The 72,089-nt window shown below is 36.7% G+C and overlaps 1 pseudogene; it reads right to left on the bottom strand.

The window, feature by feature from the left end:
- Positions 1-50,278: 50,278 nt before the first annotated feature.
- Positions 50,279-64,514, bottom strand: LOC132366276 (spindle and kinetochore-associated protein 1-like; annotated as a pseudogene).
- Positions 64,515-72,089: the final 7,575 nt, after the last annotated feature.

Here is a 72,089-nt window from a genome sequence, read left to right as displayed (position 1 = left end):
GAGAGAGAAAGGACCAGAGAAAATATTTGAAGAGATTATAGTCGAAAACTTCCCTAACGTGGGAAAGGAAATAGCCACCCAAGTCCAGGAAGCGCAGAGAGTCCCATACAGGATAAACCCAAGGAGAAACACGCCGAGACACATAGTAATCAAAGTGGCAAAAATTAAAGACAAAGAAAAATTATTGAAAGCAGCAAGGGAAAAACGACAAATAACATACAAGGGAACGCCCATAAGGTTAACAGCTGATTTCTCAGCAGAAACTCTGCAAGCCAGAAGGGAGTGGCATGATATACTTAAAGTGATGAAAGGGAAGAACCTACAACCAAGATTACTCTACCCGGCAAGGATCTCATTTAGATTTGATGGAGAAATCAAAAGCTTTACAGACAAGCAAAAGCTAAGAGAATTCAGCACCACCAAACCAGCTCTACAACAAATGCTAAAGGAACTTCTCTAAGTGGGAAACACAAGAGAAGAAAAGGACCTACAAAAACAAACCCAAAACAATTAAGAAAATGGTCATAGGAACATACATATCGATTATTACCTTAAACGTGAATGGATTAAATGCCCCAACCAAAAGACATAGACTGGCTGAATGGATACAAAAACAAGACCCATATATATGCTGTCTACAAGAGACCCACTTTAGACCTAGGGACACATACAGACTGAAAGTGATGGGATGGAAAAAGATATTCCATGCAAATGGAAATCAAAAGAAAGCTGGAGTAGCTATACTCATATCAGATAAAATAGACTTTAAATTAAAGAATGTTACAAGAGACAAGGAAGGACACTACATAATGATCCAGGGATCAATCCAAGAAGAAGATATAACAATTATAAATATATATGCACCCAACATAGGAGCACCTCAATACATAAGGCAACTGCTAACAGCTATAAAAGAGGAAATCGACAGTAACACAATAATAGTGGGGGACTTTAACACCTCACTTACACCAATGGACAGATCATCCAAAATGAAAATAAATAAGGAAACAGAAGCTTTAAATGACACAATAGACCAGATAGATTTAATTGATATATATCGGACATTCCATCCAAAAACAGCAGATTACACGTTCTTCTCAAGTGCGCACGGAACATTCTCCAAGATAGATCACATCTTGGGTCACAAATCAAGCCTCAGTAAATTTAAGAAAATTGAAATCATATCAAGCATCTTTTCTGACCACAACGCTATGAGATTAGAAATGAATTACAGGGAAAAAAACGTAAAAAGGACAAACACATGGAGGCTAAACAATACGTTACTAAATAACCAAGAGATCACTGAAGAAATCAAAGAGGAAATCAAAAAATACCTAGAGACAAATGACAATGAAAACACGACGACCCAAAACCTATGGGATGCAGCAAAAGCAGTTCTAAGAGGAAAGTTTATAGCTATACAAGCCTACCTCAAGAAACAAGAAAAAGCTCAAGTAAACAATCTAACCTTACACTTAAAGAAACTAGAGAAAGAAGAACAAACAAAACCCAAAGTTAGCAGAAGGAAAGAAATCATAAAGATCAGAGCAGAAATAAATGAAATAGAAACAAAGAAAACAATAGCAAAGATCAATAAAACTAAAAGTTGGTTCTTTGAGAAGATAAACAAAATTGATAAGCCATTAGCCAGACTCATCAAGAAAAAGAGGGAGAGGACTCAAATCAATAAAATCAGAAATGAAAAAGGAGAAGTTACAACAGACACTGCAGAAATACAAAGCATCCTAAGAGACTACTACAAGCAACTTTATGCCAATAAAATGGACAACCTGGAAGAAATGGACAAATTCTTAGAAAGGTATAACCTTCCAAGACTGAACCAGGAAGAAATAGAAAATATGAACAGACCAATCACAAGTAATGAAATTGAAACTGTGATTAAAAATCTTCCAACAAACAAAAGTCCAGGACCAGATGGCTTCACAGGTGAATTCTATCAAACATTTAGAGAAGAGCTGACACCCATCCTTCTCAAACTCTTCCAAAAAATTGCAGAGGAAGGAACACTCCCAAACTCATTCTATGAGGCCACCATCACCCTGATACCAAAACCAGACAAAGACACTACAAAAAAAGAAAATTACAGGCCAATATCACTGATGAATATAGATGCAAAAATCCTCAACAAAATACTAGCAAACAGAATCCAACAACACATTAAAAGGATCATACACCACGATCAAGTGGGATTTATCCCAGGGATGCAAGGATTCTTCAATATACGCAAATCAATCAATGTGATACACCATATTAACAAATTGAAGAATAAAAACCATATGATCATCTCAATAGATGCAGAAAAAGCTTTTGACAAAATTCAACACCCATTTCTGATAAAAACTCTCCAGAAAGTGGGCATAGAGGGAACCTACCTCAACATAATAAAGGCCATATATGACAAACCCACAGCAAACATCATTCTCAATGGTGAAAAACTGAAAGCATTTCCTCTAAGATCAGGAACGAGACAAGGATGTCCACTCTCACCACTATTATTCAACATAGTTTTGGAAGTCCTAGCCACGGCAATCAGAGAAGAAAAAGAAATAAAAGGAATACAAATTGGAAAAGAAGAAGTAAAACTGTCACTGTTTGCGGATGACATGATACTATACATAGAGAATCCTAAAACTGCCACCAGAAAACTGCTAGAGCTAATTAATGAATATGGTAAAGTTGCAGGATACAAAATTAATGCACAGAAATCTCTTGCATTCTTATACACTAATGATGAAAAATCTGAAAGAGAAATTATGGAAACACTCCCATTTACCATTGCAACAAAAAGAATAAAATACCTAGGAATAAACCTACCTAGGGAGACAAAAGACCTGTATGCAGAAAACTATAAGACACTGATGAAAGAAATTAAAGATGATACCAACAGATGGAGAGATATACCATGTTCTTGGATTGGAAGAATCAACATTGTGAAAATGAGTATACTACCCAAAGCAATCTACAGATTCAATGCAATCCCTATCAAATTACCAATGGCATTTTTTACGGAGCTAGAACAAATCATCTTAAAATTTGTATGGAGACACAAAAGACCCCGAATAGGCAAAGCAGTCTTGAGGCAAAAAAATGGAGCTGGAGGAATCAGACTCCCTGACTTCAGACTATACTACAAAGCTACAGTAATCAAGACAATATGGTACTGGCACAAAAACAGAAACATAGATCAATGGAACAAGATAGAAAGCCCAGAGATTAACCCACGCACCTATGGTCAACTAATCTATGACAAAGGAGGCAAAGATATACAATGGAGAAAAGACAGTCTCTTCAATAAGTGGTGCTGGGAAAACTGGACAGCTACATGTAAAAGAATGAAATTAGAATACTCCCTAACACCATACACAAAAATAAACTCAAAATGGATTAGAGACCTAAATATAAGACTGGACACTATAAAACTCTTAGAGGAAAACATAGGAAGAACACTCTTTGACATAAATCACAGCAAGATCTTTTTTGATCCACCTCCTAGAGTAATGGAAATAAAAACAAAAATAAACAAATGGGACCTAATGAAACTTCAAAGCTTTTGCACAGCAAAGGAAACCATAAACAAGACGAAAAGACAACCCTCAGAATGGGAGAAAATATTTGCAAATGAATCAACGGACAAAGGATTAATCTCCAAAATATATAAACAGCTCATTCAGCTCAATATCAAAGAAACAAACACCCCAATCCAAAAATGGGCAGAAGACCTAAATAGACATTTCTCCAAAGAAGACATACAGATGGCCACGAAGCACATGAAAAGATGCTCAACATCACTAATTATTAGAGAAATGCAAATCAAAACTGCAATGAGGTATCACCTCACTCCTGTTAGAATGGGCATCATCAGAAAATCTACAAACAACAAATGCTGGAGAGGGTGTGGTGAAAAGGGAACCCTCTTGCACTGTTGGTGGGAATGTAAATTGATACAGCCACTATGGAGAACAATATGGAGGTTCCTTAAAAAACTAAAAATAGAATTACCATATGACCCAGCAATCCCACTACTGGGCATATACCCAGAGAAAACCGTAATTCAAAAAGACACATGCACCCGAATGTTCATTGCAGCACTATTTACAATAGCCAGGTCATGGAAGCAACCTAAATGCCCATCAACAGACGAATGGATAAAGAAGATGTGGTACATATATACAATGGAATATTACTCAGCCATAAAAAGGAACGAAATTGAGTCATTTGTTGAGACGTGGATGGATCTAGAGACTGTCATACAGAGTGAAGTAAGTCAGAAAGAGAAAAACAAATATCGTATATTAATGCATGTATGCGGAACCTAGAAAAATGGTACAGATGAGCCAGTTTGCAGGGCAGAAGTTGAGACACAGATGTAGAGAATGGACATATGGACACCAAGGGGGGAAAACTGCGGTGGGGTGGGGATGGTGGTGTGCTGAATTGGGCGATTGGGATTGACATGTATACACTGATGTGTATAAAACTGATGCCTAATAAGAACCTGCAGTATAAAAAAACAAACAAAACAAACAAACAAAAAAAAAGTGATCTTTGGATGTAATATGGAGTAATTGGTGCTAGCGGTAACCGCAATTCAGTAGAATGTTAAAGGGAAGCCCAAGTAGATGAGGTTGAGGAGCAAATAGGAAATGAGGCAGTAACAGAGAAACTATGTAGATGAATGTTTTAAGTAGTTTCGTTTTGACAGGGAACAGAGAAATGTTATGGTAGGTACAGGGAGACAAGGGGTCAAGGAAGGATGCATTTGGAGTGGAGATACTTTATGTATCAGTTACCTTGTTTTTGGTTGTAAATGGCAGAAATTCCAATTCAAATTGGCTTAAGCAATAAGAATAAAAATTGGAATGATTCATGTAACTGAAAAAGTCCAGAATTAAGGATTCCAAGTGTATTTTTCTGCATCTCTCTGTTCTACAGTTGTCTACATTTTTCTTTATACTCAGATTCAGCTTTTATTATAATAGCAAAATAATATTAGTAGTTCTGGCTTTCATATCTTTACAGCATACGGATCAGAGTGAGAGGAAACACAAGTCCTGACATTCACTCTGATTGGACTAACATAAATCAGTCACAGTGTCCAGAGAAATGTCATGAATTAAATGGCTAGAGTCTGGGTTTCTGCCACTCGCCAAATCAATAGCTGTGTATATGGGAATAACATTCCCTGAATTGCTTCCACCTTGAAGCTGAAGGTGAGTGAGAGTCAATCTCTTCCAAAATTTGGCTGATGGGCAATGGGGGGGTGGAAGGAATGGTCAAGTTCATAAGCTAATACACTGTCCGTGTGCTATGGGAAAGAAGCCAGAGGAAGAGATCAGTAACAGAGCGAAGAGGAGAGGTCATTTCAGAGTGAGATCTTTCAGTGAGTAGGAGGAGGGCGCCAGAGCTGGACTTGGGTAAGAGGAGGGTCACTTTCTCCACCGAGACGAGAGAGGAAGAGAGTGGCAGCTGCCTGTGGGAGGAAGGAGGAGTTCCCTCATGACGGCTTCTGTTTTCCCAGAAAAGTGTGAGACAAGATCATCACAAGATCATCAGTTGGTGGTGAAGGAGGCAGGGGCCCAAGAGGAGAAGGTGTGAAATCATCATTTTGAAGAGTGTGAAAGTGAAAGGTGGGGGGTATACAGGATCTACAGAGAGGGAGGCAAGGACTGAGAACCACTAGCCTATTCCTCTTTCTGTTTTGAAGGCTTGCAGTTCTCCTGGACACTCATTTACAAACTTGAAGTGATTATTTATCACCTCTCCCGATTTTCTGTTTTCCCCACTCCCAATTTCTAGAGATGATTTTTCTTAAGAATTAAAAAAAAATCATTCTTTTCCTCCCGGCCCACCATCAATCCTCTGGTGTAAACCGTCATCTTTGCACAGGAGGTTTATGGCGGCAGCCGCGGTAGAAATCTTATCTTTAGATGCTTCCTTCCCTGATCCAGTCACACTGCTGTCAGAATAATTGTCCCTAAATACAGCTTTTGTCATGTTGTTTCCTTGTTCAGCGCATCTGCCTGAGTTTCAAAGGTCTTTAGGTGAGGTTTTCCTTGTATTTTTTCCCTTTGTTTTCCAATATAGAAATTTCTAGCCCTGTCATCTAGTCTTTTCCTTTGCCCAGGAACTTAACGTCGTATTCTTTTCCACATTTCTGTGTGTACTCGTAGTCCCCATGCTAGAAATTGCAAACCTGGCCCTTTCTCTACATCAGGTCAGACCCATCCTTTAGGACTCTGCTGTGGAACTTTCTGGGATGATGGAAATGTCCCATATCTGCATAACCACATGCAGCTATTAAGCACTTGTTTTGAGTGAAGAACTTATATTTAAATTATATTTTTACTTATGTTTAATTTTACTTATATGTAAATTTAAATGTAAATAGCCAAGTGTGTGGACACACAGCTTTAGGACCTACGCTTTATCCCATTACTGCCTTGATGCCACTTAACCAGTTCAACCCTGATAGACATTCCCCCTTGTGGGAAGTCCTGTAGCTTTTGATGATCTTTACAGCACAGCTGTACATTTAGTTCTATATTTTCCTGCTTTCAAGTTTTCACACTTGCCTTGTTTCTCCCTTTGTCTTATTTTTCTCTTTTACCTACAACACTGAGCTCATAGCATAACCTTCAATACATACTTGACTAAAGTTTTGAATTATTTATGTGTAAGGGGATGCTTCTTTCCTACTAAAACAAGATAGAAAACCAAAGATAAAAATAGATGAACACTCTGCCAGGATGTCCTTCTGGCAGGAAGGGAATTCAAAATGGCTTCTTCTCCTTGTCCTTCTTGAGTTCCTTTCTCTCCCTTGGATGGCTCCCTCTTTCCTTCCTGCCCAGAGGAATTAAAACATCATTATTGTTGTATACTTTGCATAACTGTTTTCTGATATATGGTACAATAGCAGTTTATTACTCTTAAGAGAGTAGTATTTTAACTGCTGCTCTGTGGTTTGTTTACAACATATGGTTAGTTTTACTAAGGAATTACTCAGATGTATATACCATTTTCCTGGACGTTGTGGAACCATCCAATTTCCACAGTTTACCAGTCTAACTTGTCCTCTAGCAATGAAACCTAAAAGTCTTTTAATTTGAGGATAGTCGACTTTTTAAGTAGGAAGTAAAGGGCCATGTTGCTGGTCTGGAGGGAAGTTAAATGGATTACTCAGTAATTCTGTGCCACCCCTCTCCTGAAGGGTTATTCAAATCCACTCACATAATACATGGATTTTTCTGTAGTGATTAGCTCACAAGCATTTAGTTGACAGACATGTAGTCTTCTCCTTTTCCCTCCAATGGGAAATGGGCCTTCACTTATGCAAATTATGGCGCTCACGCTGGGGACCCACAGGAGAGGGCCTGACACAATCGTATCAGCAGAGATATAAATCCCTCCACTTGCCGGCCTTCCTATTCATGAAGCTGCTTCAGCGTTCAGTTATGTTCATTTGCATGTTAACACCAGCAAAAAGTATGCAAAACATGAATACCCAGCTTTTCAAAGGGGAGGAGTAGAAGCCCAGGACAGACTGTTGAGTTTGGTTTTGCTTTCTAGACAATGAAAGCCTAGGAACAAAATCAACTTGCCAATCCATTTTTCTTAAAAAGAGTCAATTCTGTTTGCTCCTGCCAGATCAGGCAACCTGATTTTCGTCCACCATTTTCTAAAACTTGGATTTAAACTTTTAAACTTCGATGTAAGTTATATGACTTCAAATACTCACAGTGACTAGCCCATATTAATCTTGCCCTTAAGAATAAATTTTTTTTTTAAGGACAGGAACGTTATTTATTTATTTTTATTTATTTAATTTTTGGCTGCGCCACGCGGCTTGTGGGATCCTAATTCCACAACCAGGGATCGAACCCATGCACCCTGCAGTGGAGGCGGGCGTCCCAACCACTGGCCCACCAGGGAACTCCCAAGAATAAGACTTTTATCTTTCTCATTTGCCTCTTCATCGGTACTTCCTTATTTCTCTTTCTCTTTCTCTTTCTCTCTCTCTCCCTCTATCTCTCTCTCTCTCACACACACACACACACTCTCTCTCTCTCTATCAAGTAAATAATGTAATGCACTATATGCCATACGGTAGCATTCTGCATAATGGCAACTAAGGAGGTTAAATTCTGTTATTTCTGGTGCCTAACACTACTCCATTGTATTTGGATACCTCTGTATGATTTAAATTCCTTCACTTCTATTGCATCATATAAATATAGGTGCAATGAAACAATGAGAGAACATAAAAAGCAATGATTTACTCACTTAAATGCAAAACCTTTTTTTTTTTTTGTCTTTTGGGGAATAAAAAAAGTACTTCAAGAATAGTAGAACCAAAAAGATGTTTAGTTAAATCCTGAAAAGAAACAAGATAGAGGAGAAAACAGAATAACAAAGAAAAAATGCTAAAAAGACAGTAGTTGCAGAGAAATCTGACATTTAAACCGAGGCGACTAGTGGTGCCCATGGCAACTCCTCTGACAACTTGGTGAAAAAAAAAAAAAAGACAAAAATTCTATTCTCTTCTTTGCTTTCAAGGATAATCCTTGCTTTTTATTTTTTCTCCCTGGGAACCATGACAATTTTTTTTTTTTCTTTTTTGGGACCATGCAGGAATTTCTTTTATAATAGACCTAATAAATAATGGAGGGTTAATGTCCTTTAGACAACTAGATGGGAAATTTGATCTTCCCAGAACACATTTCCACGCTTATATGTGATCTGGGTGCTGAGAAGTGTAAGTAGTGTTGGTTGTTTTATATTTAGGATTTATGCTATTTTACAGTTCCCAAGTTGAATACAGTATTAAATACAATTCATGTAAGATGAGGAACTTGTTTTAATTGTTCTGTCGAACCCAGCACGTGATAATCATTCTCTCTAAATTTGAATCAAGTTTCTATCTATTCTGTCATTTGGGTATCTCTGGAAATATTATCACCCATGACTAGATAAAAATAGTAAGTGTACATTAACGCAGTGACATTCACCCCCTCTTTCAAATATAATTTCCAAATTGAGAGTCATTTTTCAAAAGTTCTGTCACAGCATCAGGATGTAATTTTAATTTCAGAGATCATACCTTGTGAGCCTAAACACTGTGGCGTGAGAACCACTGTTTGCAGGAAGATAGCATTGTTACTGCCCAATGGACCTTGCTGCTATTTTATACATAATTTACTCAAGATTGTTTTTCACTTTTTTTCTTAAAGTGGGAAATGAAAGGAATGGTTACATTTCAGTTGTCTTGTTTGCAAACCTTAAGTTTGAATTTCAGGAATGCTAGTTTGTACTTAAATATTTTTATCATTTTTGCTTTTTAAGATAAAAATGTTTATAACTCAACAAATTAGCATGGACTAAGAATACAGATTGACCCTTTTATGTTTTACAGAAAAATTTCTGGAAAGGTTTAATGTCTGTAAAGTGTTACTTGCTGTTTGTAATCTCCCAGAATTTTGAGATTATTTCCTGAAAATATAAGTAATCTTTTAACAGTAAGAAAGTTTATCGAACACTTACTCATAATGTGGTAATGTGCCAGGGTCATTTACATAAATTATTTCTTATCTTCTTGACATTTCTATAAGGTAATATTTTATGCCCATCTTACAGGTGAAGAAAGATAATAGGAACTTGTCCCATGTCACATAATTCATAAGCTGCTGAGTTGGCATTCAAACCTAAGCCTATTTAAATCCAAATTCTAGTGCTGATATTTACCATTTCATACAACATCACAGAATCAGCAGCATAAATCCCATCTCTCTTTGACAGGTAAATTAAAGCAGGCTACAAATGGATTAAAAAGGAGTTTGCTTTAAATTTTTCTTCTACTTTTTTTGCAGGGGGGTATAGGCTTCCTGTACTTTTATTTCTATCAAAGAGTGAAATGGAAGGAATAGAAAGAAGTGGGGAGGGGAATCTAGATCTCTGAGTTCATGCCTAGAAAGGCCTGCCCAAGCATGGAGAGTGAAGATGGCAGTTTTCTCCATGAAAATGGCAGTGACTGATTTGCCTCTTCATCTCTGATATCACCTGTACCTGACATCCTGTGGCAGAGAGTTGAGAATTAGTCAAAACCATGAAAATGAGAGAAAGATAGAGTGTCATGATGGTTTGAGCCCTGTGAACAGAACTGCTGTTAATGATTATATTATATATATATAACATACATGTAACATTTATATATATATATATGTTTTGAAATGGCCATGGAAATGTGCTGCTCAGATCCTGCTTGACTGACAGCCTTGGCTGCTGTCCCTCTGCATTCACCACTCCGTTCCTGCTGAAGCCACATTTCCTCTGGGTGCCCTCAGTCGATAAGTGGGCACTGAGGGGGCACTAGTGCAGGTCTATTCCTCTAAGACATGGGACTCCTTTAGGTCATGGCTTTAGCTCCCCATCGACCTGGTTGACACATTCTTAGAACTGCTCTGAGGCTCTTCCTAACCAGTCCTCCTTTCTTTCCCCTCTCCTCTCACTGGTATGAGACCTACAGTTGTGGTCTAAAGACTCCCTGCCTACTCTACCTCCTTTTGTTTATCTGTGATAGGTGTGTCCTCTGATAAAGCTCTTCAACATCTGATTCCATCTTGGCATCTGCTTCTCCCAAGGACTTGAGCTGATATGTGCTTAAAGTAGTTGACCTGGGAAGCCAACCACTTATACTGAAGATGTGTTCGCATCTCAAAACACTACTCTCTCTAGATGTTGTCAGTGTTAGCCTAATGACCTAAAGACCCATAGATATTTTATAACTAAAGATGTATCAATGAATTTGAATCCAGTCTTCATCAGTATATCTATCTTTAAATAATTGTCTACTTCTATAAAATTGAATTTTGTATAAAAGGATTAAGATTTCTTAAAGGAATATACAACAGTACTCCTCAAATTCTCTATAGATGATTTATATAGTCAAAGATGGCCATGATGGGCACAATAGAAGTTCTGTAATTACCTCTAGAATTATTTGAACAATCTACTGAGATTTTCCCTGTTTGAACTTCAGAGTCAATATCCCTTTTTGCCCAAGCCTCACCTAAGTGCCTTCCCTTTTGGGAACCATATTTCCAGCTAATCCAGTTTATACTCTTAACTGTTACTTAACAGTTAGTCCCCAGTGTAATTTTTCTGCAAGTTCCTTTTAAATGGTATCCTTAAATCTAATGATCCTTTTCTACACTCAGCAGTTCTAGACTGCCACTACCTTTACAGCTAGCTAATTTTTCAACCAGTGTCTCTTTCTCCTGAAGGTCCAGGATAGGAAGACATACATTTTCCCATCATGAGGAATTGGTGGGCTAAGTTGTACATCAGTCCAGAGAAGCCACCATGTACAATTCTACAGCTGTAAGCTTATAAGAGTTACACCAATGCCTGATGGGTACTATAGAGTGGTGTCTCTAAAGTTGTACAATCTGGTAATTCTTACTCCACCATTTACTGGTTTTGTGACTTCAGGCAAGTTAAGGAATCCTTTAAGTCTTAGGTTCTATTTGGAAATATCTATTCTTAATAAATCTACTCAGAGAGTTGTGATAATGGTTGCATGATGATCTACATAGAGTATTTAAATAATTCTTATGCAGAGAAAGTCCTTAATAAATGTTAGTTATTATTATTATATGTTATAGCTCAAAGTTTCTGAAGATAAAAATTTGGTTTTCTCTGATCCAGATTTTTTAAAATTGAAGTATAATTGATTTACAATGTTGTGTTAATTTCTGCTGTACAGCAGAGTGGTTCATTTATACATATATATACACATTCTTTTTTATATTCTTTTCCATTATGGTTTATTACAGGATATTGAACATAGTTCCCTGTGCTATACAGTAGGGCCTTGTTATTTATCCATTATCTCTGATCCAGATTTCTTTCTTCAAATACCCTTAAATGATAACATATCTGCTATAAATCAGGAAATTAAATAAACTAACCTGAAAATGAGAGTTTACTATGTTAGTTAGTTATTCAAGTTCTAGATTTGCACTGAAGTTTGTCTTTTTTACTCTTGCTTATAAGTATATAAACCTGTAATGTGTATGTCTTTAATTTATGCAGATTTCAACTATTTTAGTAAAAGAAGATGAACGAGTGCATTATAATACGGCAAACTGTCAGTCTAGAGGTGGTTCTACCTAAAAGCCAGGCTGAAGATGAGATGGTACCTGGAATTCTCTAGCTCTCAAATCAGGACATGTGAAATTTCTTTTAGTAATTATTCTCATAGCAGAATTTGAAAACACTTAGAAAACCTTTAAAATGAATGTTTTGAGAAATATAAGATTTACCTCTCACTTGAAAATTTTATGGCTTTTAAAATGTACCTTTTTCCCATTGTATTCAAATTTGGAGAGTTAAATGATGACTGTAGTTGTTAATACTGTACTGTATAATCGAAATTTGCTGAGAGAGTAGAACTTACGTGTTCTCACCAAAAAAAGGAAAAATGTGAGGTAATGGATATGTCAGTTAACTCAATGATGGGAATCCTTTCACAGTGTATACATATATCAAGTCATGTTGTACACTTTAAATATACTGCAATTTTATTTGTCAATTATACCTCAGTAATGCTGAAAAAAAATTTGGAGAGTTAAGCTCCTAAGTTTTCTCAAAGCAAATTCATTTCCAGATATCTAAAAGAAACAGAAACCAGTCTAACTATGCAAAGCTCCTGTGCACAGTTTTATGCCATTTGAGCATATCCTGAGCTGAATGGACTTCCACTGATTCGTTTATTGCACTTTGGGGCTAACGATGTCTTGTTGTGACACCAGCCACACAAAGACATCCAAGTGCCTTCTTTTCCTTCAGGACTGTTGGATAGCAAAGTTGCCCACAAGAAGTAGGTCAGTGGAGTTGGGGTGAAGAGAGACTGAACTTTCAAGGGCAGTTTAGAGCTTAGGTTCTTCTTTCCTGTTTTACTTTGAAGACACTGCTTCCTTCACATAGTTCTCTCTCAATTTCTCCCCCATTTTGTTTTTTTCTTCTTTCCATTTCCATTGTTACCTAATATTTGAGGTGGAAAATAAATCTGCAAGCAGAATCAGAATATTTCTATGCTGTAGTCAGTCCAAAATTTTTTCTGAGATTTTATTTTTACTTTTGTATGAATTGGAGTTACCTTCAGGGTTCCAATGAGGAAGCTAAAAGGAAGGGAATTGAATAGAAAATGTAGGCAGATTAATATTAACATTTTATTTTTTGCTTTTATTTCTCGTTTATTATGGAAGTATTCAAACTTCAAACATACAGAAAGTAGAGAGAATATTATAATGAATTCTTGTGTTATCACTCAGCTTCAGTAGTCATCAACATGAATAATTTTTATTTCATTTATCTCCCTCTACTTTATCTCTGTTTTTTGATCCTGAAGTATTTTCAAGCAAAACCCAGACATTATACCGTTTCTCCCTTAAATAGTTCAGTAAAGGTTTTAACGGATAAGGACTTTTGCTTCCACTGTCGATGCAGGTATCCAAAGTGGAACATAGTATAATATTCTTCCATATTCTCTGGTAACCTAGGGTAACTTGTTTTGTTGTCATAATGACATTAAGGGTTTGGGACAGCTTATCATACTAACTGCACTATTTATGAGAAATCTTTTAGAGGATTTGAAATTCTATATTGCTAAATCCCCTATACGATAGATACAGCTTTCTTGTTTTCCAATTATAAATATTGCAGTGGTGGCTCTAGCAAATGCAATAATGCAGGTGTGTAATGCAGCACACAGCAGGATTTCAGTTCTTAAGTCCTGAGGTGATTGGTAAGTAGATGTTTTCAAAAATCCTTTCAAAGATTTGAAATTTGATAGGTGAAACATTAAAAAAAAAAAAAAAAGGACAGATTCTGTGCCCAGAGACCCATGATTCCATTGGGAGGGTGAAGGGTTAATGTTTTACTCCTAAAGGGGGAGGAGGAGAGCAGACCGAACATCAGTCCAGAGAAGGATGTCACTATCTCACCTTCTTTAGGCACAGTTAGCACAACTGACTAATTCCTAACAATTGTAGGTGTAGTTACTGATTGCACAGCAGAAAACACAAATGAGGTTTTGATTTCTATGCTTTCTTTCTGAAATATTGATAGGGTATATTGGCAGGTCAATAAATTGACTTTTGACCATTGCGCTCACTCTGCGGAAAGAGCGTTAGTACATGTAGCCTCTGAGCTGACACATGTTAATTTCAACCATAGTGACAATGCTGGCATTTCTGTGTCTGCTCAGGGTCATGGTCATTTTTTTGAGAGCAAAGGTTTTGTCTCTTTTTGGTACATTCATCTATTGAGTCTCTGCTGCATGCATATCCTTTAGTGGCTACTTCTTTTTTTAAACATCTTTATTGAAGTATAATTGCTTTACAATGGTGTTAGTTTCTGCTTTATAACAAAGCGAATCAGTTATACATATACATATGTTCCCATATCTCTTCCCTCTTGTATCTCCCTCCCTCCCACCCTCCCTACCCCACATCTCTAGGTGGTCACAAAGCACTGAGCTGATCTCCCTGTGCTATGCGGCTGCTTCCCACTAGCTATCTATTTTACACTTGGTAGTGTATATATGTCCATGCCACTCTCTCACCCTGTCACATCTTACCCCTCCCCCTCCCCATATCCTCAAGTCCATTCTCTAGTAGGTCTGTGTCTTTATTCCTGTCTTGACACTAGGTTCTTCATGACTTTTTTTTTTTTTTCCTTAGATTCCATATGTATGTGTTAGCATACTGTATTTGTTTTTCTCTTTCTGACTTACTTCACTCTGTATGACAGACTCTAACTCCATCCACCTCATTACAAATACCTCCATTTCATTTCTTTTTATGGATGAGTAATATTCCATTGTATATATGTGCCACATCTTCTTTATCCATTCATCCGATGATGGACACTTAGGTTGCTTCCATGTCCTGGCTATTGTAAATAGAGCTGCAATGAACATTTTGGTACATGACTCTTTTTGAATTATGGTTTTCTCAGGGTATATGCCCAGAAGTGGGATTGCTGGGTCGTATGGTAGTTCTAGTTTTAGTTTTTTAAGGAACCTCCATACTGTTCTCCATAGTGGCTGTATCAATTTACATTCCCACCAACAGTGCAAGAGTGTTCCCTTTTCTCCACACCCTCTCCAGCATTTATTGTTTCTAGATTTTTTGATGATGGCCATTCTGACCGGTGTGAGATGATATCTCATTGTAGTTTTGATTTGCATTTCTCTAATGATTAATGATGTTGAGCATTCTTTCATGTGTCTGTTGGCCATCTGTATATCTTCTTTGGAGAAATGTCTATTTAGGTCTTCTGCCCATTTTTGGATTGGGTTATTTGTTTTTTTGTTATTGAGCTGCATGAGCTGCTTGTAAATCTTGGAGATTAATCCTTTGTCAGTTGCTTCATTTGCAAATATTTTCTCCCATTCTGAGGGTTGTCTTTTGGTCTTGTTTGTGGTTTCCTTTGCTGTGCAAAAGTTTTTAAGTTTCATTAGGTCCCATTTGTTTATTTGTGTTTTTATTTCCATTTCTCTAGGAGCTGGGTCAAAAAAGATCTTCCTGTGATTTATGTCATAGAGTGTTCTGCCTGTTTTCCTCTAAGAGTTTTATAGTGTCTGGCTTTACACTTAGGTCTTTAATCCATTTTGAGTTTATTTTTGTGTATGGTGTCAGGGAGTGTTCTAATTTCATACTTTTACATGTACCTGTCCAATTTTCCCAGCACCACTTATTGAAGAGGCTGTCTTTTCTCCACTGTATATGCTTGCCTCCTTTATCAAAGATAAGGTGACCATATGTGCGTGGGTTTACCTCTGGGCTTTCTATCCTGTTCCATGGATCTATATTTCTGTTTTTGTGCCAGTACCAAACTGTCTTGATTACTGTAGCTTTGTAATATAGTCTGAAGTCAGGGAGCCTGATTCCTCCAGCTCCATTTTTCGTTCTCAAGATTGCTTTGGCTATTCGGGGTCTTTTGTGTTTCCATACAAATTGTGAAATTTTTTGTTCTAGTTCTGTGAGAAATGCCAGTGGTAGTTTGATAGGGATTGCATTGAATCTGTAGGTTGCTTTGAGTAGTAGAGTCATTTTCACAATGTTGATTCTTCCAATCCAGGAACATGGTATATCTCTCCATCTATTTGTATCATCTTTAATTTCTTTCATCAGTGTCCTATAATTTTCTGCATACAGGTCTTTTGTCTCCTTAGGTAGGTTTATTCCTAGATATTTTATTCTTTTTGTTGCAATGGTAAACGGGAGTGTTTTCTTAATTTCACTTTCAGATTTTTCATCATTAGTATATAGGAATGCAAGAGATTTCTGTGCATTAATTTTGTATCCTGCTACTTTACCAAATTCATTGATTAGCTCTAGTAGTTTTTAGGTGGCAGTTTTAGGATTCTCTATGTATAGTATCATGTCATCTGCAAACAGTGACAGCTTTACTTCTTCTTTTTCGATTTGTATTCCTTTTATTTCTTTTTCTTCTCTGATTGCTGTGGCTAACACTTCCAAAACTATGTTGAATAATAGTGGTAAGAGTGGGCAACCTTGTCTTGTTCCTGATCTTAGTGGAAATGGTTTCAGTTTTTCACCATTGAGGACAATGTTGGCTGTGGGTTTGTCATATATGGCCTTTATTATGTTGAGGAAAGTTCCCTCTATGCCTAGTTTCTGCAGGGCTTTTATCATAAATGGGTGTTGAATTTTGTCGAAAGCTTTCTCTGCATCTATTGAGATGATCATATGGTTTTTCTCCTTCAATTTGTTAATATGATGTATCACATTGATTGATTTGCGTATATTGAAGAATCCTTGCATTCCTGGAATAAACCTAGTGGCTACTTCTTAATGAAACTCTTGGTCTTAGATTTGACTTCCCTACATGTCTCTCTCTCTTTTTTTTTAAACATGTTTATTGGAGTATAACTGCTTTAGAATGTTGTGTTAGTTTCTGCTGTGTAACAAAGTGAATCAGCTATACGTATACATATATCCCCATATCCCCTCCCTCTTGCATCTCCCTCCCACCCTCCCTATCCCACCCCTCTAGGTGGTCACAAAGGACTGAGCTGATCTCCCTGTGCTATGCAGCTGCTTCCCACTAGCTATCTATTTTACATTTGGTAGTGTATATATGTCCATGCCACTCTCTCACTTCATCCCAGCTTACCCTTCCCCTTCCCCATGTCCTCAAGTCCATTCCCTACATCTGCATCTTTATTCCTGTCCTGCCCCTAGGTTCTTCAGAACCACTTTTTTTTTTTTTTTTTTTAGATTCCATATATATGTGTTAGCATACGGTATTTGTTTTTCTCTTTCTGACTTACTTCACTCCGTATGACAGACTCTAGGTCCATCCACCTCACTACAAATAACTCAATTTCGTTTCTCTTTATGGCTGAGTAATATTCCATTGTATACCCTACATGTCTCTTTAAAGGATGGTTGGGTGTTTATCCTGTGGTTCTAATTTTCCTGTTGCCTTTTGATCATTTGTTTAGTTGGTCATTAACACTTATAGAACAGATAGCATGTCTCTTTACTATTTTATTCATTCCAAATTCTACTCAAGGACCTTTCCCATAAACCTGTTAAGATTAGAATAATAAAATCTGATGGAGGAGGCATTCAACTGTTTTCACATCTCTGTAAGGCTTTCTCTGACATCCTTGACTCTTTTGCTAAAATATTTAAAGTAGGCCTTTGCTTTATAAACTCAGTAATGAGAAGCTTTTTAAAATAGTCTATTGCTTTACTGAAAAACTCACTTTACTAGAAAGTCATTATTTTTGTTGTATAAAAGTCTGCCTCTCTCTTTAGCTTATACCTATTCATGCTTTCCATGAGAAAGCCCCTCAGACATTGGAAGGCATTATAGCATTCTTTTCTTAACTCAAGGTCAAATCCAGACTAGAACTCCTACTAAGTTTAGTTATTGCAAAGAATCTGTTTACACATAGGCACTCTCTTAGCCTCATAGTTGAAGTGCAACTTATATTTTTTAAACATTGAAAAAGTAAAAAGTATCTGTAAAACTTAAAAAAAGGTGGGGGAAGAGAGAGAAATTTAAATTGTATTCCCCCGTATGAATCTCTGTGTAATGCTACCTGAGCATATTTATAATTAAAGATTCCAATATAAACATCCATATGCAAAATACATTTAAAAGTCTTTGGAAAGTTGAAACATGAAAGTGAATTTAAAATGCCAAGAAGTTAAAAAAAACTAGACTGTTGGCTTTGTGTAAAACTTTATTATTTATTTTCTAAAGATAAAAATTTGTTAACAAGATTTAACAACTATTTGTCTAGCTTTACTTTGTTTCTGCAGAATGATAAAATAGCATAGGATAGAGTCAGTTATACTTTTTACAATTCACACATCTGCTGTCTCTTTTCTTTCTACTTTCTGAGGCTTCAGAACTTTTGAATATTTTAATATCTTACAGTCTTTATATTTTTTCATGATATCTTCTACAGGAACTAAAACAATGATGTTTAAAAATGTTTTGTGATTAGTTAGTGATGAAACACTGCCCAGCAACCAAAACACAGGTTATATTTAGCAAATCATGACTGCATTACATTTTGATTTCTAACTTAAGAAAAACTACATTTGTTTTCAAAGGCAAAAGCTAGATTTAATGAAAAAAATTTCAAGAGGTCTAAATCTTTAACAAAAACATTCTTCAATTTTGAAATGTGTTTTGGAAGAATTTTATCTTTACAATTTACAAAGGGTGTAGTTGAATAAAAAGAAGATTTAACGAAACCCAGGCTTTTCTTTTTCTTCTCTTTCTTACTCTTTTTTTTTTTTTTTTAGTTAAAGAGGGAATCTTAAACTACCTCTTAAAGTCGAGATGTGGTTCAAAGGGCTAAGAACTTTACAAAACTTGAAAAATAATGTTATCTCAATCTACCATTATCTTTCTAATTTCTGTACAATCAGGAAATGATTTAATGTGTTCTTGTCATTAAATATAACAGGTTGTAACTAGAGTATACTGAACCACAGTCAATTCATTTTGTTTTCTTACAAAATAGGAAGGAGAGTGAAAAATAGAGCTCTCCACCTTGCCTGGTAAAATAACTATCTTTCCAACTAGCAGCTTCAATTAATTCAGTACACTGGCCCCGTGGAATTGTAGTGACATTTACTAGTCCATTACCTTTCTTGGAAATCAGCTTATTTGGAATACAAAAGAGAAAAAGAAGAAAAAATAGTGAAGTTGTGTTTATGTTCTTTTTCACTTGGTAAGCAAGATATTTTTCAGTGTAAATTCTTTGTAATAGAAGTACATCTCTCTCACCTTCATTTACTTTTGCACACATATTGTTTATTTTTATACATTTTCTTAAAATCTTGGCAGATATTTGCTTTCTAGACCAGGTTTATCAAATTTAGGAATTCAGCACTTCATCTTCTTTTAAAGTATTCATAGTTTCAAAACCTAGGAGGAAAGATAATTGATGCTGGGTCAGAGTGATTAACAATCTCTAATTTTTACACAAAATTTCATGACTATTTGTCTATATTTTGTCTCTGGGCAGAACTATAAAATGGCATAAGATGAAGTCAGTGACCATTTATCTCTTCCAACTTGACAGTATATGTCTTGAGATTTTTCCCATTCTAAGGGAGACTGCTTTTTTCATTACACTACACAGTGCAGAGTGTTTGACAATATTCATAGTGTAGTATAATAAAATGTCTTTGTCAAGCAAGTGATAAAAGCATTGTATACGTATATTTCATTTACAAAGAAACTGGGGTCCTAGAAGGAGAAAAACAGAATAGGAATTCCTCCGTAGAGCTCATGCTTTCAAAACATTAGTTATGGCTTCCAGTGATGTGTTCAGTGGTTCCTCAGTCAGATAAAGTGTTCCGTCGTCAGTGAAGACAAGGACTGATTGAGTAGTTTTATGTAACAACAGTCTTCTTAAGTTACCTTTTCATAAACCGGGGCTATGAATAGTTTAAGTTCCTCAGTAGATCACAATAACTCCTTAACAATAAACGATGCCTCACATATCACTCACGCACATACATCTGCAAGGAAATACTAAGAGGAATGTGTTTTTCAAACTCTTTGTTTTATAGAGTCAACTTGTATTCAACTTGGAAAACTTTAATGATACCAAATCTTACATATAACTTCTGAAAAATGAAAATGTTCTAGCTTTATATCTAGAGAGAATCATCTTCCTATATAGATTTTTCTTAAAGCTATTCCACGAGCTGTCTCAATATGTTTTTTAAAATATGTCAACTTTATTGCATTGTAGTGAAAGTAGCTTTAAATGTATTTAAACGTGACTACAATGGGAGAGGTTTTCATAGATGTTGCTTGCACCACTAGGTAAAGATATAGGTTAAAATTTCAGAGTTTTAAATGTTAATGTTTAGGGCTTCCCTGGTGGCGCAGTGGTTGAGAATCTGCCTGCTAATGCAGGGGACACGGGTTCGAGCCCTGGTCTGGGAAGATCCCACATGCCGCGGAGCAACTAGGCCCGTGAGCCACAATTACTGAGCCTGCGCGTCTGGAACCTGTGCTCCGCAACAGGAGAGGCCGCGATAATGAGAGGCCCGCACACCGCGATGAAGAGTGGCCCCCACTTGCCGCAACTAGAGAAAGCCCTCGCACAGAAACTAAGACCCAACACAGCCATAAATAAATAAATAAATAAATAAATAAATAAATAAATAAATGTTAATGTTTAAAACTAAGTCAATTAAATGAATCAAGATAAATGAAATAAACACATTTCTCAAAGATATTAAATCAATATTTTTCTCATAACATTTTGTCTCTACTTGCCAAAACATTTCCAGGGAATTTTTCTTTTCCATATAACTTATCTTAATAATTTTTGAATTCTTTTCCAATGTTTGAATAGAGTATGCTGATTCTGGATGCTGAGCTTAAAAATAATATTTTTGATAAATTGTACTGAATGATGTAGATATCTACAATCTCTACTCCATTATTTCACTTGCCTCTTTTCAACAAAGGTAGCTCTCTCTCTACAAAGGAAAGTTTGTATCAGCTGTTGAAAAGATAATATGTTCTCCATGATATTTTCTAATATTTTAAACTATTAATGCATCAGTAGTATTCATCTATCATATGCATCTTCAAATATGTCTCTGATTCGATTCAAAATTCTAGAATTTGAATTAGCAGGTTAATGACATGCAAAAATATGAGTAAGCCTCTTCGGAAAAGTTGAATCAATTTACATCACCAGTAGCAGAGGTGGAGCAGAGGTGGTAATACGCTGATATTATTAACACATTAATACCAGTGTTAATCAGGGTGGAGCTCACACCCTGATTAACACTGGTTAATATTCATTTAAACATTTTCCAACTGGTGGATTAGAAATGATATTTACTTATTTAGAATTTATATTTTGAGCTCATTTATATTTGTAAATTGCTCTTTTATGGTATTTTTCCATTTTTCTCTTGAACATCTATGTCTTACTGACTTGAAATTTATACACACACACACACATATTCACACTCACACATTCACATACATATTAAGGACATAAACTCTTTGCCTGTCACATATGTTGCAAATACTTTTTCCAGATTTCCAGCTGCTTTTTGATTTGATGGTCTGTTACGTCCTAAAAAGTTTAAAATTTTATACATTATTAAACCTATAGGATATTTAGAGATCTTGACAACCACCCCAAAATTGATCTTTATGTTTTCTTTTAATGCCTGGAAAATTACATGCAAATCAAGTCACAGGGATTGGTATATCTCGATAGATTCCTCAGGAGACATTCCTAGTATATCTATTTATGAATATGAGATATACAGAAGTAAAGAGAATATTATACTAGCTTTTTAAAGTAAATTTTTTATTGAAAATAATATACATATTGTTATGTGCACAAATAATTAGTGTACTAATTGGTAAATTTTCCTAAAATAAGGGTGTCATCCACATTAAGAAAAAGCACCTTTCACGTTTTTCTGAGTCTTAGAAGCCTCACTGGTGCCTCTTCCAGTCACTACCCCCAAGGAGTCACTACTATCCTGGTTTATGACATTGAAAACTGGTTTTCCTGTTTTTGAGCTTTGTATAAATAGAATCAGTATGTAATCTTTTGTGTCAGGTTTCTTTCATTTTGTACTATGAATGCAAGATTCATCCATGTTCTTGCATAGAGTCGTAGTTCTTTTATTTTTTATCGTTGTATAGCACTCCACTGGGTTACTCTGACACATTTATTTATCCATTATGTAGAGTAGAGATAATTGGTAGGGTCCAGTTTGGGCTTTATGAGAATACTTTTAGGAACATTGTGGAACATGTTTTGTGGTGAAGATGTGCATACGTTTGAGTTTGATATATACTTTGGAGTTACATTGCTAAGTCATAGCATGGGTATGTATGCTTGCCATTGGTGGGTACTGCCAAATAGTTTTCCAAAGAGGTTGTATCAGTTTACAGTCCCTCAAACAATATATTAGAGATCCAGTTTTCCACATTTTCCTACTTACTTGGTGTATTCATTTTTAACCATATAACAAATGACTATAAAATTAATGTTTTAAAACAACATACATTTATTATTAATACTTTGCAGTTTTTGTAGGTCAGAAATCAGGTTGTGGCTTAGCTGGATTCTCTGCTTAGGAGTTCATAGTTAGAAATCAAGGTGTTGGACATGCTGTTTTCTTACCTGGAGGTCTGACTAGGGATGGATCCTCTTCCAAGACCCTCACATTTTTGACAGAATTCATTTCCTGGTGGTCGCATGACTGAGGGCCCTGGCATTTTGCTGGCTGCTGGCTGGAAGCTGCTCTCAAGTCCTAGAGACCACTTGCAGTTCGCTGCCATGTGGCCCTCTTGATTGGCAGTTCATAGTATGGGTGTCTGCTTCTGTCCTGGCAGGCAGGATAGTGTCTCTAGCTGGCTAAGATAGACTCCTACATAACAAAATGTCAGCGGGGTGGGAGTGCCATCCCATCAACTTTGCTATATTCTATTGGCTAGAAGCAAATCACTGGTCCTCCCAGACTCAAGGGGAGGAGATTATACAGGGCATTACAGCAGGGAATGGAGATCATGGAGCCATCTTAGAATTTGTCTACCACAGCTCCTTAAGTCATAAGTACTACATTAACTTCAGGGGAATCTACGATTAAATTTCACTTCTGTGTACAATAACTTTGAATGGAATGTGTACATCTAGTTTTAGTATTTATTTTCTCTTCTCAGCACCTTGCGGCCCCCATTAAACAGTGTGTTTATGAACTGCTTACTTGGACTTCATGCAAGATAGAACACTTCTTTTTTAAAAAATATTTCTGTATTATGCCTCTGAAGTAGATGTTGTTCTTTCATCCAGTCCCCTCAAGTGCACTCATCCCTCTGGCCCAATGAGAACTAATGTGCTTTGAGGGGAAGCATCAGTGACTGAATAACATGGGTGTACAAAGGGCTGGTTCCTTGTCTCAAACAAGAACCAACTCGGTGCAGAATGTGCTCCAGAGTGCCTCATGGTATCAGGCTGAACTGAGACTCCAGCCTAGACCCCATCCTTGCTGAGCTTTCTTTCCTTGGCCTGTTCTGCTTCACACATCCCAATTCTCCAGAAATACTCCTCAACAAGTAAACCTGGCTTTTGGGTACTTAGGGAAACTCCTGATTTTTCTTATCATATTGTTGCAGTTTGAATTACAGAAGTTATATGATTATCTTAAAAAAACTAATGAAATTAAATATCACAGGGCTGCAAATTAGGGACATTGCAATTCTACTTACCAGTTTTTCACAAACAGACGGGTGTTTCTTCAAAAACTGCATTTTTCTTTTTCTTTTCTTATAGGAAAACATTTAGATATGATATTATGTATACTTAATAAAAAAGACATTGTTCTGGTTTATTAGGAACTCATTTGCAGAGTGCTGTTTGATCCTTCAAAAGATTTTTGTTAAATTCAATTGCCGCATTAACTCACGTCAGCTCTTTCCTAGTTTCTGCAAAATGCAGTGGTGATATTCATGGTACCTACAACCAGGGCAGTGTGGCCACCAACCCATCACAACAGCCATGATCCGTGAACAGCCAGTGCTCCTGTTCTGGTGAAAAACAGCTATCTGTCTTAGTGCTAGATATATATATGTATGTGTGTATATCTATATCTATATCTATATATCTATATCTATATATCTATCTGTCTGTCTGTCTATCTATCTATCTATCTATCTATCTATCTATCTATCTATATCAATCTATGTTTTCCACCCCAGTGTAATCTTACTTTAAAATCATTAAGCAACGCTCTATTTAAGATAATGCTAAAGAAAATTTCTTGTTGAAGCAAGTAATTCATTCTTTAAAAAAGGAAATAGTAACATTATTCATTTATATAAATCCCAATTTTATTGTAAGAGGTTTGCTTAAAGCAAGGAAACTTTTTGTTAATATATATATATAACAACTAATGAAAGTAAAATTTAAACCATACCTTATGATCTGGAATCTGCCTTAATTTCTCTTTGCTTGCCAATACATGTATCCCCAGGGTAAGCCTGAATAAATGATTTAGACTTGGACACTTGATTTTCAGGTTGATAGCAGATATTTTATAGATTATGACCATGATGGATTCCCTGTTTCTATAAATAGACCCACCAAGCACTTGGTCACCCAAATCTGCCACCTGGAAACCAATTTTCACTTTACTTTCTCCTCCATCTCCTTCATCCTATACCATATTATTTGCCACTAAGCTCTGCTGATTTAATATCCAAACATTGCTCTGTCCTTTTGTTTATCCCCTTTGACTTCAGGAAGAATTCTTATCATTACTGAATAGACTATTCAGTCTATTTAGTATTATATATATATATAATCTAATTTGCTGGTCTCTATTCCCTACATCTCTCCATGTCACAGCAAAAATTTTTTTGTCAAAATTATAAATGTGGATAGGCTACTCACTCGCTTAAGACACATGAAGAGTTCCATTCTATTCAGAATATATTAAAGACCAAAATCCTTATGTGGCATGTAAAACCCTTCACAGTCTGGTCCCTGCCCCTCATCTATATTCATGCTTTGTTTCAGTTTAACGACCTTTTGTTCATAAAACATGTCATACTTTCTGATTCCTCTACGCCTTAGCACATGCAGTTACCTCTGGCTGCAATTTCTTTCTTCTATTCCTTTACCAGGTGAGGCACTGCTTATCCATCATGACGCTGTCTAAAGGTTAACTCCTGAGTGAGTTCTTCTTTGTCATCTGTGGGCAGAGTTAGGGGCTTCTTTCTGCTTTCCTTGCATGTTGCGAATGCATCTCTTATGGCACAGGATTACAAGTTCCTTTAGCAACTGGACTGAGTTTTCTTTATATTACCAGTTCCAGCCTAGCAAATTACTTGTCACACAACACTCAATAAGTCATTTGATTTTTGAATAGTGAATGATTATATATTCATAGTCTACTTTAAATCACTGCGCTGTTTCATGGCTCTAATTTTTTAACTCTTCAAGAAATGGATGAACTTCTCAGTAATCTTTAATCTACTGTAGGTCCTTACAATATAATACCTGACAAACACTAAATAATAAAGAAATATTTTTTAAATGAATGAATTACTAAATGTGGTTTCAGAACCCTGCAAGCAAAAGAACCCTTTTAGATTTCTCCTTTTGTGACTATTTCTCTTGTACCATTCCTTGTGGATTTAATAACTTTTAAGAATCTTATACAATTTTTGTAAAATCATGTTTTACTGATTTAATTACTGTATCTTTTGAATAAGCAGCACTGACCTCAAACAAATATACTATTTTAATGTCAAAAGCTGTTACTATTCAGCTCTTGCTCTTTTCTAATTTTTACCTTTTGAAGAGTAACAGATTTAAAGTCAGGATATAAATTTTTTTTCCCAACTTGAAGTTATCATAAGTATTATCACAGTGAATATTACAATATGTAATTTGATTTAGAGATATATTCTCTACATGGGAAAACTCTACAAGACTATCAAAGACTACTAAATAATAATACCCCCCCAAAAAAAGACAAGAAAATATAACAATTTGTGTTCAAAAGGTCTCTGCTGAAAACATCATGACAATATTTGATGTTTCCTTACATATTTTAACATTTACCTATTGTTTGCAATGTTTTCCGATAGATGCCATGGTGAATTCGAAGATAAGTCTCTGACTTTCAAAAGTTACCAATGTGTTAGGAAAATTTGGATAGGATGGTGACTATTTTGAAAGGCTGTATGTTAAAAATGTATTAGAAGATAAATCAAGGATAACGGCCAGTGAGAGCAAAGAAACTAATTTTTGTGGTAGGAAATCATGGTGGCATTGAAATTTGATCATATCTTGAAAACTGAATAGGATTTCAATTTTTGGATATAAACAGGTTTTCATGGCTGAAGGTATATTGTGACTGCCCAGAGTATAGAAATGCTTTCTGTTAATGTATGAGGGTCTTGTGTCCATCACACCCAACCCCCCAACCCACCACAGAGATTATGTACATATTTCTCCTCTCTTCTGACTCACATCTCCTAATAGAAGTTCTGTTTTTTGGGTTTTTTTGTTTTTTAATAAGCCTGTGTAGTGCTTTTTAATTTTTATTATTATTATTATTTTTAAATTTATTTTTGGCTGCGTTGGGTCTTCGTTGCGGGCTTCGTGTGTGGGCTTTTTCTAGTTGCTGTGAGTGGGGGCTACTCTTCATTGCGGTGCGCAAGCTTCTCATTCCGGTGGCTTCTCTTGTTGCGGAGCATGGGCTCTAGGCCCGCGGGCTTTATTAGTTGCGGCATGCGGGCCCTAGAACGTGTGGGCTTCAGTAGTTGTGGTTCACGGGCTCTAGAGCGCAGGCTCAGTAGTTGTGGCGCATGGGCTTAGTTGCTCCGTGGCATGTGGGATCTTCCCGGACCAGGGATCGAGCCCGTGTTCCCTGCGTTGGCAGGCGGATTCTTAACCACTGTGCCACCAGGGAAGTCCTGTCTTTTTGTGTTTTTTTTGTTTTTTTCTGAAGAAAATGCTGGACAACACCAGAAAAATATCTTGCTATTACATAGCTTATCTTATTTAGAGATGCTACATAATAAGAAGCTGAGGAACAATGGAGACTAGAGAGAGAAAGATATGCTTCATGGACTAAAGTGGAGAGGGTTGTTGGAGTTTGGCATATAGGAAACTCCAGAGCAGTTGTGAGTACAAGAAAACCGGGTATTAATGAGAGAAGTTGAGATGAGTTTGTATGGATTAGAAATTGGACCTCCTCTAATAATCCTAAAGACATGCGAGTAGAGTGGATTTCCATTAAGACTTATTTTTGGTTGTTGGAATGAGCTTCCATAAATATGACTCTGTATATTTATTTTTATTATTTAGCTTTTTGCATGAGGGCCTGGCTTTTATTAGGCTTATACATTCATAGACCTATAGAGGCACTTGGTATATTTTAGATAATGACACATGGTTTAATTTTATTGGAATGATGAGATTATGAAAATGAAGAATGAAAGTTATGGCTGGAAAAATAATGTGTGTTTATGTGTGTTTGTTTGGAGAAGGGATCTGGTCAGCGTGTGGTTGACCCTGATTCCGCAATACCAAGACTACGTTTCATTGAGGAGGCAATAGAGAGCCACTGAAGAACTCTGTTCAGATAGTGAGGTGAACATTGTTAGGCCTAGGAAGCATTCATCTGGCAGTTATGTGCTAATGAGGTGGAGGGTACACGCTGAAAATAGGAAAGCTAATTACCTTTTAGGGGGCTATTAAAATATTCTTCCAGAAGTATCCAAACTTTTTTTGATTGTTCATTCCTTTTGTTAAAAAATTGGAGCACATACTACCACATGTTTTTTAAAAATAAATTATATATATTAATATCTTATAGACATTATAAAATATTAACAAGAATAGAAATACAAATGCCCAAGTGTTTTGCCATGTTAACCCTTGAGTATACTCAGTGCATTTTGAATACTGCTGGTGTAGAGAGAAGACGACAAGGATCTTCACTATAATTGCGGGGGTAGAAATGTCCAGGATGGGGACAATGTAAAGGTTTTGATATTTGACCAACTGGATTTTGGGCATAAAGGAGAAACGTGGAAAAGATAGCTCTCACATTTCAGAGTTGTTAAACAGGTAGAATAGTAGTTTAAGTAATAGAAACATGTTGTTTGGTTTCATAAAATTATTTTGAGGAAAATGTGAAAAAACTGATTCTGATGACATTAATTCGGGCCGATGGTGAATAATAAAATAGAACAATCTGGCAGAAAATTAAAATTTTAGCATTGGAACCCCGAAGTGAAATTGTGGCTGGAAATGCAAATTTGTAAGTTCTTACAATAAACGTAGCAGGTAAAGCTAGGATAGAGTTACGTAAAGAAAAAATAACTGAGGGAAGAAGGCAAATTTGTGAAGACCATTTCCATTTATGGAGCAGGTTTTGGTTTAAGGGTCTAAGTAAGGAGAAAAGTATAATAATGTAAAGAACCAAGGGAGAAGACGCATTCCTAGGGAAGACAGATTTTTTTTTTTTTTTTAATAGGGCTGGTGTGTTCGACAACATCAAAGATTGCAGGAAAATGTATACACGAGAAGAAAGAGAAGTTTACTGGATTAGGAATTAAAAGGTAGCTTTGGTGTGATTACAAAGCTGTAATCTCTTGTAAATCATGGAACAGAAGATATGTCAAAAATCTCAAGGTGGTACAGACTTAATTTTCTGAAAAGGAAAAGAATATTCTATTAAATGTGGAATTGAAAACGGACACACTTCTAGAAAACTATCATTAAACATCACCTTTTTAAAAAAATTAATTAATTAATTTGTTTATTTTTGGCTGCGTTGGGTCTTCGTTGCTGTGCGCATGCTTTCTCTAGTTGCGGCGAGCGGGGGCTACTCTTCATTGTGGTGCGCGGGCTTCTCATTGCGGTGGCTTCTCTTGCGGAACATGGGCTCTAGGCGCATGGGCTTCAGTAGTTGTGGCACAAGGGCTCAGTAGCTGTGGCTCGCAGAATCTAGAGCGCAAGCTCAGTAGTTGTGGCTCACAGGCTTAGCTGCTCCGCGGCATATGGGATCTTCCCGGACCAGGGCTTGAACCCATGTCCCCTGCATTGGCAGGCGGATTTGTAACCACTGCGCCACCAGGGAAGTCCCTAAACATCACCTTTAATTATAGACAATGTTTATATATTAAGGCAATTTAAATAAAATTTAAGCTATACGTATGTCATTCTAACATAATTTTTAATTGTTCTCTTATTTGTATATTAAGTTGTTAAAAGAATATGAATCTGTATAAATTTATACATTCATTAGTATTTTATTATCTGATTTTATGTTTTTATGTTCATAATTCCCCATATTTTAATAGTCATTGTAATTACTGTTTTAATGGTTGTCTGAGAATTCATCTAGAAACATAATATAATTCTTCCTGAGTCTTGAAGTGATTTTCTATGCATGAGAGTAAAGGACCATCTGTCAAGAGGGACTGCTGATGGGAAATGTTAATTTTGCTTATTTTCTTTGGATACATTGAGATTTGGTTTCTACCTCAAGCTTGCAGTATTTGTTTTCTCTGCTGGGACTTGTTTATTTTCTAGTTACATTGGATGAAATAACATTTTTCCCTAAAGTCCTTCATGATTTATTTCTGCACTTGATTGAAACACTGCATTTAGAACTTTATAATCACATACTAACATTGTTTAAAAGCAACAAAATGCATTTCAAAAACAAATGTTAACACATTTAAAGATGTTGTTTTTTTATCCACCCTGTGTTTTTGCATATGTGGAAAATTTCCATATTAGTGCTTCTCATGCTGTTTGATTTTGAGATGGATATCAAATTATGTGCCTAGAAACAGAATTTCATAGACTCTTAAAACTGTGACAGAACTTGTAGGGTTATTTACTTTTTCTGACTTAAAAATCAGTCACATGAGAATCTAGTACCAATAAACATCAACAAAGGAGAGATTCTCTATGAAAATATTGATGTCTCCATTCAAGATACTAATAAATATGTATAAATATGTTTGCATTAAATTTTTTAGTTCATATTGATTCTGATTGCTGTAACATATCAAGTTGACCACACCGATGAAGGAAGTCACCAGACTAATGGTGCATGACATAGTTTTTTAAGATCACGTAAGAATAACTTTACTCTTAAGAAACTGATGACAGAAATCTTTGTTATAATTCAGACTCATTTCCTCTTGTTTGATTTTCAAGGGGTAACTTCCCCAGTTTGTTCATGTGTGTTGTGTGTAATAGAATCATAAATTGTACTAGTAAAAAAAAAAAAAAGAGATAAAATCTATCACTTCTTTTTGATCCATCAGTCCTGCCCCTTTGTTATAGTGGTAGAATGAATAGTCAAAATGCCACTCATCGATTAAGCATTGTGTATGGGTATATGTGTCTTTACGTGTGCATAAACAACTTAAAAATAGATGTTAAAGAAGGCATACATCTGTAGTTTCTGCCTTTAAAGGACTTACAAGTTAACTTAGAGATAACATACAAAGACAAGTACCTAGATACAAACTGGACAATCTGGTTCAAATCACATAAGTGCTTGAGGCACTGAGTAGGACATAGGGGCTTGGAGATCAAGGGAAGGCTTTGTAGAAGCAAGTGTGGTTCTAATTTTGGAAGGGATGCCATATGCATATAAACACATAGGAAACAGGAGCAGAGGGAGAGAGTGAAAAAGAAGAGAGAAGGAGAGAGGAGATCTTGAGGAAGAGATTACATGTCTACCATGTTCCATACCCTGTGTTCCATGATTTATAGAGTTTTCTTATCCAAATATGGGGCAAATAAGAGGTTAACGTGTTTTTATTTAACAAATTGTGCTGATTTTTTTCCCGGTCATTATATGTATTGTGTGTGTGTTTGTGTGTTTGTGTATTTGTGTGTGTTTTCTTCAAGTAGCTTACAGTTAACTTTTCTTCTGTTTTTTTTCTTTCTTTTTTTTCTTTTTTTAACAAACACAAGTAGGATCACAAGTTTACAACTCATGGTTTAAAATTCTATGGCTCTCCTTTGGATTTCAGAACTTGGCAACTTAACAGAGATTCCTTAAATATTTAAAGGCCAATATTCCTTAAATATTTAAATCCCAATTCTTATTGCATAAGCAAACTTTTCTATAAATAAAATTTGTAAGATAATCATGTATGTAATAGCACGTCAATAATCTTCCCCCTTCACTTATGAGGGATAGAGATACCAGGAAGACATTGTCTAGGTTATTCAGTAAGGCAGTGGGAAAGCCTATAAGAATACCTTTTAATTTTTGAAGACTCTCCAAGTTTCTAACTAAAATATTTTTTTAAAGAGTTTTTAGATTCATGGTTGCTGTATTATTTTGTGTATTTTCAGGAGCAAAGGATCCTTGACTGTTAATTAGTATGATGTTTCATGATTGCCTTATAAAATATGTTGAAGGCAAGGTCAGTTAGCAATGCGATTTCTAACTCCCCCAGACTGTCTCTGATTATTGAAGAACATCAGGTGAGAGAGGCACAGATTGTAGTTGCCAATATGGTGCTGGAACTAGGCAGTTTGTTTTAAATAGACAATAGAATCATGAAAAAAAGAAAAACATTCATCTTTGGTTGCTTGTTTGTTTTTATGAGTAGATAATATTTAAAAAGAGGTAAAAGAGAACTAGAATAACATGAGAGCTAAGGAGAGCATGAGAAGGTTGGATAGAATTTCAAAAAGTTTACTGAAGAGGTGAATGCTGTTCATTTTGCAGGGAATGATGGAGAATGTCTTTAAACATTCTTGCATTAATTGCCATTGAACATGGGAATCTCTGCTGGAATTTTTGCTATTTAAAGCTGAAGGGAGGGGCTTTCCTGGTGGCACAGTGGTTGAGAGTCTGCCTGCCAGTGCGGGGGACACGGGTTCGAGCCCTGGTCTGGGAGGATCCCACATGCCGCGGAGCAACTGGGCCCGTGAGCCACAATTACTGAGCCTGCGCGTCTGGAGCCTGTGCTCCGCAACAAGAGAGGCCGCGATGGTGAGGGGCCCGTGCACCACGATGAAGAGTGGTCCCCACTTGCCGCAACTGGAGAAAGCCCTCGCACAGAAACGAAGACTCAACACAGTCATAAATAAATAAACAAATAAATAAAAGAACGTGAATTTCTAAAAAAAAAAAAAAGCTGAAGGGAGGAGCTTCAAGATGGCGGAAGAGTTAGACGCGGAGATCTCAACTTCCTTCTCACAAATACATCTACATGTGGAACAACCCCTACAGAACACCTACTGAACGCTGGCAGAAGACCTCAGACTTCCCAAAAGGCAAGAAACTCCCCACGACCTGGATAGGGTAAAAGAAAAAACAAAGAATAGGGACGGGACCTACACCAGTGGGAGGGAGCTGTGAAGGAGGAAAGATTTCCACACACTAGGAAGCCCCTTCGTGGGCGGAGACTGTGGGTGGCGGAGGGGGGAAGTTTCGGAGCCACAGAGGAGAGCGCAGCCACAGGGGTGCAGAGGGCAAAGCGGAGAGATTCCCGCACAGAGGATCGGTGCCGACCAGGACTCACCAGCCCGAGAGGCTTGTCTGCTCACCCGCCGGGGCGGGCGGGGGCTGGGAGCTGAGGCTCGGGCTTCGGTCGGATCCCAGGGAGAGGACTGGGGTTGACTGCGTGAACACAGCCTGAAGGGGCTACTGCGCCACAGCTAGACAGGAGGGAGTCCGGGAAAAGGTCTGGAGCTGCCGAACAGGGAAGAGAATTTTTCTGGCCTCTTTGTTTCCTGGTGCGCGAGGAGAGGGGATTAAGAGCGCCGCTTAAAGGAGCTCCAGAGACGGGCACGAGACGCGGCTATCAGCATGGACCCCAGAGACGGGCATGAGATGCTAAGGCTGCTGCTGCCACCACCAAGAAGCCTGTGTGCAAGCACAGGTCACTATCCACACGTCCCCTCCTGGGAGCCTGTGCAGCCCGCCACTGCCAGGGTCCCGTGATCCAGGGACAACTTCCCCGGGAGAACACACAGCGCGCCTCAGGCTGCTGCAAAATCACGCTGGCCTCTGCCGCCGCAGGCTCGCCCTGCATCCGCAACCCTCACTGCCCCTGGCCTGAGTGAGCCAGAGCCCCCGAATCAGCTGCTCCTTTAATCCCCTCCTGTCTGAGCAAGAACAGATGCCCTCAGGCGACCTACACACAGAGGCGGGTCCAAATCCAAAGCTGAACCCTGGGAGCTGTGCAAACAAAGAAGAGAAAGGGAAATCTCTCCCAGCAGCCTCAGGAGCAGCGGACTAAATCTCCACAGTCAACTTGATGTACCTGCATCTGTGGAATACCTGAATAGACAACGAATCATCCCAAATTGAGGAGGTGGACTTTGGGAGCAACAATATATATATTTTTTTCCCCTTTTTCTCTTTTTGTGAGTGTGTATGTGTATGCTTCTGTGTGTGATTTTTTCTGTATAGCTTTGCTTTTTCCATTTGTCCTAGGGTTCTGTCTGTCCGTTTTTTTTATTACTTAAAAAAATTATTTTTCTTAAAATTATTTTTTAATTTTTATTTTAATAACTTTCTTTTATTTTACTTTATTTTATTTTATTTTATTTTATCTTCTCCTTTCTTTCTTTCTTTCTTTTCTCCCTTTAATTCTGAGCCAGGTGGATGACAGGCTCTTGGTGCTCCAGCCAGGCATCACGGCTATGCCTCTGAGGTGGGAGAGCCAAGTTCAGGACACTGGTCCACAAGAGACCTCCCAGCTCCACATAATATCAAATGGTGAAAATCTCCCAGTGATCTCCATCTCAATGCCAAGACCCAGCTCCACTCAATGACCAGCAAGCTACAGTGCAGGACACCCTATGCCAAACAACTAGCAAGACAGGAACACAACCCCATCCATTAGCACAGAGGCTGCCTAAAATCATAATAAGGCCACAGACATCCCAAAACACACCACCAGACGTGGACCTGCCCACCAGAAAGACAAGATCGAGCCTCATCCACCAGAACAAAGGCACTAGTCCCCTCCACCAGGAAGCCTCCACAACCCACTGAACCAACTTTAGCCAGTGGGGACAGACACCCAAAACAACGGGAACTACGAACCTGCAGCCTGCGAAAAGGAGACCCCAAACGCAGTAAGTTAAGCAAAATGAGAAGACAGAGAAACACACAGCAGACGAAGGAGCAAGGCAAAAACCCACCAGACCTAACAAATGAATAGGAAGTAGGCAGTCCACCTGAAAAAGAATTCATAATAATGATAGTAAAGATGATCCAAAATCTTGGAAATAGAACGGAGAAAATACAAGAAACGTTTAACGAGAACCTAGAAGAACTAAAGAGCAATCAAACACAGATGAACAACACAATAAATGAAATTAAAAATTCTCTAGAAGGGATCAATAGCAGAATAACTGAGGCAGAAGAACGGATAAGTGACCTGGAAGAGAAAATAGTGGAAATAGCTACTGCAGAGCAGAATAAAGAAAAAAGAATGAAAAGAATTGAGGACAGTCTCAGAGACCTCTGGGACAACATTAAACACACCAACATTCGAATTATAGGGGTCCCAGAAGAAGAAGAGAAAAAGAAAGGGACTGAGAAAATATTTGAAGAGATTATAGTTGCAAACTTACCTAATATGGGTAAGGAAATAGTTAATCAAGTCCTGGAAGCACAGAGAGTCCCATACAGGATAAATCCAAGGAGAAACACGCCAAGACACATATTAATCAAACTATCAAAAATTAAATACAAAGAAAAAATATTAAAAGCAGCAAGGGAAAAACAACAAGTAACACATAAGGGAATCCCCATAAGGTTCACAGCTGATCTTTCAGCAGAAACTCTGCCAGCCAGAAGGGAGTGGCAGGACATATTTAAAGTGATGAAGGAGAAAAACCTACAATCAAGATTACTCTACCCAGCAAGGATCTCATTCAGATTTGACAGAGAAATTAAAAGCTTTACAGACAAGCAAAAGCTAAGAGAATTCAGCACCACCAAACCAGCTTTACAACAAATGCTAAAGGAACTTCTCTAGGCAGGAAACACAAGAGGAGGAAAAGACCTACAATAATAAACCCAAAACAATTAAGAAAATGGTAATAGGAACATACATATCTATAATTACCTTAAATGTAAATGGATTAAATGCTGCAACCAAAAGACACAGACTGGCTGAATGGATACAAAAACAAGATCCATCTATATGCTGTCTACAAGAGACCCACTTCAGACCTAGGGACACATGCCGCAGACCGGCTGCAGAAAGCTAGAAGTTCCTGGCGGTGAGGGGTAAGGAACTGAAAAGCACCAGTATGGGGTCAGAAGGGCCAAGACAACTGATGGTTGCAAGGCTAGTTTATTCAAAGAGCATGAATGTATATATAGGTTTAGTACAGAACGAATATTAGACAATAAATCAGTAAACCTTGTATTTCCACATAATTCTGTCGCCACTATCTATGTGCCACTATCTATGCGTCAGCATGCCTTATGGGCCATTCTTTGGAGATACAGACTTCCTCCTCAGGGCAGCACGTCCTTCTTCTGGGGAACAACCAGGGGCTCTTAGATCCAGAGCAGGCACCTGGAACGAAACTGGCCGCAAGCCATTTTCCTTTTTTACGCTCAATACCGCAGCGTCAGGAGTGCATACCAAGAAAGAGACAAGCAGTTCTCCGGAAAGCAGAAAGCTGAATAAGCTTACAGCTTGGGGGCCACCACAGACACATACAGGATGAAAGTGAAGGGATGGAAAAAGATATTCCATGCAAATGGAAATCAAAAGAAAGCTGGAGTAGCACATCTCATAACAGACAAAATGACTTTAAAACAAAGACTATTACAAGAGACAAAGAAGGACAGTACATAATGTTCAAGGCATCAATCCAAGAAGAAGATATAACATTTGTAAATATTTATGCACCCAACATAGGAGCACCTCAATACATAAGGCAAATACTAACAGCCATAAAAAGGTAAATTGACAGTAACACAATCATAGTAGGGGACTTTTAACACCCCACTTTCACCAATGGACAGACCATCCAAAATGAAAATAAATAAGGAAACACAAGCTTTAAATGATACATTAAACAAGATTGACTTAATTGATATTTATAGGACATTCCATCCAAAAACAACACAATACACATTCTTCTCAAGTGCTCATGGAACATTCTCCAGGATAGATCACATCTTGGGTCACAAATCAAGTCTTGGTAAATTTAAGAAAATTGAAATCGTATCAAGTATCTTTTCCAACCACAATGCTATGAGACTAGATATCAATTACAGGAAAAAATCTGTAAGAAATACAAACACGTGGAGGCTGAACAACACACTACTTAATAACGAAGAGATCACTGAAGAAATCAAAGAGGAAATCAAAAAATACCTAGAAACAAATGACAATGAAACAAAATGACCCAAAACCTATGGGATGCAACAAAAGCAGTTCTAAGAGGGAAGTTTATAGGTATACAAGCCTATCTTAAGAAACAAGAAACACCTCAAATAAACAACCTAACCTTACACCTAAAGCAATTAGAGAAAGAAGAACAAAAAAACCCCAAAGTTAGCAGAAGGAAAGAAATCACAAAGATCAGATCAGAAATAAATGAAAAAGAAATGAAGGAAACGATAACAAAGATCAATAAAACTAAAAGCCGGTTCTTTGAGAAGATAAACAAAATTGATAAACCATTAGCAACTCATCAAGAAAAAAAGGGAGAAGACTCAAATCAATAGAATTAGAAATGAAAAAGGAGAAGTGACAAAAGACAGTGCAGAAATACAAAGCATCATGAGAGATTACCACAAGCAACTATATGCCAATAAAATGGACAACCTGGAAGAAATGCACAAATTCTTAGAAACGCACAACATTCTGAGACTGAACCAGGAAGAAATAGAAAAAATGAACAGACCAATCACAAGCACTGAAATTGAAACTGTGATTAAAAATCTTCCAACAAACAAAAGCCCAGGACCAGATGGCTTCACAGGTGAATTCTATCAAACATTTAGAGAAGAGCTAACACCTATCCTTCTCAAACTCTTCCAAAATGTAGCAGAGGGAGGACCACTCCCAAACTCATTCTACGAGGCCACCATCACTCTGATACCAAAACCATACAAAGATGTCACAACAAAAGAAACCTACAGGCCAATATCACTGATGACCACTGATGCAAAAATCATCAACAAAATACTAGCAAACAGAATCCAACAGCACATTAAAAGGATCATACATTATGATCAAGTGGGTTTTATCCCAGGAATGCAAGGATTCTTCAATATATGCAAATCAAACAATGTGATACACCATATTAACAAATTGAAGGAGAAAAACCATGTGATCATCTCAGTAGATGCAGAGAAAGCTTTTGACAAAATTCAACACCCATTTATGATAAAAACCCTCAGAAAGTAGGCATAGAGGGAACTTTCCTCAACATAATAAAGGCCATATATGACAAACCCACAGCCAACATCGTCCTCAATGGTGAAAAACTGAAACCATTTCCACTAAGATCAGGAACAAGACAAGGTTGCCCACTCTCACCACTATTATTCAACATAGTTTTGGAAGTTTTAGCCACAGCAATCAGAGAAGAAAAAGAAAAAAAAGGAATCCAAATTGGAAAAGAAGAAGTAAAGCTGTCACTGTTTGCAGATGACATGATACTATACATAGAGAATCCTAAAGATGCTACCAGAAAACTACTAGAGCTAATCAATGAGTTTGGTAAAGTAGCAGGATACAAAATTAATGTACAGAAATCTCTTGCATTTGTATACACTAATGACGAAAAGTCTGAAAGAGAAATTAAGGAAACACTCCTATATACCATTGCAACAAAAAGAATAAAATATCTAGGAATAAACTTACCTAAGGAGACAAAAGACCTGTATGCAGAAAATTATAAGACACTGATGAAAGAAATTAAAGATGATACCAACAGATGGAGAGATATACCATGTTCTTAGATTGGAAAAATCAACATTGTGAAAATGACTCTACTACCCAAAGCAATCTACAGATTCAATGCAATCTCTATCAAACTTCCAATGGCATTTTTATAGAACTATAACAAGAAATTTCACATTTGTATGGAAACACAAAAGACCCCGAATAGCCAAAGCAATCTTGAGAAAGAAAAACGGAGCTGGAGGAGTCAGGCTTCCTGACTTCAGACTATACTACAAAGCTACAGTAATCAAGACAGGATGGTACTGGCACAAAAACAGAAATATAGATCAATGGAACAGGATAGAAAGCCCAGAGGTAAACCCACGCACATATGGTCACCTTATCTTTGATAAAGGAGGCAAGCATATACAGTGGAGAAAAGACAGCCTCTTCAAGAAGTGGTGCTGGGAAAACTGGACAGCTACATGTAAAAGAATGAAATTAGGACACTCCCTAACACCATACACAAAAATAAACTCAAAATGGATTAAAAACCTAAATGTAAGGGCAGAAACCATAAAACTCTTAGAGGAAAACATAGGCAGAACACTCTATGACATAAATCACAGCAAGATCCTTATTGACCCACCTCCTAGAGAAATGGAAATAAAAACAAAAATAAATAAATGGGACCTAATGAAACTTAAAAGCTCTTGCACAGCAAAGGAAACCACAAACAGGACGAAAAGATAACCCTCAGAATGGGAGAAAATATTTGCAAATGAAGCAACTGACAAAGGATTAATCTCCAAAAGATATAAGCAATTCATGCAGCTCAATATCAAGAAAACAAACAACCCAATCCAAAAATGGGCAGAAGACCTGAATAGACATTTCTCCAAAGAAGATATACAAATTGCCAACAAACACATGAAAGAATGCTCAACATCATTAATCATTAGAGAAATGCAAATCAAAACTACAATGAGATATTATCTCACACCGGTCAGAATGGCCATCATCAAAAAATCTAGAAACAATAAATGCTGGAGAGGGTGTGGAGAAAAGGGAACACTCTTGCACTGTTGGTGGGAATGTAAATTGATACAGCCACTATGGAGAACAGTATGGAGGTTCCTTAAAAAACTAAAAATAGAACTACCATACGACCCAGTAATGCCACTACTGGGCATATACCCTGAGAAAACCATAATTCAAAAAGAGTCATGTACGAAAATGTTCATTGCAGCTCTATTTACAATAGCCAGGACATGGAAGCAACCGAAGTGTCCATCAACAGATGAATGGATAAGAAGATATGGCACATATATACAATGGAATATTACTCAGCCGTAAGAAGAAACGAAACTGAGTTATTTGTAGTGAGGTGGATGGACCTAGAGACTGTCATACAGAGTGAAGTAAGTCAGAAAGAGAAAAACAAATACCGTATGCTAACACATATATATGGAATCTAAAAAAAAAAAAAGAAAAGGAAAATGGTCAGAAGAACCTAGGGGCAAGATGGGAATAAAGATGCAGACCTAGTAGAGAATGGACTTGAGGATATGGAGAGGGGGAAGGGTAAGCTGGGAAAAAGTGAGAGAGTGGCTTGGACATATATACACTACCAAACGTAAAATAGATAGCTAGTGGGAATCAGCCGCATAGCACAGGGAGATCAGCTTGGTGCTTTGTGACCACCTAGAGTGGTGGGATAGGGAGGGTGGGAGGGAGGGAGATGCAAGAGGGAAGAGATATTGGGACATATGTATATGTATAACTGATTCACTTTGTTATAAAGCATAAACTGACACACCATTGGAAAGCAATTATAATCTAGTAAAGATGTTAAAAAAAATTAAAGAAAAATTTTTTAAAAAACAAGATAAACTTAAAGTATAGCACCCTTTTTTCTCTTGAGTCGTTATAATATCTCTACCGATATGTGAAGTCTATCTACCTCTATAATCTGCAAAATGCCCTAGTAGTTGACAGTCAAGTTTTCAATAATGAACGACTTATCCTGGGAACCTGTGTACTTAGCTTTCATTTTCTTACTTTATATATAGTTTTCACGCTGTCATTTAGACAAATATCATCTGAATATTGTTATTTGTTTTAAAAGTCTTTGCTTTTCAGTCTAGTGCTAACTTGCTTTCATAGTAGTTTTCAAAAAATGAATCTTTATTGCAGTTTTACACTTTAAATTGTAATTCCAGTGATTTTTCTATTTTGTAATGCTCTCTGCCATTATTCCTAAGAAAATCCCCAGAACCTTGCTTCCTTGATATTACATACAAAAATTTTGAAAAACTCTGAATGTTCATACAGAAACTTTATAATTTTTGGTAACAGAAAAATTTTCAAAGCTCCTGAAAGAATTTCTATTTATTATACTTTCCAGAGAGGGAAGCAGTAACTTATTGATATTTTCATGAAGAAAAATCATGAGGGTTGAACATTGATCTGTTTCCCTTTCTTTCACTTGTACTGGGATGAGAGTATTTGTTTAAAATCTGTCACTACTTGGCTGTTTACTGTTGTGACCTGGGTAACCTCATGTATGTGCTTAAATAGAAATCCTATTTAATTCTACTTTTGAGACTTCTAAAAAGCATAGATAAATTTTTTCTATTTAAGTTATATTTCTTATCCAAAATATTAACATATTAAAATGCAAACCATCTCACCAATTTTTTATAGTTAATACTTATTAGGTATGTTGCAGTCCTGAGATAGGGATAATTACTTTTATAAACACATGGATTAAAGGTATTTCAATAAGACATGTTAAATCTCAACCAGTCACAACAATGGTCACGGTGACTTGTTTCTTGATTATCCCAAGGCTTGTTGGTTGAAGTTTAATCATTACAGCACCTTTCCATATGAATCATATTTGATTTCTGCAGTTAAACATCTGTTTAGTCTCATGATTTTATCACAATCCCCTATAGTAAAAGACAGATTAACAGGAGAAAAACAAAAGAAGTTTAATAACATGTACTTGTATACCATATATATACCTCGTGTATACATGGGAGAAACTAAAGAAAACTGAGTAACTCTCCAAAATGGTCCAAGCCACCACCTTAAAGACCTTCTCCATCTAAAGACAAAAGAAAATATTGGGGGGAAGAGTGTGGAACCAGTTATTGGTGGTTATCAGATAAAGCAAAGTAAACAACGGCACAGTTGTTATGTAGATTTAAGTCCATGCCTTCTCCATTGGTAAGAGTTTCTAGAGTTTTAGTCATCCTCCTCTTCCTGAGACCGAGAGAGAGACACTCTTACAATGGAGATTTCCCTTATAAATATAAATGTCCCTTACAGAGGGTAGCTTCTATTACAGTTTTCAGAGCTTCTCCTGTGTGCTATTTCTTGAAAATAATCAGCTCAAGATAAACCTTATGCCAAAGTGGTATATTTTTGGGTGGTATATTTTGCTCCCCTTTAGATTCATACTGGAGATTACACCATTGGTTGTCCTGCCTCTCAGGCCTTCAGAATCACACTATACCATTGGCTTTCCTGAGTTTCCAGCTTGCTGACTGCAGTTCCTGGAATAGGTATATTCACTCTCCTATTGGTTCTGTTTCTCAGGAGAACCCAGACTGACATATAATCATTTTCTTTAGACTATGTTCCTAAACAGTTTAGTCAGAGTGCTGTTAGGTAAACCCAGATCCAAACACTTTCATCTTCCTACATCCATTTGCACATCTTTTATCACCAGGTTTCCCTCAGTATAAAACATGTCACATGACATGTCTCATGTCAAGAGAAGGGTTAAAGACATACAGCGTCTTCATGGGTGGTCCTGATCCCTCATCTACACTCCAAATCATCACTGGAACATTGCTATCAACATTTAAAGTGTACACAACTAAACATATTTTCACCCCTTCCCCCCCCCCTTTTCTAAGTTACTTGTTTAAGATGGATATATAAACATCTTTAGAAGACATGAATTGGTAATACACAATCAATTCTCATAATCCATGGATTTTTTATATTTGCAAATTTGCCTACTCACTAAAATATATTTGTAACCCCCAAATCAGTACTCACAGCACTTTCTTGATCATTTGAAGACAGGTGTGGATATGTGGAGAGTGGCAAACAATTTGGGTCACCCAGCAAATGCACATGTTCCTGGCTGAAGTTGAACAAAAAGATACTCTGCCTTGTTTCATTCTCATATTGAAACTGAGCAGCATCTTGCGGGGCCCTCCCGGGTACCAGCCCCTCCATATCCTTGCTTCTTGTTTGTAGAAAGAGCTTGTGTATCCTAGGCCTTCCCCAAGTTTCAAAGAGCAGACTCAAAGAGTTAATGATTAGAGAAGTGGAAAATGCATGAGCAAAGGAAATCAGTCAAGTAAGAAAAGTAATAATAGCTTGAACAATAGCATCACAGGACTCCTAGTTCTTCCTGAAGGGATAAGGATAACAATCTGATGCATATCTTTGAGTTGTTCTGCAGAAACTAAGATCCCCATCCAGTGGGGGATGTTGACTACATGCTGACCACAAGCACATAGACCCCAGACTGGTTGGAACCAGAAGATTAATAATAAGATTCCCAAAACATCACCCTGTTACCTCACCGCCAGCCAGTCAGAAGAATGTCCCTGAGCTGATCACACACCCTGCAATCCTCACCCCTAATGTTGCCTTTTAAAACCCTGCCTATTCTTCTTGCTTGACCTCTGCAAATAAACACTGTACTTTCCTTCACCACAACTTGTTATCAGTAGATTGGCTTTGTTGCATGTCTGGTGAGTGAACCTGAGTTAGGTTCAGTAACAGTATTGTAAACAGATGTTCTTTTGTGGTCTGTTTAGTGCCATGTTTTGTTTTTTCTTTTGCATTTTTGTGCTTTTTGTTGATTTCACTGTTTAAAATGGCCCCCAAGAATAGTTCTGAAGTACTCTCTAGCGTTTCTAAGTACAGGAAGGCTGTGATGTACCTTATGGAGAATGTCAGTGTGTTACATAAGTTTTATTCAGGCCTGAGTCCTACTGCTGTTGGTCATGGGTTCAATCAACTGTATATATATACATACATGTATGTGCATACATATGTATATATATTAAATAAGGTGTTTTTAAACAGAAACTCAGCATTGTTACTAGAGGCTCACAGGAACCTAATCCTATATTTTCCCTAAGAGTAGTGGTTCAGTATTTGTGAATTCCATGTTCATGGCAACTTTATAGAACATAATTACCATGAATAATGAGAATTGACTATACAGGGTCCAGAATAAGAAGAAAAAAATAATTAACTTTTATCCAGCCTCTCACTGCAATTCTTAGGTTTGTTGTATTGGATTTAACTTCTAGGATACAGTTTCTCCATTTGTTTAATAAGAATGATAATTCTTGTCTGAAAAATGTTTTAAAGATTAAATGAGGTAATATGTATGAAATTGCTTTGTAAACTGAAATGCTGTAACAGGAGCAGTAAGTATAATTTATTTAAGGAGTGGAAAATATGCTAGGAATTTTATAATTACTACTGTTTACCAATGTTTAATAAGGGTATTTAAGTTTTTCTTGATTTAATAAGACTACAAATCACATTGTTCAGCTGTTAAAACAGTTTATAGCTGAAATTCAAATTTCATTTTAACTAGAAGCATTGTCTCTTCTCTATATTTTTCAACTTGTTAAAATATATTACATTATTTGGGAGCAAAACTGAATATTAAAGAATACTGTGGGCTTGCACGTATTTGCGTCTTTTGTTTTCTCTGGGCTGCCTCTGCTTAATTTACTAAAACATAAATCTTTCCTGCACTTAGTGCTGTAAAACCAATTTAGCAGAGGATGAAGCAGAATTCTGTTCTGCCTCATGCATCACCAAGAAAATTGCTAGGCCAGTTAAGTTTTGATTGCAGAATATTTATTTTTGGTGACAGATGTTGCTGATGTAAGAACCTAGGCGATCACAGCTTGAATTAGTCCTGGGTTGAGGTTGAAAAAGAAAACCAAAATGGAAAGTCTTAATGAAGGTAAATATGCAACATCAAGATGGCATTTTTGGTGTTAGATTTCTGACGATATTTGTGAGGTGAGTACGGTGTGACTACATTTGCATGCAGGCAATGACTTATGGGCAGAAAGGTGGACACAACCTTTTATGAAATCACATTCTCAAGGTTACAGTGAGGTTATGGAGCCTAAGAGAAGTAAGTTTGCTACATTTCAAGCACTTGTTTGGATCAAAGCAGGGTCTAGAGTGGAGACTATGGCTAGAAATCATGTGGTTTCTGAGAGGAAGGGACTGCTTTATTATCCCTAGGCTTACATCTATCAAAACACTTATCATAGCATATTATAATAATTGTTTTCTTTATCTTTGTGTCACAGTCATTCACAGGTGACTATTATGTGCAAAGGTGCTCACAGAGTGACCATCTTTGCACATAATAGATTTTCAATAAATATTGGGTGAAAAAAATCTGCATGAGACCTAATTCTCCTTCGCTGCACTGAATGCACATACAACTTCACACAAGAGAAAAGAGTCATTGGTATTCTTGTCTCCTAGGCAAGATCCTGCACAGTACTATGCATACTGGTTTTGTGGTCCCCAAATGAATGGCTGATTGAGCTATGTTAGGGAAGTGTCAGAGGGAGTCCCACTGAGAAGGCCATGGGAGTAATTTTTTCATTACAAACCAACCTTCCCTCTTTAAAAATAGCAAAAGGCAAATTTGTTCAAACCCATAGCATGTACAACACTAAGAGTGAACGGCAATGAAAACTATGGACTCTGGGTGATAAAGATGTGTTAAAATAGGTCCATCAACTGTGATAAATATATCAGTCTGGTGGGAGATGTAGATAATGGGGGAGGCTATACAAGTGTGGGGAGAGCTTTACAGGAAATCTCTGACCTTCTGCTTAATTTTGCTGTGAACCTAAAACTACTCTAAAAAATAAAGCCTGTTTAAAAAAAATAGAAATTTGTTGACCAAATGATCTTCAATTCTTGGTCTGCAGTTCTTGAACATGTGAAAAGGTCACTAGAAATCCTGTTTCTTACTCATTCCAATGGTGAATCAAGGGATGACTCCTATGAAGGAAATCAGTAAAGGAGAAAAAGCAGTAAGTTAGCTTAATTGTTTTCTCTGTCCCAACAGTACATTAGCTTTTTGTGTACGAAAATGAAGATTCAGTTTAAACGTGAGTTGCTCATGTTTGGATATAAATAAAAATTCAGTTCTTATTTTTTGAGATATATTAGAAGAAAGCATGATTGGAAATATCTAGTAAACCATATTTTAATTTTACAAAGTATATTTTTCATAGGCATTTATACTTGTCCATTTCATGACCATATGGCAGGTAGCTTTGCCAACACCTTTTATTGCTTTTTCCTGGTAGAGGGCATTCACCCATTTGTTCCTGGAAATCCAAGTAAATGATTGTGAATCATGAACAAAAAGGACAATGAGTTGTTTCTCTGCCAAAGACAATTTTTTGCCTTATACAGTGTTTTTTAATGGATACTTTCCCCTTGCTGAGATACGGGACAATTTTCTTGTGAATTTTGTTTGGAAGTGAACTTTTAAACATAGGGAATGAAAACACACACACACACACTCCTGAGTGCAGGAGTCAATAGTCAAAGCGATGAAACCTGGCCTCATGTTAAATGGTGTAGGACAGGGATAGGTGGTACCCTCCTTGGTGATTGCAGGCTGCAGGTCATTTCAGGCAGGCAAAATCACTGATGTGATGTAACACTTCTTGCCTAATGAACGGCCAAGTCCCAGATGTCTGACAACTCTACGTGTCTTTCATTTCCTTCAGCGTGTGAGAGGAGAGAAATAATGCGTAATTTAGTAAAGTGAAAAGCTGACACAGAGCCATCAGATGTTCCAGCTCAGCCTCTTTTCCATAGAAAGCACCAGGTTGAGTTGGTTCTAACTTCCCCTGAGGTTACTGATTTTATGTTGCCAGACAGACTAGTGACCTCAGCTCAGTAAGGCAGGATCTTCCTACGCAGATAGAATGGCAACTCCTAATATTTAGGTATAATTGCGTTTTATACACATTTCTTGTTTCCTACTGTGAGGTGCTACTGGTATAAATCCAAAGCCAAGAGTCATTTCCTGGGGCTTCATTAAAAGCTAGGATTTAGATTCACAATTAATCCCAGTTGCATATGCCTGTGGTTCTCTGATAATTTTTGTAATATCAATAAATGGTCACTGTGTACTGAAAGAACCAAATCTGTTTACTAAACCTGCAGCTGATGGCAACTGTTTAATTGAACTGAGCTAATATGGCAGATATCTCAGAAGCAGCGCATTGGGAAAGTATAGTTTTTGCTTAGTTAAATGGATGGACAAACTGATAACCAATACTGTATTACAATAATGTGGATAATTTAGTTTGTTATTTTCAATTATAAAAAAAAAACCTCTTCATTGCACAAAATATTCTGGCTTTGCTAGCTTTGTGTGTGTGTGTGTGTGTGCGTGTGCATGTGTGTGTGTATGCGGCCTGTTAGCCTATGTAGCTTCTCTTATCTCCTCATTCACTTATAAAAGCTGCTAATTCATCAACACAGAGTAGATACAATCTACACACCAAATGAGTTAGGGGCAAAGAAGCAGTTGATTTCAGGTGTCAAGTAACTTACTAGCAATGTTTTACATAGCTTTGTTCTTTAAGGGGTTGTGTAGGTTCCTTCTTCATTGTATTGATGCTTGAGAAACAAATTAAGGGGAAGTGAATGGTTGTTAAATATTTGGTGTAAATAGCAACAGCATGATGGGGGTGAGTATTTTAAAAGGCACGTCGGATGAATGCCAGGCAGGCGAGGTACAGGCTTGAGTGTCATCTGGCTGCTGTCAAAGGAGCAAAGATGTGCAACATTTTGCTTGTTTTCCCCCTGGATTTCTATTCCATCTTTTCTCCCTCTCTCTAAGAGAATGAATTTAAATAGAAATGCTTGCTCTAGCTGACTGGAAATTCAGGAAAATCGGAAATAAATATTTTAAAACTGGTATCCAGATGCAGAAAACAGAAATAGCCATGACCCCCCTGTCAATGGAAAATTCTTCCCAACCCAGAAAAACTCTCCACAAAGGTAAAAGAGAAAGAAAGGAACTTTTGCTTTTAATTAAAAAAAAAAATTCTTTTTTAATTAAAAAAATTGTTTTTTTTTATTGAATAAGCATTTAACTAGACCTTGATGTGCATCACAGGCAACTGGCTAAGAGATTACAGATGGAAAGAGACTTTACCCTTTTACATAGCCAGGCAGATACATGCTATTGCATACGATGTACTCTCAAGATAAACAATAACTAGTCCTCAAGGAAGAGGACTTGACAGCACCATTTGTCACACGTCATTCATCCTAGATTCACCTGGTAACTGGGGTGACCATCTGTGTCAGCTAATTGACTTTAATCAAAGGAAAAATAGATGTCTCATAGCTTTATGACAAGCTTGGAGCAAGGTGCCCACTGAGTTAGGCTCCTACATCCACAGAAACTGGGAGGCAGGGGTGCTATGTCCCTTGATGTTTACATTTCAAAGATGGTTCCCAGGCCCTTGAGAAACTCATTCCTGGGTCTTAGTGCTCTCAAGAGGCTTATGTAGCTTTTAAAGAGATTTACATATATTTTGAAAAAATAAAAACAGAAAAAGGAATTACAAGTTTTCTAAAGTAAATGCTCTAAGGAAAGGAGGGAGGGGAGAGTCTCTTATTTTCAGAAAGAAAAATTAAGCCTCTCTCTCACTTTTTTTTTTTTTACAGTTTGTATTTGCTCTTACAATCTCCTCCCTGTATAACTATAAAGAAGCGACATAATTTTCTAATTATCTCCATTAGTGTTTCTACCTACCTCTGGGAAAATTGCAGTTGTCTAAATATCCACCAAGTTCATAGTCAAGTAGTGTGGGCCATTAGCTTGTATCAAAGTCTTATTACAAGGCACCCATTAAAAGGTATAGAAGCATCCAGTGTTTATTATATATGGCTCTAAGTGTTTTAAGTCTTGAGGACAAACCCATTCTATAGGCTATTTCTCCTTTTTGCGTTGGTTCTAAATCAATAATTACACAATTAAAGAAAATAATTACACAACTACAGTCAACTATATCTCTAGGCATTCACATTTGTTTACTTATCTATGCTGGGACTGGACAGAACTTGTCATCCCCAAATTAATAGAGTAACATTAGACGTGTCTTTTGCAGTCACTATCTGTAAATTCCAGATTTCTGTTTTTCTACTAATTAGGTGTCTTCCCTTTTCTATATTATCTTTCCAATCAAACTAGTTAACAAAACATTTTTGCTTGAAATTTGGGGCTTGAGTACCTGGATGCACATTAATTACATTTACTTTGTTAGTATCAAAATTTGCTAATGAAAAATGATCCCACTTTTACTCTGTCAATAATAATTAGGTTGTTGGACTTGTAAATCCAGATCCTGTTTATATGGAGAGTACGATTTAGAGCTGATTAGAAATGCGGTCATGGGGAACCATTACTGGAGGTAGAAAAAGAAGGAGAAATGCAACAAATAGCATGTGTTTTTTTTCCTATTAAAATGTGATTCTTAAAGTAACTGAAATAACCCTACTTAGTAGATGTGTTACCTTGAGGAAGTTGTTAATCTTATGAATCCAGGTTTATTACCTGTAATATGGGAATCATAATGACTATATCATAAGCTTATAATAATGAATTGAGATAATGTACATAGGTGCTAAGAACAGATTCTGACATAAACTGAATGGTGACTAAAGAGATTACTAGTGTAAGGCGAACCCCTCTACCTATGGTTTTGAATCTTCCCATCAAGTCCAGGACCATAGTCCATCAGTTTTCCCTCCTTTTGCTCATACCAACATGTTTCCCAGTAGTATTTTTCCTTCAGTCTTCAAATATATTTACATCTCCTCTGTCACAAAAGAAATATATGTAATACATAAATATATAATAAATATATATAATATATGTATATATAACAGCCTGACCTGTTTTTAAAAATTCACATTAGGGAAGTATAATTTATGCATAATAAAATGCACTCATTTTAAGCACAGCTTAGTTTTTATGATAAACACTGATGCCTATAGGCATATATGGTGTAACCACCACCATATTCAAGATTTACATTACCACAAAAAGTCGCTCATGCCCATCTGCAGTCAATTCTCATCTCAACTTTTGCCAGAGACAATACCAAATATCTGCTTCTGTGTCTAGAGTAGTCCTGCCTTTTTAAAATTTTCACGTAAATGGAATCACGTAGCATATACTGTTTTGTGTCTTTTTCTTAGTATAATATTTTTGAGGTTCATCCATACCGTTGTGTGTGTAGTTAGCATGCCCCCTTTTATTACTACTCTTCCATTATATTGTTATATCATAATTTGTTTATCCATTGAATTGTTGTTGTATATTTGGGTTGTTTCCAAGTTGGGCTATTATGAACAAAACTCCTATAAATATTCTTACACAAGTGTTTCTGTGGATGTGTATTTTTATTTCTTTGGGGGAAATAGGAGTAGAATTGCTGGAGCATAACAAGATACCATACATTTAAATTTATAGGAACAATTAAAATGTTTCTCAAAGTTGTAACACTAAATGCTCCCACAATGTATGAGAGTTCTGGGTTCCTCAACAACACTTGCTATCATCAATCCTTTTTACTCATTCTAATTGATGTGTCCTGAAAAACACGTTGTGGCTTTAATATGTATTTCTTAGTGTTTCTGAGACTTGGAACTTTCTGCTTTATTTTTGCTTGAGGAATAAACCACTCATCTCTTGCCTGGTTGGGGAGTGGTATTAGTTGTCTGTGGGGGATGAGAGAAGGGAGTTGGGTAACCTAACTTCTATGTAGACTTCGAACTGAGTCCTTTTTTCATCCCCTGCCGTTTCTGTGGCTCAAACCCTGAGCCTTTCAGGAGGCTTTCTGCAGCCCGGACAGCTTGCTTCATCTGGTCTCCTCCTCGATGGGCACTTATGTCTCAGCTTTCTCTGCATTACATCAGTTACCCCTCAACCATCCGCTTTCTCTTGTCTTTGTCTTTGTCTTTGAGCTAATTCATTTAAAGATTTCTTTAGAGGAAGCAGGGAGAAGCACATTCAGTGCTCCACATTTATAGGCAATCTATTTCCTTTACTTTTCACCTTACTTTCTCATTTCTTTTTTCACTGTTTCATACAAAAGTTATCAACGACAAAGCTAATCTCTTTCAGCTTACTTTTAGTTGATTTTAACCTATCTCAACCAAACCTCCTTTTCTTCACCAAAACTTCTTTTGTCCTCGATGTCCATGGTCCAAGTCTGTATGTTTCCTCAAACTTCTTTTTCATTCCATTTTTGTCTCGCTGGCTGTTTCCCCTTTCTCCGACAACCTTTAAATTAAGTAAAAGGCCAGGAATAGGGAGATGTCCGCATATTTTTATTTCCGGCGGCTCTATGATACAAGTCATTTCAGTAAAACTCTGAGAGGATGTGGCATTGCTACTCTTCAATAGCAGCCTAGTTCTCTAAGGCAAGAGAGTTACTGCTCTATATGCGTTGTTGCCTGAGCTCTGCAAGATAAACCGTAGAGGGAAGCTTCATGATAATTCTCTCTAAGGTTCTCTGGTTTCTTTGATTCCAGGAAATTGTCTCATATATAATGTGTTGGCAGTAAGAAAATTGACCATTTCAAGCAAGATCTAAACCTGGGGATAAGAAAAAAGGCAAAATGGGTCTTTCTTTTTTTTCATTTCCTTTCAGGAAAGCACAATTTTAAAACTCTCCCCAGCTAGAAATAGATCCGGGTCACATTGATCTCACAAAATTCTGCTCAGTTTCACTTCAAACCTAAAACTGCTCCAAAATTAAAGTTTATTAAAAAACAAATAACCAGAAACTACCGAAAGAATGATACTATAACCGAAAAATATGCTTTAGGGAATAATGAAGCAATTAGATTCCCAGTCAATTTTTAAAATACCTAGTGTGTCACAGAAAAAAATTGATGATTGTCTTAAAATGCGATTTCTTAATTCTTTCTTTATTTGCAAATTGGGAAAATTACAGAGGCATAAGACAAATCTAAACTAATCTCAAAACAGTTTTGAATCTGTATTGCTTAGCAATGTGTTTGTGTGGTTTGATAACTTCAGAGAAATTGTAATGTTTTTTAGTTTTTACCCACCAGTTCTTTTTTTCCATTGTTGGACTATTAAGACATTGAATACAAAGATCCAGTTAATTTGTATTTATAGTAAGCTTTTCTGATTGACACTAAGTGTAAAACATAATGATACTTTAATATTTCTTACCATAGATGTCAAATGACCAAGTCATACCAAACTATGCTGTACTTAGGAAGAACAAATTGTTCTACAGAAAATGAAGGGAGCCCAGAATGCTCAAGAGCCTGGAGATGGTATATAAAAGCTTTCACCTTTAGATCTCAATCATAGGTGGTAGTGTTTATTAGAAACTAAATGATGGTCTCTGACTTATGCTCTTTCCAAAAGGAGGGTAAAAACTGTTATTATTTTAATAACAATATACTAGTCTTTAGCATGAAAGCTCTGGTTTTTAGAGTTTGCAGTGAAGGAAAATATATCAATGCGGTTTTCTATATCATACATAGTAGTACTCCAATTTTTATGTAGCTGCATTTCTAAATAAGACATTCTTGTCTACAAAGTATGAGACTTCATAATTAGAGTAATTTTATATGTTTGTCTAGCAGAACCAATTTTCCTGATCAGGGATCATTTCCTATGAGGACTTCCCTTGATGTTGTGGTTTTTCCACTTCTTATCACCTGCAGGGAGATTATAATGTTGTCACATTAAAGAAAATGATCTCATTTCCTCTGTAAAATATTTTATGTAACCATGTATATATTTTTGACTTATGAATAAATAAGTGAAGTGTTTTACATAAATTTTTCTTTCAGTTAGCTCTTCATAAATATTCCTGTTTTCCTAAACATAACATACCCGGTGTAGCTGCAGTACTGTACTGTATTAATAGTAATTTTTATTTTATTTTTGTTTTTTATAACAAATGAATCTGGGCTTAGTGAATAGTAATGATGATGAATAAACTTTTGTTGGGATAGAAGTCTCCATTTATAAGGAATATGTCCAGGAACACTGCCAGACAGACTGAAGCACAATCTTGTTAGAATACCTACGATCCAAGGGTAAATCGGGTAGGGAGGTGGGGGGATAGGAGGTGGTGTGGAGGGTGAGGAAAAGGAGGGCATGCAGAAATCCTGTCCAGACTTCCCTTTGCATTACCAGCTTGCATCTCCATTGCATCCCATCTAGTTGTTTATCAGCCTCTATTTTCATTTCTTATCTCCTTCTTAAGATAAATTGCCTCATCCTTACCCCTTAGTGTCCTCTTTAAAACTCTTTTAATTGGCTCTCCTGTCCCAAGATACCAGAGCTGCAAACACCTATTGCCTTTGCCCTTCACAATAAACTAAGGCTATTAAATATGCTCAGTGTCCCCACTTCGGACCTTCTTTAGTATTTCCCTATTTTCTTGATTTTCTTTGTTTCTTTAATCCTTTTTTCTGTAGCACTTGACAATGTTTACTTCTCCACTTTCAAACTCTAATATCCCACAGCTGTATTCTTTCCTACTTCTCTACTTACTTCTTTAAGGACTCTTTTTCGGTCAACTGAGGCTTTTTTTTTTCTGTACATGTCCTCTAAATGTAGGTGTTTAAATAGTTAACTTTTCTTGGCCCTCTTTCTTTATTACTCTCCTTTCCAATTAAATCAAAAAACACTTCTGAAAGCCTACATCATATTAAGTACTATGTTATCGGAGACAATTCACATAACCCTGTCTTCCAAGAGTCACAATCCCGTGAGGGAGACAGACAAGGCATTATAATATAGTGCAATACTGTTCTGTCTGGAAGATAGAACTTTACTTAGGTATGGCTATCCAGGAGGAGACCTTTATCGCATCTGTGTTCCAGTGGACTTCTAAAAAGAATGATATCATGATATTATGATTTTTAAGAAGAAAGGTATATTTAGTTTTCATCCTGTTTCTGGCACAGAGCTCCTAAAACAAATTTCCTGAGATGAGATCAAGAAAGGTGTTTTGTTATGTTAATGAGGTGTGTTTTGGAAAGCACCTAAGGATGGGAGCTAGTTGCCAGGGGAACCAACCAGGTGATTTAAGGTTGAAACTTTCAGTCCCACCTCCTAACCTCTGGAGAGGGGAGATGGAGTGGAGATTGAGTTCAGTATCCAGTGGCCAATGATTTAGTCAGTCATGCCTCCATAAAACCCCAAAAGGATGTGTTTCTGAGAGTTTCTGGGTTGGGGAACATGTGGGGATTTGGGAAGAGAGGCCCGCTCAGAGAAGGCATGGGAGTTCCAAGTCCTTTCCCATGTATCTTGCTCTATGCAAGTTTTCCATCTGGTTGTTCCTGAGTTACGTCCTTGTATAATAAACTAGTAATCTGGTAAGTAAAATGTTTCTCTGAGTTCTGTGAGCTGCTCTAGCAAATTAATAGAACCCAAGGAGGAGGTTGTGGGAACCTCCAATCTACAGCTTGTTAGTCAGAATCACAGCTCACAACCTGAATTTGTGATTGGCATCTGAAGTGTGTGGGCAGGAGGGTCCCAGTCTTGTAGGACTGAGCCCTTAACCTGTGCATCTGATGCTATCACTGGGTAAATAGTACCAGAAATGAGTTAAATTGTAGGACACCCAGCTGGTGTCAGAAAATTGCTTGGTGTGGTAACCTCCCCCTTCCTCCTTTGGAAATTGGGTGCAGGATCCTAACTGAGTGATCTGAAGTTGTAATTGGTAATAGAATGATTTTACGCCTGAACCTTGTTTTAAAGGCCCAAGGAAGAGTTGGCCAGGTGGAAATAAAGAGGGGGGTGGAGTGACCTGATGTTCCAGGAAGAGGAAATGGTTTCTTTGCTGGCTAAGTGGATTTGTGAAAAAAGTATGGTATCTGTTGAACTATAGTGGGTTCCTATGATTGGTACATAGAACAAGTCTGGGGAAGAGAAGAAAAATGGGAGTAGAGTTAGAAAGAAGCCAGTTTATGAAAATTCTTGTGTGGCATCCTAAACGGGTCAGGTTAAAGCTATTACCTTTCAACCTTGATCTGAGGAATATTTCTTTCCTTTTTGTGATAACACACTCACCAGTTAAGAAGGAGAGACCCACTAGTAAACAGAACTTGCTGAATTTAATGCTTTTCTGCAGGTCTGTTTCATGAAATTGCTGAACTTTCCTACAACAATCAAGTCATTACTAATTCAATTCTTTTGATTCCCTCCGTTCCATACATACATTTAGGATGAAAAAAAAAAAAAGAGCAGTAAGATCCCACATAGCATGTGAACTATTTTGGGTAATCAGACTTATACAAATAAAAGTAAAAGGACTTAGTGTATGTGCCCAAGATTTATAAATGTCTCATTGAGTGTAGCAGCAAAAAAGAAAAAGAGAAACTCTCAATGTTTATCAGTAACTGAAGGCTTGAATAAATGTGGTACTTTTTTTTTTATGGTCTGTCATACAACTGTTAAAAATCATACATTAGATGTATTGAATTAGGGGGTTACCATGGTGTTTTGTTAATTGAGAAGAGAATGGGCTGGCAATGTCCTTATCATTTCCATGCCCTCCTTACCCAGGTTTTGGGATGACCCAAATTCAGGAATGACCTGAAGTGTCTTTCCATTCTTGTTTTGGTTGGTGATTTCTTCTTTCCCCATGTTGGATCTCATTTATCTCATTAATGACGGCTTTTTCCACACCAATAATTTGTGTTGGTATTTTATCCTTTCTTACTGCTATTAGGGTTGCTGAACTAATTTTGTAAAATGCCTGGTCTCTTCACCTGAAAATTTTCTGCATTTATTTTTTAAAGTACACATTTTTTCCCTTTGATTTCATCAACTTCCAACTACCACATTATTATTTCTCTAAATGATATATGATTTGCATCTGCACAGATCCACATAATGCTAAAACCCTGGAGGTGTGATTATCCTGAAGCACAGATTAACATTTGCATCAGTCGACTGCAAGAGTGTCTCATGCAAAACACTGTTTTAGTGTTGCTGCCCTGGAAGGAGTTTAATAAATACCCCTAGATATAGATAGGGAAGAATAATTTCTGACATAAGAACCATCTGTAAGATTCTCCTATTATTCAGATGCCTTTCTTTTGACCGTTTTCACTTCTTCATCACCATTATGTTACAGAGTGAGAAGTTAGAATTATTTTACCTGTGTTTTTGCTGTTTGCATCTTTAAATGGACATCATTTAATATTTTATGGAAATTGCTCAAATTAAGCAGCAATGAAAAAAGCCTGTTTTCTAAAATTGTGCATAGTATTAAGGATCTTTTAGATGTGATTTTCAAAATTCTTGTACTTTTCTTTCCTCTAAACTTTGCTACAGAATGTTGTATATGTGACCCTGAGCCTGTGAGTGTGTAGGTAGGAAAATGCCTTTCAGTCTCAGGATTCAGAGTGTGGCTCTGCCAGACTTGGGCTTTCTTCATCCTTTCTTCCCACACATTCTATTGTCTTCTAGCTCTTGTCACCTAATCAAACACTGAATAAGACCACAGGAAAGAGCTTAAACTCAAATGCACTATTATTTGTTCATGCCTTTTAAAAGTAAGTTAGTGGTATAAGAAAGCTTGAAATAATTTGCTAAAATATTTTAGATTGCAGTTTTAAGTTGCTCCTGTTACCCTTCCTTCTTCTTTATCCTGGATAATTAAAAGTACTCTATCGCTTGAGCTGATTGTATTTTCCATTTGTTTATTTTTTTCCTCAAGAGGCCTAATTTCTTTATAACCTTGCAACTGTTCATATACTGTAATTTGCATGGTATTTAGCTATTTCTGAGAAATCTGTATCCAGACTAATCTTTGCTTTTCTTCTAGGTTCTATTCAATAAAGATTATGAAGAGGCTTGCAGTAGCATGATCATTTGAGATTTCATTATGGTTATTAATGGTGTTTGAATGTCAGTTTTTTTTTTATATGGTCATTGATAATTGGGGTTTTTAGCTATTTTATAATGAGAATAGAAGTCTTTGAAAACATTGTCACCTTTGAATCTAATTAATTAGAGTGATATAACCATTGTTAATGGATGACTCATTTTTTAAAAATTTAGTTTAAAATCTAGAGCTTTTCTTTGCTTCCCCAAATAATTGTGCTTATGGTCAGAAGCATAATAAGAAGTAAAAATGGATTAATTATGAAGAAAATTGTAAATCTCATTCTCTTCACCATTTATATTAATAATACCATAGAAGAATCAGATGAGAGAAGAGGCCTATTTTCACGGCGTGGGCCAAGTTGTATGAAGCCAATACTTGGGCAAGGTTCTTTGGGATTTGTATGTATTCTGCCTCAACTCCCAAGGCCAATGCTAAGTGCAGGGAGGTCAAAACAAGAAGCTCTGAGGCCAAGTTATCTTACTTGAGCACCAGAGGTACCTCTTCCCATCCAGGTTTTTTTTTGGGGAGCCATGCTTGACTGAAATGGTAAGACAGTGTGAACATGGATCCATCTAAGGATCAAAGCGGAATCAGTTAAATATGTACATTTATGGGGTCTGTTAATATGGATTCAGCATTTCATTTGTGTTACGTTCTCATTATGGTAGAGGAAACAGAGACAAAGGAGACAGTTATTACACCATGTGGTAAATGCCATGATGGAGGTGTTGGTTTAGGGTGATAGGGCAGCACAAAACAAGCACACAAATCAGCCTAGGAAAACCAAAACCAAGGAAGACCTCATGGAGAAGATGAAGTCTGATTTGTCTTTAAAGTTGGTTAGAAATTAACCAGATACAAAGTTAGAGGAAGGCAGAGGGAACATGCCAGGAAGGAATGGAGGCTAAAATAATAGAAAAAAAAAGAAACCCAACATTTATTGAATCAGGCACTATTTTAAGTGATGCTTTAAATTGTTTCATCTTCCCAACGAACATATGAGGCAGCTGTTACTATTTTAATTCAATGTGTGAAAAAACTATGGCACTGAATGTTGAAGTAAATTTTCCAAGGCCGCATAGCCAGTAAGTGACAGAGCTAAGATTAAGACCTATACCGTTTGGCTCCAGTATCCATATTTTAACCACTCTGCCATACAGCCTCTTGCTACAGTTTTCTGTAACGGATGGGTGTAGTGAACTATAAGTGGATTGAAATTGCTGGATAAAAGTCTTAGTTTGAAATCAGAAGACACAGCTGGAGAGACTGATGGGTGGTCGGTATTGATTTTGTATGTCTTGTAAAGAAGATTAGACTAGGGTTTCTCAACTATCTATAATGAGTTATCAGTTTTATTTTTTATTATTTTAAAATTTCCAAAATGATGTAGACTGATACGTTTATAAAATATAAAGCCACATGCTTGGGTATTAAGCAATGTTAAATTGCTATAAAAGCCTCTTAACTGCTTACTCTCAATTTCTGTGCTTTCCTAATCATGAATTATTAAACAATTGGTGGAATAACATTTTGATGATCATTGGTTTACACGCTTTACTTTGCACTGTGGTGTCATTAAGGTTTCTAACCAGTCAGAAGGTCAGGTGATCATTTTAGGTACTGGTGCCTCTGTGAAGAATGGATTAGAGGCTGACAAGACTGATTACAGTGAGCCCAATTATGAATCAATGAGTGTAGTCCAGGCAAGAGATGATTAGAACCTACACTGAGGCTGTGGATGAAGCAATGTCAAGTGAGATAGATGGTTTTGAGAAACACTTTGGAAATGCAACTAGTCTAGGCCCATGACCATGATCCCCCATCCGCAGTTTCACTATAACAACTCCATGTGATTGTTGGCTCTGCTTTCCTCCTAAATTTAAATTTTTAGACGCCAATCTCAGGAGCTATTGTCTATGTACTTCTTAAATCAAAAATAATTATTTTCCTTCAAAATACACTGAGCATTTTGTTGAAGTGAAGGTCCTTTTAGACCCTGGGTTCCTGAGGTAGCAAAATGGGCTGGGATGAGGAAGGCCGGGTGACCTGGAGGGCTGAAAGAAAGTGAGGTGTCATTCTGTCTTTAAACAGGTATCTTGTGTGGAAACATGGAGCAGTGCTAAGGGTTGGTGTCTTGAGGGATGAGCCTTTAGAGGGAAGGACAGGTGACCCAAGAGCTGAGGCTGAGATTCTTTGAGTTGTTCAGGAAATGTGCAGTGTGACCACCTGAGCAGAGGGCCAGCAAGCAAGTTAATGGAGAGCCCTGCAGTCGGTAATGGGAAGAGGCTCAGGGTAGTGTGTGGTCTGTAGCAGGGACGTAGGGGATGGGTACTGACACCCAGGTAAAAAGTCAAGGTTTCAGTCTTGCGTGTTGAGATTCTAAGCAAGGACTCAATTGTGGTAGAAAAGGCTAGGAATTCAATTTTTGTGGACTTGAGTTTGAGGGCAAGGGAATGGTCATTTTCTGAATGTGCCAAGCACTTCAATAAATGCTTTACACATGTAACCTCATTTCATTCTCACAGTAAATCTGCCAAGTAGGTAGTACCCTTATTTTGAGAAAATTGAGGCTAAAACATGTTAAGAAATATGCCTAAATATGTACAGTTACGAGGTGGTGAAGCTTGTTTTTTGCTCTCCCATGCTTGCTTTTTTCCCAGGAGACCTGTTCCTTCCAGCTATGATTGTCCTGAGTGTCCAGGTGATGCGCCATTGACCTTTGGGTTTCCTTGTGTAATGAGAGCACAGAGCTTAGTATACTTGGCTGGGGAAAGCATCGTTTGGACTTGATAAATCTCCTGAATTTTTTTTCACTGCAGAGCCCTTTCTAAAGGGGAAAGTCCAAAGGAAATTCTTCAAAATTCAAAAGCTTCATTCTTTTAACGGCTCTTTATTGATCCTCTTCTATGAGTCAGGTATTATTTTAAACACTTAAGATATATTAGTAAATGAAACCAAAAAAATTCGCAATTCTAGTGGAGAAAAGATAGACAATAAAAAAATTAATGTAATGTTTAAGTAATATAGTATGAGGTAATAAATCAATAGGAAAAATCAGGGTACAGGTCGTCAGAATTATAATTTTAAATAGGGTTTCCATGGTAAATATCACTGAGCAGTTGACATTTAATAAAAAAAAAAAGTTGGGTCATGCTTGTACTCAAAGACTATCTGCTAGTCCCATAAAGCTGTATGTAAAGTACCATTACACTTTTCAAGAAGCCTGAATGTTTGGGGATTTTTCTTTCAGCCAGTGCTACCTCTGCCTACTTTAGCCCTGATTAGTGTCAACACTAGTGACCAGACACATAGTCCCAGCCCTCCTTTGGGGTTGAATTAATGAGACAAGCTCTGGTAATCTTTTGGAAACTTCCTCACTCTTCAGAGTGAGCTCTGAAAATAACTAGTGCTTAACTGGGCAAAATGAAATGTTAGGTGATGATGTGAATATTCTGCTGCAGTCTTCCTAATTAAATCCATCCTGCTTGGCCTGGCCACGTGATTTGACTTCTGCTCAGTGCCCTGAGGGATGGATTACCTGATTGACATTCTGGCACCCATGTGATGCAGAGGGCCACACGAGCTGAGAAGCATCTGTCACCATTTATAGCTTCGTTCCCTTGGTATTTCTCTTGATTCCTTTAAGAGTAAACTAATATTTTGTGAATATAATATTGTATACAAACTTGGGAAGATTCGTTTCTCCCTGTACCATAACATTGTCAGCTGTATTTAATGAATTCTGGTGACCTTGCGAGTATATTTTTTTTCCCCTTTGGCACCCATCAGGAATAGAAAGAGTCCAAGAAAATGTTGTATCCATAAGGGGCAGTTTGAATGTAACTAAACAGACAGATGTTTCAGGAACATGCTTTTCTTAATCAAATATGGTCTGTGATGCACGGAATATCAGAAGGCTTGAAAAAAGCCAAAACTACAGAAGCCTCATGGAGCTGAAATACAAGTGTACCATGGCTTGTTAACAGGGCTTAACAGCTTGTATACTCTTTCACCCTGTTACATGCCTAATAAAGTAATAAAAATGTATGAGGGATAAAAAAAGGTTCTGATTTGTGAGACACAAAAATCTCTGCTGCGACTTAGAATAGCTTTTGGAGTTACAACTACATTTTTATATGTAATTTAAAGTGCAACTAACAGTTTGTAGAGAGCTAGTGTGCATGTGTGCAAGTTTTATTTAAATGTATTTACCTTTCACCATTATTATTATATATGCACACACTTTTTATGAAGGATAAGGTTTTGTTTCTAAATTAATTTTTCAGTAAAATGACTAACTGTTCTATTAATATGTCTCCAAACTCACTCACACTCACACACACACACCAAGAAAACAACCAAAAATATTTAGAGTTTTAAATTGATGAAGTCTTTTGTTAACATGCCTTGTTATTTAGCCCTGCTTGTGAGAACAAGCAATGTGTTTATTAATAAGATGAGAACACTTTCCAAATGTTGACACTATTTTCAAACTCTTAAAAATAACTTACATGCAGTTCATAAAAATTTGTATCATAAACTTTTGGGTAGTCATTGCATGTCCACGAATGTTGCCCCTGCATTAGGTTTGTCATATTAAATTAATAATATGGACAGGAAAGTTACTGCTTAACTGTTTCTCTAAAGTGGGCAGAATGAATCACAGGGGCTGACTAACTTCCTGCTGTGGGATGATCCCTTATAACTATTCTGGTCAAAACCCATTTCTTTAATCATTGAAGAGTTACACATAAAATAGTAGTTGAATATGAATGAAGCAAAATACTTTTTCTCCTCTATTTTCCTTTTATTTTTAGTATTCACAGACATGTAGGCAAAACCTTAAGTAGGTAATTCATGTGTTTTTTTTCAAATTGCAATTTTATTGCAAATAATAATGTTATTATTGAATTCATATCATATATGTAATCATCTTTTCTTCTAAATAACAGGGTTTTCAAAATTATTACAGTTAGCTCAAGTTTGTATATTCAGATCTTGAAAGAATCAGAGACTTGTGTTAAAAATATTTTGTTTTAACTTTAACTACTATCCGTCTGCTTTTATTGTTTTAAAGAAACTACTGTAAATTTCATGGTAGACTATGATTATTTCACTATAAATTAAAAATTTTAGAAATGAGTATTTTTATGAACTTGTTATTTTTCATGATTATGAACATAATGCATGGTCACTGGAAAATAAAAACAAAACTATAAAGTAGGAAGACCCATAATCAAATAAAATTATATCTATCATCTAGGAATAACCACGGTTGAAGTTTTTTATATATACATTCAGACTTTTCTAATATACCTCTATATTTTAGATATATATTAATATCAGTATAACTCTTTTATTTATTCACATATATTCAATGACATGTAATTTATATATAGGTGTATTTACATGTAAACATAAGTGCCTATATATTACAGAAAAGATTTATAGCACAGATAATTTTATAACCAATCTTTGCTTATGGAAATTAGGAATAAGAAATATGATTTGAGTCTTCATGAGTAGGTAGAGAAGGCAGCCCTGCCATTAGCTTAACCTTTTATTTTATTCTTTACAAAAAATCCTTTCCATATAAATACAGTAAAACAAAATAAACGATTATATTTATTTATTTATTGTTTGAAAATTAATATCTTTATTAGTCTTTGAGGAATACGATTTTACCAACTGTATTGATTACATGCTAATAATCGAAACAGAGACTCAGTATCCATTCCGCAAGAATTAAACTTACCAACACAGTTGTTCAATACGAGTTTCAGGAAAAGAAATCTTAAACAGAGAAAATGTTTTTGATAGAGAACATACGGAAAAATGATTCATAGAGAAAAAACAAGCAAGACTTTAAAAAAGTAAAGGATAATGCCACTATTTTTAATTAAACTGAGACATGAAAAATTAAATATACCTGCATTTAAATTAGGGAGAAAGAAAGGATAACAATAAGTGAGCAGTGCCCATAATGTATTCTGTGATCATCACAGTGACAGTGTTAACCGGGCAGCTGGGCCTGGTGAGACAGTTTTTTCTCTGCTGCGAGGATCAGCCTGCCAAGCAGACGGCATGGACATAGATTGTGACGGTTAACTTTATGTGTCGACTTGACTGGCCGTGGGCGCCCGGATTAAACATTGTTTCTGGGCGTGTCCTTGAGTCTGTTTCGAGATGAGATGAGCATTGGAATCAGTGGACTCAGTGAAACAGACTGACCTCCCCTGTGTGTGTGGGCATCCTCCCATCCGTCCAAGACCCGAACAGAACGAAAGGTGGAGGAAGGCAGGAGGATTTGCTCTTTTTCTTCCTGCCTCACTGCTGAGCTGAAACATCTCATCTGATCTGGCCTGGGTCCCCTGTTTCCACGCCCTCACGCTCAGATTGAATCACACCACCGGCTTTCCTGGGCCTCCAGCTTGCAGATGGCAGATCTGGGGGCCTCTCAGCCTCCAGAATCACATCAGCCAATTTCTCATAATAAATCTCTGCAGATAGATGATAGATTGATAGATGATAGATAGATAGATGATAGATTGATAGATGATAGATAGATGATAGATAGATAGATGATAGACAGATGATAGATAGATAGACAGATAGATAGATGATAGATAGGCAGATAGATATAAAGATAGATATAGTTAGATGGATAGCCTACTGTTCTGTTTCTCCAGAGAATGCTCACTGAGACACAGATAGACTAACAGTCTCCCTAAGTGCGGAAGAGAAACTCCATTAAATTCTTAGAATCCAACCACTTGTTTTCCATGACCACTATCAATCTGCTTACACATCTTATTTTATCATCTTTTTCATCTCAATATACTTTTATTACGATTTCATTACAGGTCGATGTTTACAGATTGATTTACACTGAATGTATTTCAGGTAAGCTGTTCCTTAACCACATATGGGAAAGCAGAATAACCACGTGGATGGGCTGCCTCCAGATCCAACTTTTTCCTATAGACTGAAATATCATTGGTGGAATTTAGACACTAATGACCTTTACTTCTAAAGAGCCTGGATGTCCTTGATCTCATCTTCTTGAACTTTGACTTTTATTGTCACATCTGCACCTGTCTTCCGGGGGTTGGCAGCACTGTCACTAAACACCAAAACTAAATATGAACACTTTTTAGTTCCATTGTATGCCTAGAACAGAGGCTTACATGGTAGGTGATTAAATATTTACTGTAAGAAAGTGGATTTTAAAATATACATTATTTAAGTTTTATTTTTACAAGAAACAAACAAAAAAGAAAATGAAAAAGCTAAAGAAATTATATATAAAGAAATTACATATAAGGAAACTATAGGAATCGCCTCTATCTCTACTGTTGGCTGGTTCAGATGCTCAAAAGGGCCATATGTTATAACATATCGGGTAAGTCCTCCCCCTCGGACCTCTGATAGCCTACGGCAGTGTTGTAAAATATTCAGTGTTACGTGAAACCTCTTTTCAACTTTCAAAGCCATCAACTCCTTTATGTCAGCTTCCACTACAAAATAATGGTGTTTGGTTTCCTTCATTTCTTCATCAATAAATCTGTGATAGAGACTTCTGGCCACAGAACTCATAGACTTTTTTGGTTGATGTAGGATCTTATATTTACTAACTACTGCCTCGTTGATTTCTTTTCTTTTCTTTTTTAAAAAAATTTATTTGTTTATTTATTTTTGTCTCCGTTGGGTCTTCATCGTTGGGTCTTCGTTGCTGTGCATGGGCTTTCTCTAGTTGTGGTGAGCAGGGGCTACCCTTTGTTGCAGTGCACGGGCTTCTCATTACAGTGCCTTCTCTTGTTGCAGAGCACGGGCTCTAGGCACGTGGGCTTCAGTAGTTGTGGTACGCAGGCTCTAGAGCACAGGGTCAGTAGTTGTGGCACACGGGCTTAGTTGCTCCATGGCATGTGGGATCTTCCCGAACCAGGGATCAAACCCGTGGCCCCTGCATCGGCAGGCAGATTCTAACCGCTGCGCCACTAGGGAAGTCCCTGCCTTGTTGATTTCTTTAATAACATCATTAATTTGACAATAGGTTAGGTGGGATTTCATGTACACAAGAATGCCATTAAACTCATCAGAAGTTATAAATGACATTTCTTTAATACTTCTTTGCTCTTTGGGAGGCTTCTTTGTGGGTGCAGTTTCCTCATCTTTAGTTGTTCAGGGTAAAGATCTGATCCATTAACAAAGTTCTGGGTTACTTGAGGCAAACAGGAAGGAATGTTTTCTTTGAGATATTCCACATCTTTACGATCTTCTCCAAGAGGTTCAAAGAGTTCCTTGAGTGAATTGTTGGTTTGTTCTTGATACTGAATTTCCAATTACAATTTATTTAGAAGTTCATTTACTACAATGATCTTATCTCCTATTTTAATACAGTCCACAATTTCTCAATGACAGAGTTTTTTTTTTAATATTTCCAATCTTTTCATTAATATGAGAGCATAATTGTACCAGAAGTGAGGAGGCCATCCTTTAAGCCTCTAGTGCGGGTCCGGGAGCAAAGGGCCCACTCAGTGGTGTCGCGAGGCGCCGAGACCCCTCCAATCTGCACCGCAAGCCCAGGATCCGGAGACCCGACTCAGGGAGCGAAATTCAAACTGCCCCTGGGACTCGGTGCAGAGCAAGCGCACATCAGCGCCCCAGGCAGGCTGCTCAGGGGTCGCGCGCGTTTCCACCTCTTTTTCAAAATAAACAGTTATATTTAAATTAATTCTATGCTCCCTGTTTCACCCATTCTGCAATTCATATACAATCTCCTTATTAAAGCCTTCTTTATTTCTCCCTTTCCCTGAAAGATAACAGGGCCTTGTCTTGTCTTTATATCACACTCAGTGTTTATGATGGGTGAGCACATGGTAGGTAGGTCCTTAATAATTAATTGATAATGGATCTTATACCTTTCTGGGATGGGGCGTCAGTATTTATCTACACATGTTGTCTTCAGGAGCAATGACATTTCTTTTACTTGTGAATCCCAATGTGCATTTAATGAATAAAATATTTAAGTCCTTCTATGGCTTTGGAGAATATTCTAGAATATCCTCTAAGAGTATATAGAAGAAAATGTGCTTTTTTTGGCAAATTCTGATTTTGGGGGGATGGGGGAGGTGAGACCTATATATCCCCTTAGTCCTTTAATATCTTTATTTTAACTCAGTTATTTAATTTTTTTAAATTATATGTTACAGGTGTATAATATAGTGATTCACAATTTTTAAAGGTTATACTCCATTTATAGTTATTATAAAATTTTTTTATATCCCCCCTTGTTGTACAACATATCCTTGTAGCTTATTTTATCCATAATAATTTGTACCTCTTAATCCCCTACTCCTATATTGCTACTACAATTATTCTTATATATTATCCCTACTTAGTTATTTTTTATCTTATAAAATTCTAGGTATCTAAAAATAATGAATAATGCAGAGTCTTATATCATGCAAATCAGAAGCAATTCTTATTTTTAATTATTATTTTATAGAATAGTGTGTAGATACTGAAAATTTAAGTAATGAAAATGTGAAAGCTAAAACATTCTATTAATTAATCCAGATACATTACTTCTATCTATAGCAAACATGGAAATCTTTTCTTTAAAATTTATTTTTATTTTACCCTAATCTTTTAATAGACTTTATTTTTTAGGGTAGTTTTAGGTTCACAGAGAAATTGAGTGGAAGACACAGAGATTTCCTATATATCCTTTGTCCCCACATGCACACAGCCTCCCCACTATCAAAATCACATACCAGAGTGGTAGACTTGTTACAGTCAATGAACTACATTGACACATCATTATGTTTAGCTTTGAAAAACTGCCAAAGTGTTTACCAAAGTGGCTTTACAATTATGCATTCCCATTAGCAATGAATGGGAGTTCCTGTTGCTCCACACACTTGCCAGCATTTGGTGGTGTTAATCTTCTAAATTTTGGCCATTCTAATAGTTGTGTAGTGGTATCTCATTGTTTTAATTTACAAATTCTTAATGACATATAATGTTAAACATCTTTTCATATGCTATTTTGTCACCTGTGTATTGCCTTTGGTGAAGTGTCTGGTCAAATTTTTGGGCTATTGTTTAATTTAGTTTTTCTTATTGTTGAATTTTAAGAGTTCTTTGTATATTTTGGATAATAGTCCTTTGTCAGATATATCTTCTGCAAATATTTTCTCCTGGTATCTATCTTGTCTTCTCCTGTTGTTTACTTTTTCTTTTGTGAGTATTGACAGATTGTTTCTTTCAAGGAATTGGTCCATTTAATCTATGTTATCAAATATTTGAGCCAGAGCTGTTCATACTTTTTATTATTCTTTTAATGTCCATGGGACCTCTAGTGATGTCTCCTTTTTCATTTCCAATATTAGTAATTTGTATCTTCTCTCTTTTCTTCTTAGTTATCCTGGCTAGAGTCTCATCAAATTTATTAATCTTTTCAAAGAACTAGCTTTTGTTTTTGTTGATTTTTCTCTGTTGATGTCCTGTTTTCAATTTTTTTGGTTTCTGTTCTAATTTTTATTCTTTATTTAAAATTTTTTTTAGTTTCCTAAGGTGGGAGCTTAGATTACTGACTTTAGATCTGTCTTCTTTCTTAGTATATGTATTCAATGCTATGCATTTCTCTCTAAGCTCTGCTTTCCTTGCATCTCACAGTAAGTTGTGTTTCCATTTTCATTTTGTTCAAAATATTTTTAAAATTTCTCTTGAGATTTCTTCTTTGACTCATGTATTATTTAGAAGTGTGTTGTCTAACCCCCAACTATTTGGGGATTTTCCAGCTATTATTCTGTTATTGATTTCTAGCATAATTCCATTGTGATTTGAGAGCAAACATTGTATAATTTCTATTATTTTTAAACTTGTTAAGGTGGGTTTTATGGTCCAGAATTTGGTCTCAAGTGAGTTTGAGAATGTCTGTTCTGCTGTGGTTGGATGAAATAGCCAATAAATGTCAGTTATATCCAGTTGATTGATGGTGATATCAACTTAGTTCAACTAACTCCTCACCGGTTTTCTGCCTGCTCGATCTGTCCCCTTCTGATAGAGGGGTGTTGAAGTCTCCAACTCTTGTGGCAGATTCATCTGTTTCTCCTTGCAATTTATCAGTTTTTGCCTCACATATTTTGACACTCTCTGGTTTGGTGCAAACACATTAGCAATTGTTATGTCTTCTTGGGGAACCGACCACTTTATCATTACATAATGCCCCTGTTTATCCCTGACAAGTTTTCTTGCTCTGAAGTCTGCTCTGTCTGAAATTAACATAGCTGCTACTGCTTTCTTTTGATTAGTACAAGCATGGTATATCTTTCTCATTGATTTACTGTTAATCTTTATGTGTCTTCAATTTTAAAGTGGGTTTCTTATAGACAACATATAATTGGGTCTTGGTTTTTGTTCCACTCTGACAATCTCTGTCTTTTAATCAATATGATGAGACTATTGATGTTTAAAATGAGTATTGCTATAATTGGAGTAATATCTACCATATTTGTTACTGTTTTCTATTCATTGCCCTTATTCTTTGACCCTATTTTTGTCTTTCACTCTTTTTCTGCCATTTGTGGTTTTAATTGAGACTTTTACATGATCTCATTTTCTCTTCTTCCTTAGCATATTAGTTATACTTGAAAAAAAATTTTTTTAGTGGTTACCCAGAATTTGCAATAATTTACAACTAATCCAAGTGTACTTTCTGATAGTATTATACTACCACCTCACAGATAGTGTGAGTGCCTTATAATAACAAAATAATCCTAATTCTTCCCTCCTGTCCCTTATTTTATTGCTGTCACTCATTTTACTTACACATAAGCAGACAGGTGTATATATATATATATATATATATATATATATATATATATATACACACATACACACACACATATATACATATGTATATATATATTTGAATACATTGTTGCTATTATTATTTTGAACAAATGTTAGATCAATTAAGAATAAGAAAAGTACAGGGGCTTCCCTGGTGGCGCAGTGGTTGAGAGTCTGCCTGCCAATGCAGGAGACACGGGTTCGAGCCCTGGTCTGGGAAGATCCCACATGCCACGGAGCAGCTGGGCCCGTGAGCCGCAATTACTGAGCCTGCGCGTCTGGAGCCTGTGCTCTGCAACAAGAGAGGCCGTGATAGTGAGAGGCCCGCGCACCGCGATGAAGAGTGGCCCCCGCTTGCCACGACTAGAGAAAGCTCTTGCACAGAAATGAAGACCTAACACAGCCATAAATAAATAAATTAAAAAAAAAAAAAAAAAGAAAAGTACAAGTTTTAATTTTATTATATCTTTACTGATTCCTTCTCCAGTGCTCTTTTTGTCTTTATGTAGATTCAGGTTTCTGATCTATATCATTTTCCTTCTCTGTGAAGAACGTCTTTTCACATTTCTTTCAAGGCAAGTCTACAGGCAACAAATACCCTTAATTTTCATTTGTCTGAGAAAGTCTATTTCTCCTTCACTTTTGAAGGATAATTTTGTAGGGTAAGGAATTCTAGGTAAATGTTTAGTTTTGCTTTGTTCTTTTCTTTATGCTTTAAGTATTTCACTCAACTCTCCTTTCTTGGCGTTGTTTTGCAGAAGAAGTCAGGTGTAGTTATTATCTTTACTCTTGTATAGATAAGATGTCTTATCCTCTGGCTTCTTTCAAGATGTTTTCTTTATCTTTGCTCTTTTGCGGTTGGAATATATGCCTAGGTGTAGATTCTTTTTAATCTTTTAGTTTGGTGTCTAACATTAATTTTGGAATATTCTGTCATGATTGCTCAAGTATTTCTTCTTTTCGCTCTTTTTTTCTCCTCCTGGAATTTCTATTAGGTGTATGTTACACTTTGGTAGTTGTCTCTTAGCAGAATGAGACCTGTGATGGACTTCTGATCTCTAGAACTGTATAGGAATAGATTTGTGTTATTTTAAGTCACTAAGTTTGTGATAATTTGCCACAGCAGCAATAGTATTTTGACAATTTCTCTTACCATATTTACACTTTTCTTTCTCTTTGATCCAGATTTTCCTTTTCTAACCTACTTTGCCTACATCTTTTATTTTAACTGACTTAAATGCTTCCCCAGAAAAATATAATGCTGGTAATAAATGAACAAACAAAACAGTGCAGCATACTGTCCAAGATCAGATCATATAAAATGTAAAAGTTGTACTAAGGCAAACAATTTAAAAATGCTGCTTAATAAATCAAGAGTCTTATTTTAGATCACTGAGAGATTTTCAAGTAAGAAAAATGCCATCATGCTGTGTTGTTAATCAAAGATATCTCTATGAAAACTTTGGTCAAGCTCTTCTCTGAAAAAGGTGAAGAAAGTGACTTGGTGAAGAGATAAAGAGGGTCTTCTAAATGTCATTCTCTGGAGAAGTTGCTCCACCTGGGCAAAACAATAATGAGGACTGATTACTCAGATGTAGATGAAATAAGAGTTAAGGAGACCATATGATTTATCATCCACACTCAGATACCTTTGAAAGTAAAAGGGGGCACTATTAATAATTAAGCCAGGTTAACAAGCATAACAGTGGTGAACTGGGAAAACTGGGACCTATGATTCATCTAATTGAGGAGACTAGCTTTACTGAAGGAAAATAATATGTCTTTAAAAGAGTGTGCATATAATGAATATTAGGATTAGACATTGTAGTGTTTAAAAGTACAAGCTTTAAAGCCAGAGAATCTGGGTTCACTACTTACCATCACTGGTTCCCCATCTGTAGAATAGGGAGTAAAAGTGATTATTTCATTGTGATGTTATGATGATTGAATGACATAATGCACATGGAGTTTTTACATAGTGTCTGACCCAGAGCAAGTGCTCAAGAAATACCATTTTCCCTCTTTCTCCTTACTAATAGTGACATTATTTGTCAAATGTGGTAAAGTAATAAAATGAAAGTTTAAGTAGGAATGGTAAAGTTGGTTGTCAGTGGGTTTTGGGCAATAGTAGTATGTGTTTGATCTGTTACAGGAGTCTAAATTTAAAAGTAAGTTGCTAAGTGGTTGAGATATAAAACAAGACAATATATCTCCCCTTAAGAAATATAATTTCCTCATCTTACAGTCACTGAGGGCCTAACACACGATAGGTACTGTGCTAATCATGGAGTACAACTTAGATGGATAAGATGTGGTATGTCTTTCTTAGTTGAAATTCTCAGTATAATATTTCTATATTTCAGATTTTTCTATTGGAGGGATCAGCAATGAGAATGTTACAAAAGGGTAAGACCATTCTCTGCTGTAAGCTCTGATAGGACAGTTCCTGTGTCTATTTGCCACACGGCTGTGTGTGCAGAGTAGATTGTGGTGTCTGGCTCACAGTAGTTGCTCCATAAGTAAGTGGTTGAATAAATTAAAAAGATATCAATTTCACTACTGAAATCTTATAATCACACTGAAAGGAAAACTATTTCTCTGCTAGTCACAACATTTCTGACATCAGATGTACGGTTTTCCACCCCAAGCAATTCTGACATTAACTACCTAGAGTTAGTGCAGATCCCACAGGTTGAGGGCTCAGTCCTACAAGACTACACCTCACTTCAGGTGCCAATCATAAGTGGTGGGTCCCCAGGTTATCTACACTGCTGTCCAACTTGCCTGCAAATCAGGGATTCCCATAGTCCCCTTCTCAGGTTTGACAATTTGCTAAAATTGCTCACAGAACTCAGGGAAACACTTCTGTTTACAGGTTTATTACAAAGGATATAATAAAATATACAGATGAGCGGCCAGATGAAGAGGTACGTAGGGCAAGGTCTGGAAGGGTCCTAAGCACAGCTTCTGTTCCTTTGGGGCAGAGTGTTCTACCCTCCAGACACATGGGTGTGTTCATCAAGTTGCAGGTTCTCTGAACCTCATAATTTAGGAATTTTTGTGGAGGCTTTATCATGTAGGCATAATCGATTATTAACTCAGTCTCCAGCCTCTCTCCCCTCCGTGGAGGATGGGAGTTGGGGCTGTAAGTTTTAAGCTTCTAATCATGGCTTGGTCTTTCTGGTGACCATCCCCCATCTCCAAACTACATAGGGACCCCCAGTCACCACACATCTCCTTAGCGTGCAAAAAGACACTTATCACTCTGGAGATTCTAAGGGCCTTAGAAGTTATTTTATCAGGAACTGAGTTTAAAAGACCAAATGTTAGAACAAAAGATGCTTTTAGTACCCCTGTCACTCAGGAGATGACCAGGATTTTAGGGGACTCTGTGTTAGGAACTGGGGGAAGGACCACTGTATATATTTCTTATTATTTCACACATACCTTTTAATTTCAGTATAGAATAATCAACACTCTATTGTTAAGATCCCATACAAGGGACATTGAGAGATGGCAACATTTTCTACAAGTTGATTTAAGAGGAAATACTATAAATACTATTACTAGAAATCTTTTATTTTAATGGAGAAATCACTCCAATAGAACAATTTATATATTCTATCCACAAATATTAGTGAAAACATAATCTTGACTCTTGGTGAATATTATTTATAATCCTTATAAAAAAGCATATGGTTAAGTACTTGAGAATATTGTAAAGGAAGATTTCAGTGTTCAATTAAAGATGCAAGATTTCAGTCTTAGACCTGATTTTATATTTATTTATTATTATATATATATATATTTTAAAAATTTATTTTATTTATTTATTTTTGTCTGCATTGGGTCTTTGTTGCTGCACGTGGGCTTTCTCTAGTTGTGGCGAGCGGGGGCTACTCTTCATTCCGGTGCGCAGTCTTCTCATTGCGGTGGCTTCTCTTGTTGCGGAGCACAGGCTCTAGGCACTCGGGCTTCAGTAGTTGTGGCACGTGGGCTCAGTAGTTATGGCTTGCGGGCTCTAGAGCACAGGCTCAGTAGTTGTGGTGCACGGGCTTATTTGCTCCACGACATGTGGGATCTTCCTGGACCAGGGTTCGAACCCGTGTCCCCTGCATTGGCAGGCGGGTGCTTAACCACTGTGCCACCAGGGAAGCCCCTGATTTTATACTTAAATCACATCACAGAGATGCTTAGAGATATAATAAA

Source organism: Balaenoptera ricei, chromosome 5 (genome assembly GCF_028023285.1).
Source record: "Balaenoptera ricei isolate mBalRic1 chromosome 5, mBalRic1.hap2, whole genome shotgun sequence".
Classification (NCBI taxonomy): domain Eukaryota; kingdom Metazoa; phylum Chordata; class Mammalia; order Artiodactyla; family Balaenopteridae; genus Balaenoptera; species Balaenoptera ricei.
The sequence above is the reverse complement of the archived record's forward strand: the minus strand, read 5'-3'. Positions and strand labels throughout refer to the sequence as shown.